The sequence below is a fragment of the Cajanus cajan genome, chromosome 1 (genome assembly GCF_000230855.2).
Source record: "Cajanus cajan strain Asha chromosome 1, NIPB_CcT2T_4, whole genome shotgun sequence".
Lineage (NCBI taxonomy): Eukaryota > Viridiplantae > Streptophyta > Magnoliopsida > Fabales > Fabaceae > Cajanus > Cajanus cajan.
Window position 1 is genome coordinate 37,191,580 of NC_138517.1, and position 72,089 is coordinate 37,263,668.

At 36.3% G+C, this 72,089-nt stretch overlaps 3 protein-coding genes across 3 annotated transcripts; all 3 read left to right on the forward strand.

The window, feature by feature from the left end:
* The first annotated feature begins 30,160 nt into the window (after positions 1-30,160).
* Positions 30,161-38,121, forward strand: LOC109788780 (dnaJ protein ERDJ2A). The gene is made up of 11 exons (XM_020347602.3): positions 30,161-30,316; positions 30,916-31,141; positions 31,282-31,377; positions 31,501-31,621; positions 31,746-31,852; positions 31,944-32,161; positions 32,704-32,881; positions 32,996-33,115; positions 34,467-34,553; positions 36,351-36,461; positions 37,003-38,121. The coding sequence occupies exons 2-11, from the start codon at positions 30,956-30,958 to the stop codon at positions 37,834-37,836; spliced, it is 2,058 nt and encodes a 685-aa protein (XP_020203191.1). The 5' UTR covers positions 30,161-30,316; positions 30,916-30,955; the 3' UTR covers positions 37,837-38,121.
* A 7,562-nt stretch (positions 38,122-45,683) lies between these two features.
* On the forward strand, positions 45,684-46,313 carry LOC145954446 (uncharacterized). The gene has a single exon (XM_083068641.1). It carries the CDS (start codon positions 45,684-45,686, stop codon positions 46,311-46,313), a length of 630 nt encoding a protein of 209 aa, XP_082924767.1.
* Positions 46,314-55,065: 8,752 nt separating this feature from the next.
* On the forward strand, positions 55,066-55,763 carry LOC145954448 (uncharacterized). Its single transcript, XM_083068647.1, has 2 exons — positions 55,066-55,197; positions 55,476-55,763. Exons 1-2 carry the CDS (start codon positions 55,066-55,068, stop codon positions 55,761-55,763), a joined length of 420 nt encoding a protein of 139 aa, XP_082924773.1.
* The last annotated feature ends 16,326 nt before the right edge of the window (positions 55,764-72,089 follow it).

Consider the following 72,089-nt stretch of genomic DNA (forward strand, 5'->3'; position numbering starts at 1 on the left):
GCTCGACGACATCCCAGTCTCGACTTCGAGGAACTTGGCAGTACCCTCGTTGTCGTTCATTGATTTGAACGGCTCGATGGCGGCTCTCGATCAAGCTTGGCTGATTTTAAGGCTTCAACCGACCTATGGTGGGAGCTCGGTGGCATCCCGGTTTCAACTTCGAGGAACTCGGTGGTACCCTCGTTGTCATTCATTGATTTGAGCGGCTCGATGGTGGCTCTCGATCAAGCTTGGCTGATTTTAAGGCTTCAACCGGCCTTCGGTGGGAACTCGGCGGCATCCCAGTTTTGACTTCAAGGAACTCCGCGGTACCCTCGTTGTCATTCATTGATTTGAGCGGCTCGACGGCGGCTCTCGACTTGGATGGTTGTTGATATCCTTTGAAGGAGAACCTTTGAAATCTTGGGTGGATACTTGATGGTGATTCTTTTTTATTTGAGGTACTCGATGGTACCCTCGCTGTTGACTTGTGATGGAAAATGCCCCAAGGAGGATGGGCAAGATGTACTTGATGTGCCCTTGTATTGATGGGCGATAGATGGGTGATAGGGATTCTGGTGTTTCCCCTGCCATGTGAGTATTGTGATGCCTCTCCAGACGTCTGCTTTTGGTAGATTTTTTTGAATTTCATTTTTGTTTAGCTTCGGCTCTTTCATGTTTGAAGCTTGCCTTTTTTTGCTATTATTTTTTATAAAAAAAATGCTTCGGCTTTTTTCAACATTTACGAAGCTTGCCTTTTTCTCATGTTGTTTTTTCTCTTTTTTTTTTTTATTGTCATCATTGGTGGAGGGATACCATCCCATGATGATGTTATTTGCTGAATCTTTATTGGTGAGTATTATTTTGGAAGCCACTCCTAGCTTTGATTAGGGAGCCATTTCTGGTCTTGGCATTCTCTTAGATCGTCCTTCATTCTGCTGAGGAGTAGGGCACGATGGCCTCTTCATGCTTATGGGCTTGCTTATTCGGTCGACTCCGGTTCTATCTCGTCTTGTTGTTGATGTGTTTTTTTTTCTTGGTGGTTATATGAAACCACTTGTATGGAATGCCGTTGTTGGGGCTATGCTTTTTGACATGATCTCGGATTTTAAGGCACTGTATAGTTGTTGATCTTTTTTACGAGTGCTTCAACCTCTTGATTCCTCCAGCAAGTGATGGGTAGACACACACAAAGAATGCAAGAATGCAAAAGAAAATGCAAAGCAGAAATGGATTGGATTTTTTTCTTTGTGAACTTATACCCTTTTGTGCACACTTGTGCCATATGCATGTTATGCAATGATGCTTCTATGCTAATGCTTACAATGCAAATTTATTTTTTTACTTTCAAGAAATTAATCTATGCGCATTGATCAATGACATGGATTGTTAGCCTTTAGCCTTGTCGAATTCAATGTTGCTTCTTGAACCTAAGGTTTGTGTAGTTCAGCCCTCTCGCTTGTACCGGATATGATATGTTAGCCCTTAGATTAGGTGTACTTAGACTCTGTTCTAGGACACCTCCATCTTCTCCTTGTGAGTGTTCACTATGCATACTCCGTGTATCTCTCAAATTTATCTTAATGCCATATAGGTCAAGAGGAAATAGAGGAAGAGGATATATATATAATTTTTGTAAAACTTTTGGTAGGAAGGATTTTTTCAAAAATGGTTTATAGAAGAATGGTTGGCCGAGGTAGGCTAGTGGTTTAGGCTGATGAACAAGCACATTCAAAGTGAGGAAATCATTTTCCGCGTTAGCTTATTATTTCCTTTAGAGTTAAGCGATGACTTGAGATTGCATATTGATTAAATGATCTTCTCGAGCCGCCTTTCAGTTTTCAGCTCGGGATGCTGCTTTGTCTTAACTTTTGCCTAGGTTGTTTGAGATGTGTTCCCTAGCGGACATTTTCTTTTGATCCTTACTTTTGCCTAGGTTACCCTTTTTAATTGTGGGTTGCCTAGCAGATCTTGCCCTAACTTTTGCGCAGCCCCCTTAGTGGGTTTCCTGCCGGGCCTTTTTCTTTGCAGCATTTATGATCATTTTTCATTCCTTCATTTAAAGGGGGATGCCCCTTGCACTGATTTCGTTTGGGCTTTTATCCACAAGTCATGCCAAGTTTGATTGATCTTTATGTGTTTTTTTTTATGGTGTATAAAGCCATTGTTTCTAATGACGTCCTTATTTCAAATGTACTTGTTCATTTAGGGTTTGTTGACGAGGCTTAGAGTAGATAAAAGGGAGAAGAGAAATGAAGTAGAAAAGTGTATGACATTAAAATGGAATTTTCAATTTACACGTGCCCATTTAATGTAGCTCGAGGGCCCGGGCATGCCCCGAGTTCGTGATTCATACACAAAGAAGTAGAGGGAGGTTGCCCCTTAGAGAGGCCTAGGTTGCCTGATTGTAGGGCTAATCCTACACTTGCTTGAGTGTGGCACTTCAGAAGTTCTCGTGTAGAGGGAGGTCATTTGGCTTCTTCTCTCATGAAGGTGTTGTCAACCCATATCCTGAGCCTTTCCTAAGTAGGAATGGGTAGAAGCGATGATAGAGCTTTCCATGGAGTCTTCCTTTTCAAGAAGAACATTCAAGCTGTCTCTTGATTTTCAGCTCGAACAAACATTACTCTTTTTTTTTTTTTACTAGAATGTCCTTTGCGGGTTTTCATTCTAGCAGCTTCTTGATAAGCAATGCTTCTCTCTTGTTGAAATCATCTTTCAAGAAAGCCCTATTCACTTTGCCTTAGTGTTTGAGGGATTCGCCTTCCTCGGGTTCTCTTTACTAGCTTACAACTTGTTAGGAGCGTGGATCCATCCATTCCTAGTCATCTCTCCATTCCACTTGGATTTCACGGTTGTACGACACGACTTTATCTTCTTAGGGCAAGAGTTGGTGTCTTAATGATTGTGGAGTTCTTTACCCTCAACTCTTTATGCATGGCTTGCTTCCATTACTTCCGATTAACGCACATAGGTTAATTTCCTTTTTTATTCTCGTTTATTCTTTTACCAGGAGGGATATGTTCTAAATGAATGTAATGCAGAATGTAGAGAAAGTTTAGAAAAATAAATATCAGTCTCATTGATTTGTTTATTTGTGAATGCTCAAATAGATTTCGACAGTATCAAGTGAGAATCTATATTAGATTCTAAGAAGACTTACTTCAACAAATATATCAAAGTAAGGGCCCAACTATAGTATTTTTAAAGAATTGATTTGGGCTTTTCTTTATAGCGCAGATACTGTCGTATATTAAAGCATTCACTTTTCTTAACTTTCTACACATACGGCAACCTAATCCTCCTTAGCTAATAAAATAAGATGAATGAAATTAATGAGCTAATCTAGAATGCATGTCATTTTTTTTTTGCCTGATCTTTATCATGTTTCCATTATCTAAAGGGGAATGATGCATGGTAAAGATGAGACTACCTATATTGATTTTTATTGATTTTTTTTTTACAAAAAAGAAACTACGTATATGATGTTAATGGAATGCAGACCTAAGAATGTACAAAGGGGTATAAAATTTTATTATTATTTTATTATTATTATCATCTTTATTGTTTGCTTATTATAAAATTCCAATCCATCTTATTAGAATAAAATAATACAAACAAATGCACACACATATGCTCAATCAACGTACACCCACGAACGATCATGATCAAATCCTTGGTCTGTGGTCCCTGTCAAGAAAAGTGCATTGTATAGGACGATTCTAAACTCACTGGTTTTAAGGCCCCTAAGGTGCCCCCATTATAGGGACCCAGTATCTCTGTCGCCGTCACTTGACAAACTCTAAGGTCTGTCGCAGTATTTCAGGCTAGAGTAACCAGTTATCACCTTGAGTGTGATTTCCGACAAGGCTCGCAGGCTCTAAGGCCAACTTGGGCCGGTCGTACGTCAACCACTCCCTATGTGTAATACCCTCATGCCCCCGGGTGTAAGGGGAACTGTTGTGTTCAAAGGTTTGTGTACAATTTATATTTCAAACAAGTGCTGAATTTAAACAGGAAAACAGATATGAAAGCCAAATAAATAAAACAAATAAAATAAAGGGAAAAAATATTTAAATTATTGTTTTTTTTAAATGCTAATTTCATCATTTATATGGGCCTAACCCTCTTAAAAAGTCCCCAGTGGAGTCGCCATCTGTTGCAACCCGAATTTTTTCGATCTCGCGACTAATGGTGTAGACATCCTTTTAAAAGTCTCATTAATTAAGGAATGTCCGGACACCAGACTAATCCTTAATTAATGGTTTTGAAAAATGAGTTCATGGAGTCGCCACCAATGTTTTACTCAAAACATTGGAAAAGAAAAGGTTTTTAAAAATTCAATAATGGCCTTGATAACCAGAATTGGGTTCGGGGGTCAGTTACGTGTAGGGAAGGTATTAAGCACCCCTACAGCGCCCTTAATTGGTACCCTATGATGAAGTTAGCATTATAAATTATAATAATAAAAATATTAAATCCCCTTTTTATTAATGATTATTTACATGCTTGAAATTTAAATTATACAATTAACCTTAAAATGTCTACATGATTATTTTTATTATAACTATTTATTATAGAGAAGAAATAAATAAAAAAGGGAGAAAGAGATTAACTGAAATACCTCTTGAATGAGCTCTATTGAATCTTCAAAATAGGAAGATTTTAGGTGCTTTGTGGCAACCTTTCACACTACAATGCCTCACAAAATCTCAAGAAATACAAAAGAGAGAGGGAGAGAGAAAAAGAGAGAAATTTCGTACTCTAAGGAGTCTGGACGAAATTTTGGAGTCCTGAAAAATGAGCCCCAACTGTTTATTTATAGACTTTAAAAAGGGTCCAGAACGGCCCGTTTCGAAATCAGAATGACTCGTTCTGGATATGGCCATTGTGGGTTAAATTGGAAACTGGAACGGCCCGTTCTGAAATTGGAACGGTCCGTTCTAGAGACACAATTTGCACACACTTGGCTATACTGGAACGGCCGTTCCAAAAAAGGTTTTTAGGCCTTTTCCTTAACTTGGAACGGGCCGTTCCAGTTTGGGAACGGCCCATTCCAGTTTGGGAACGGCCCGTTCCAGTAAAGGTTTTAAGACCCTTTTTATAAGCTTGGAACGGCCTTGGAACAACCCGTTCCAATCTTGGAACGGTTCGTTCCAATTTAGGGTTTTTGGCCTTTTTTAGAAACCTGGAACGGCCCGTTCCAAATTGGGAACGACCCGTTCCAAATTGGGAACGGCCCGTTCTGGTTTTGGAACAGTCCGTTCTAGTCTTCTAAAATCTGCTTGTTTGGGCTTTTGGGCCCTCTAAAGTCCCGTCCCATTGTTTGCATGCCCCCCGGACGAAATTGGGTGTCTACAGGTATGACACCCTATGAAGCCCTATATGGAAGAGAGTGTAGAACTCCCTTGTGTTGGTTTGAAACTGGAGAAAATTTAATCTTGGGTCCTGAAATGGTACAACAAATCACGAAGAAAATCAAAATGATTCAGGAAAAATTGAGAATGATTTAGAGTAGACAGAAAATTTATACTGACAAGAAAAGATGACCTCTTGAATTTCAAGAAGGTGATCATGTATTCTTGAAAGTTACACCAACAACTGGAATTCATAGGGTAATGAAATCAAGGAAACTCACTCCTCGATTTATTGGTCCTTACCAAATTCTTGGAAAAATAGGTTTTATTGCTTACCAAATGTATTTACCTTCTTTTCTTTCCAATCTTCACGATGTCTTTCATGTGTCTCAATTAAGAAAATATATCTCTCATATAATACTACCGGATATAGTACAATTAAATGATAACCTTACATTTAAAATAATGTCTTTACAAATCACAGACAAGAAAATCAAATAGTTGAAAGGCAAACAAATTCCACTAGTAAAGGTCATTTGTGTTAGAAAAGAATGGCACAATCCAAGAGGGGGGGTGAATTGGATTCAATGACCCTTTAAAAATTTATCAGAGTATTTTGGATCTTAATTTCAATCAAAACTTTTCTATGACAGAATTTCCAAATGAAGCTCTTCTAAAGACTTGTTACGAAAATATGAATGCAATATGCTCACTTGATTACAACATAATGAGGTTCAAAAATAATGTTCAATTACAGATTTAAACCATCAAGATTCACATATACTTGTTAATCAAGTTTTATCTTCTTTAAAGTTCAACCAAGAAATTACACAATGTAAAAGATAAGGTAGAAGAAGATTGCACAAGTCTTTTATACTGGTTCAGCCACTCCACATGTGACCTACATCCAGTCCTTAATCAACACCTGATTAAGATTTGTTCCACTATCTTTAAGCAAGAAGGTTTACAAGCACACACACATGCATATACTTCAACACTAAAAGATAACCACTTTCTTGACCCCAAGAAAGCACCCCTTGTAGAACCCACTACAAGAAACCTTACCACTTGAGAAACCCTTCTCAAGATTTTCCACAAAGATTCACAAAGAATAAAAGGAACGAATTCACCTGGAATTCTTGAACAAATCTTTATCTTCCCCTTTCAAGATTATGATGATGATGATCTTCTAACAAAGCTTTTCACAAATGTTTTCACTCTTGGATTTCACAAAGAAAACTCTCCAAGATGTCACAAAGACTCACAAAAACGTTTTTCACAAATTGATTATCAGTTCTAACTCTTGTCTTAAGTTTCTCAAAGTTCAAACTATTTATAAAAGTTTCAGACACAGATAATCGATTATTTTAAAGAATAATCGATTATTTTGTTCTTCAGTTTTTCTGGAAACCAAGCAAGAACAATATAATCGATTATTTAGCTGGATAATCGATTATTCTAGAGAGTTGTTCCTGGGATAATCGATTATTTTGGCAAATAATCGATTATTACAGCAAGGCATTCCACTTAGCCTATTAGCTGGAATAATCGATTATATTTAACAATAATCGATTATTTTGAGTTAGTTCTTAAAACTTCATTTTAAGACTCAAAATAACTTTCCAATGTTTTTAACTCATCATCATATACTCTCTACTTAGTTTAGATAAGATTTGATTATGCACAAAGCATACTAAGCACACAAAATATAAAAACACATTCAAAACAATTTATTTCCTAAGCTCTATTACATAGCTCCATTTCATAGCATTTTCTTGACTCTTCTTTGCCTTTGTTTTTGTGCTCCAAGTTGTTGTTGTATACTTGTTGTGATCATCAAAACTCCTTTAAGATTCAAGCTCTCCTAAGCTCAACAATCTCCCCCTTTATGATGATGACAACCCATGATTCATATTGTATCAACCCAATGCTATTGTGCTTCAAAAATTTTCAGCCATTTGTGCCTTCAACTCATTCTAGCCTGCACAATACACACACAAAAGCACAATACCTGCAAAAACAACTATATACACACACCATACCATTTTCAAAAACAACTATACACATACCATACCATTTCTCCCCCTTTGGCATTATCAAAAAAAAAGTAAGCCAAGTTTTTCAAATATAAGCCATGTATAGAGTATGTCCAGCAATAACCAAAATAAAACTTTGATTCAGCAAACCAAACTCATCAAATACAAGTCATTTGTGCACCATCCAAATTCAAGTCATTTCTGCACCAATGAATCACAAATCAGAGAAAGTCAAGCCAAAAGAGACAAAACCAGAGCATATCAATCAGCAAAATTAAAACCAAAACATCACCACATATGCTCACAAAAACAGAGCATATTAGCACCAGCACTCCAAATCAGACTTTGGAATCACTATCAAGTCAACACATCAGTAAACCAATCTTCAAATTCATCAGAATTTAAATTGTTCAACAACCAAACATTAAAATTGTTCAGAAATTAAAAACCTTACAACCAAATTGAAATTAATTGTTCCAAACCAGAATTTAAACTCCTAATTAAAACGAAAACACAACAAAGATTAATCCTCATCCTCCGGTATCCCAAGTTGAGCCTTGATCAGTCTCACTTCATGATCCAAATCATCAAACCTGTCAAGAATACCAGAAAACAAGGACTCATGTCTTCTTGACATTTCCATCATTGCATCCATCTTGTTGATCATGACTTGCTCAAACGGTGAGAACGGCTTCAGTTCCGGTTCAGACTCCCTTCCAGGCTCAGCTTCCACCTGTGGTGGCTGATCCTCATCTTGAGACGGAACACCGTCTTCATCTATTGCCGGCTCCGGTGTAGGGGGTACATCGCCTTTAAACACCCACTTATCTTCTTGCTTAAGCATCCCCATGTGATGCAATGAAGACTTTTCTATCTTGTTTGAAGCATGCAACACAATTTTTCTTTCACCTGTCAAATCTACTCCAGCATTCTCAAAACTTTTAGATAGCAAAAGAGCATATGGAATCGAACCATCTTCCTTTCTCCTTGCTTTCCATATACAATCGTTCACAACCGATACCCAATCGATCTTAATTTTCTTCTTAATCACATGCATCAACAGAATGTCATCTCTAGACATCTGAGCATGGTTGTGCAACCTGGGTTTTAACATCCAAGCAATGATAAAAGAAATTAAACGAGAGTTCTTTTTCATACCTCCCGCCAAGAATTTCTCATAATTGGTGTTCAATAGGTTCCTTTGGCAATCCCGGAATGTGGTCAGCTCTTCAAAATCCCCAAAGTTGAAGGGTTGGGGTTTCTCCTTTCCAGTGCCGCTCAGACCCGCAGCCGCTTTCAATGTCGGTCCATCCAACCTGATCAGCTTCCCTTTGACCACAGATTGCATAACCCCTTCATTAGTTGAGACAAAGCAGAGAAATAACCTGATTAACTCAGGATAGTAGGGTCCTTCCATCTCTAAAAATGCCTTCAGCTCCTGGTGCTCTAGAAGGGTTGGAAAGTTAAAACCCTCGTTCTTGAACCAATCAAGCTTCAGGGTCTTTGGAGGAATGATTCTCCGACCGGCGTACCACTCAAAGTGGTATTCTTGAGCTTTCCCATCCGCAAACCACTTTGTGATCAGCTGCCCAGAGGGTAGAGGGCGCTTGCTCCCCCTCACTTCAAGCTTCTTTGGTCTTTTGGATGAAGATGCCATGGATGGGTCTTGAAGAAAATGAAGAAGAGAGATTTTGAGAGGATTTGAGAGGGTTAGGGTTTTGAGGGTTAAGAGAAAATGAGAGAATGAGAGAAGAGAAGTTGGGAGAAGTGTTTTATGCCCTAGCACATTCTGGGTATAAGAGTAATGGGTGGTTTTAAGAGTTGGCGCGTAGATAACCGTTTGAAACCACTTCAGGAACTTCTCAAGCGGTCCAGATAATCGATTATTTATGCAAATAATCGACTATTTGCATAAGTAAAAATCTCTTAAAAACGAAATCTGATATGGATAATCGATTATTTTCAGGATAATCGATTATTACAGAGGGTAGTTTCTCCTAACACAACCCAGATAATCGATTATTTAAAGAATAATCGATTATTCCAAAGACTTCTCAGATTCCAGCTTCCAGATAAACGATTATTACCCAAGATAATCGATTATTACAGTGACTCTTGAGTTTCTTCTTACCAGATAATCGATTATTGCCCAAATAATCGATTATTTCAAAGACTTTTGGAATTCTTCATGTTCCAGATAATCGATTATTACCCAAGATAATCGATTATTTCCATGAATTACTTAAGATAATCGATTATTCCAGAGAAGTTTTGCTTCTCAGAAATTTTAACACTTGTCAAATTTCACCAAGTCTTATTTGTCACTTTTAAATACTCTCTTCCACACACCTCTAATTATTACTCTCACAGCATAATCAATTCAAATAGGATTCATTGATTATTCCCAATTCAATCCTTAATTGGTTGAATCTTTCTCTTGGTAGAGGTTTTGTAAAAATATCAGCTAATTGCTTGCTTGTTTCCACAAACTCTACAACACAATCATTCCTTTGAACATGATCTCTCAAAAAGTGGTGTCTTATTTCAATATGTTTTTTTCTAGAGTGCAACACTGGATTCTTGGTCAAATTTATTGCACTAGTATTGTCACACCTCAAAGGAATTTTGTTCAACTCAACTCCATAATCTCTTAATTGTTGTTTCATCCAAAGAATTTGAGCACAACAACTTCCGGCAGCTATATATTCAGCCTCAGTTGTACTCAAAGCAACACAAGCTTGCTTTTTGCTATGCCATGAAACAAGTGCACTACCTAGCAAGTGACAAGTTCCACTTGTGCTCTTCCTATCTAGTCTACACCCAGCATAGTCTAAATCTGAGTAGCCTATCAGACTTAGTGAGACTCCCTTTGGATACCACAACCCCACATTTGTTGTACCTTTCAAATACTTAAGAATTCTCTTCACACTCTTCATATGAGATTATTTAGGATTAGCTTGGAATCTTGCACATAGACACACAGCAAACATTATGTCAGGCCTACTTGCTGTCAAGTACAAGAGTGATTCTATAATGCCTCTATACTTTGAACTATCAACAGAAATTCCTTTCTCATCTAAGTCAAGATTGCAATTGTTTGATATTGGTGTGGCAGCTTCCTTACACCCTTCCATACCAAACTTTTTCAGAAGTTCATTGCAATACTTGCTTTGACTTATGAATATTCCAGCATGCATTTGTTTAATTTGCAATCCTAAAAAGAATGTAAGCTCTCCCATCATTGACATTTCAAATTCTCCTTGCATGATTTTTGCAAATTCCTTACATAGAGAGGTATTTGTAGATCCAAACACAATGTCATCCACATATATTTGTACATACATTATATCATTTTTAAATTTCTTGACAAACAATGTATTATCCACCTTTCCTCTTTCATAATCACTCTCAATTAGAAATTTGCTCAACCTATCATACAAAGATCTAGGAGCTTGCTTCAAGCCATAGAGTGCCTTTTTGAGCTTGTACACATGATTAGGATTCTTAAAGTCCACAAAGCCAGGTGGCTGTTCCACATATACTTCTTCTTGTATTAACCCATTGAGGAAAGCACTTTTCACATCCATTTGATAAAGCTTGAAGTTCTTTATAGAGGAATAAGCAAGAAGTAATCTAATTGCTTCTATCCTTGCTACAGGGGCAAAAGTCTCATCATAGTCAATTCCCTCTTCTTGATTATACCCCTTAGCCACTAGTCTTGCCTTATTTCTTAGAATTATTCCAGATTCATCAAGCTTATTTCTGAAAACCCATTTGGTTCCAATAATTGGATAATCTTTTGGTAATGACACTAAATCCCACACTTCATTTCTTTCAAACTGATTTAGTTCCTCTTGCATGACCATTAACCAATGCTCATCTTTAAGTGCTTCATCAATGTTCTTAGGTTCAACTTGTGACACAAATGCCATAGTGTTGCAAATATTTTTAATAGCACTCCTAGTTGAGACACCCTTACCAATGCTTCCAATTATGTTGTCCATTGATAAGTCTCTAGTGGTTTTCCATTCCTTAGGCAATTGTTCACATGTTTCCTCTGCTCTCTCATGTGATTCACTCTCCTTAGACACATCATTAGGTTCATTCTCCAATAGGGATTGATCAAGCAACTCAGTTAATTTTCAATTTCAGTTTGCCTAGTCTCTTGCTTATTTGACTCATCAAATACCACATGGACAGATTCTTCTACAACTAGAGTTCGCTTATTATAAATTCTATAAGCCTTACTATTTGTAGAATATCCTAGAAAGATTGCTTCATCAGCCTTTGCATCAAACTTTCCAAGTTGTTCTTTCCCATTATTCAGCACATAGCACTTACACCCAAACACTCTAAAATAGGAAATGTTAGGCTTCTTACCTTTGTAAATTTCATAGGGTGTTTTCTTTAATATAGGCCAAATCAGAACTTTATTTAACACATGACAAGCAGTGTTAATAACATCAGCCCAAAAATATTTTGGCAAGTTTGTTTCATTCAACATTGTTCTAGCAAGTTCTTCTAAGGACCTATTCTTTCTCTCAACAACCCCATTTTGTTGAGGTGTCCTAGGTGCTGAGAAATTATGGTTTATACCATGTTCCTCACAGAATTTCTGAAACATCAAGTTTTGAAACTCACCTCCATGGTCACTTCTTATAGAGGTGATGTTTGAGCACTTCTCATTTTGAACAAGTTTGGAAAATTTTCTAAAAGCAATAAAAGCATCATTTTTATTTGCAAGAAACTTAACCCATGTATATCTAGAATAGTCATCAACAATCACTAAGCCATGGTAGTTTCCGCCTAACCTCATGGTTCTTGAAGGACCAAACAAATCCATGTGAATTAATTGCAAAGGTCTAGATGTGGAAATCTGATTTTTGCTTTTAAAGCTAGCCTTCACTTGCTTGCCCTTTTGACAAGCATCACATAGTTTGTCCTTACCAAACTTGAGTTTAGGTAGACCAACCACTAATTCTTTCCTACATAGTTTATTCAAATGATCCATATGAATATGTGCAGCTCTCCTATGCCAAAGCCATATGTTTTCTTCTTGAGTTATTAGACACTTAGTGTTTGACATTGTTATAGAGTGTTCTAAGTCAAGCATGTATATATTGTCAATTCTTTTGCCAATGAATTTGATTTCTTTACTCTTTTTATCACATATCAAGCAACATGTATCATCAAATTCAAGCCTTTATCACTCAATTGACTAATACTCAGCAAATTATGTTTCAACCCATCAACAAGCAAAACATTTTCAATTAATGTTTGAGAGGAGGGATTACCAACATTGCCATGGCCAAGAATTTTTCCCTTATTATTGTCACCATAGGTAACATACCCTTCATTCTTCAATTTCAGATTTGTGAATTTTGAAGGATCCCCAGTCATATGCCTTGAGCAGCCACTATCAAGATACCAAAGTAGATTTTTGGCCCTCAAGCATTCTATTGTGTCTTGGTCAGTTCCAGCCATCAAGCACAAGTTGTTCTCCTCACATTCAGATTCATCACTTGATGTGCTTGAGTCATTATCTTCCCAAGCAATGTAGGCTCTCTTCCCTTTTCCATTTTTCTTAAATTTCTTCTCCTCTTGTTGCTTCTTCAAGAGATTTGGACACTCAGCTTTCATGTGTCCCGGTTTTCCACATTCAAAGCAATTGAAGGAGGATGTGCTTGCTTCCTCTTTCTTGTGTGTCTTTTTTATTGAATTTGTAGGGGGAATTCTTCTTTCTTCTCATGAACTTTCTGAACTTCTTTACCAGCAGATTGAAGTTCTCGGTTTCGGAATCATCGGAGCTTGTTTCTTCACACACCTCTTTACCTTTGGCAGATTTCAAGGCTTTCAATGACACTCATTTGCCTTTCTTATCTTGCTGCTCATGTTCATCAAATATGTGCAGCTTTTGCTCATGCTCCCTCAACTTCCCAAAGAGAGTAGCTAATGTCAAGGAGGTCAAATCCTTTGATTCTTCAATGGCTGTCACCTTTGCTTGCCATGATCTGTCCAAGCATTGCAGCACTTTTAAATTAAGCTCTTCCTTCTCAAATTTCCTGCCAAGGTCAACAAGGTGATTTATCAAGTGTGTAAATCTCTTTTGAAAATCAGAAATAGATTCACCATTTTGCATTCTTTTTTCATAGGAATATAGGGTCCATTTTCTATAGCATCCCATACAGCAATATCAATAGCTTCAATGAAAATTCTCATCCTAATTTTCCAATAGACATAGTTCTCACCATTGAAAACAGGAGGTCTATGAATAGACACACCCTCACCATAGGGTAAGTTGTTGTTGGCCATTTTTGAAATCTTGAATAACTCTCAAGAACCTTGCTCTAGATACCAATTGTTAGAAAAGAATGGCACAATCCAAGAGGGGGGGTGAATTGGATTCAATGACCCTTTAAAAATTTATCAGAGTATTTTGGATCTTAATTTCAATCAAAACTTTTCTATGACAGAATTTCCAAATGAAGCTCTTCTAAAGACTTGTTATGAAAATATGAATGCAATATGCTCACTTGATTACAACATAATGAGGTTCAAAAATAATGTTCAATTACAGATTTAAACCATCAAGATTCACATACACTTGTTAATCAAGTTTTATCTTCTTTAAAGTTCAACCAAGAAATTACACAATGTAAAAGATAAGGTAGAAGAAGATTGCACAAGTCTTTTATACTGGTTCAGCCACTCCACATGTGACCTACATCCAGTCCTTAATCAACACCTGATTAAGATTTGTTCCACTATCTTTAAGCAAGAAGGTTTACAAGCACACACACATGCATATACTTCAACACTAAAAGATAACCACTTTCTTGACCCCAAGAAAGCACCCCTTGTAGAACCCACTACAAGAAACCTTACCACTTGAGAAACCCTTCTCAAGATTTTCCACAAAGATTCACAAAGAATAAAAGGAATGAATTCACCTAGAATTCTTGAACAAATCTTTATCTTCCCCATTCAAGATTATGATGATGATGATCTTCTAACAAAGTTTTTCACAAATGTTTTCACTCTTGGATTTCACAAAGAAAACTCTCCAAGATGTCACAAAGACTCACAAAAACGTTTTTCACAAATTGATTATCAGTTCTAACTCTTGTCTTAAGTTTCTCAAAGTTCAAACTATTTATAAAAGTTTCAGACACAGATAATCAATTATTTTAAAGAATAATCGATTATTTTGTTCTTCAGTTTTTCTGGAAACCAACCAAGAACAATATAATCGATTATTTAGCTGGATAATCGATTATTCTAGAGAGTTGTTCCTGGGATAATCGATTATTTTGGCAAATAATCGGTTATTACAGCAAGGCATGCCACTTACCCTATTAGCTGGAATAATCGATTATATTTAACAATAATCGATTATTTTGAGTTAGTTCTTAAAACTTCATTTTAAGACTCAAAATAACTTTCCAATGTTTTTAACTCATCATCATATACTCTCTACTTAGTTTAGATAAGATTTGATTATGCACAAAGCATACTAAGCACACAAAATATAAAAACACATTCAAAACAATTTATTTCCTAAGCTCTATTACATAGCTCCATTTCATAGCATTTTCTTGACTCTTCTTTGCCTTTGTTTTTGTGCTCCAAGTTGTTGTTGTATACTTGTTGTGATCATCAAAACTCCTTTAAGATTCAAGCTCTCCTAAGCTCAACAATTTGGAATGATGTCACTAGAGATGCTACTTAGAAATTGGAAGAAAAGATTAGGGAAAATTATCCTTATTTATTTTAAGCAATTAAAAAAATTTCAAGAACAAAATTTCTGTTAGTAGGGAAGAATTGTAATATTCCAAATTTATTAGATAATGTTTAATTATAATTTTAATTGTTATATTTATATTAATATACTTAGTAAATTGTATGAATCTAATTATATTACGGGATGACAAATTTTTATATAAGTATATTATTTCATTTTTCTAATATATACACATGTATATTATAAAAATTAGGTATACTTATATATATATATATATATATATATATATATATATTTTGACTATGTGAACTAATTTAAACATATATAGAGATATTGGGTTGCTTTTTATTATTTTTTTTAATGATAATATGCAGATAAATTTGAAAGGAAATCTATTCATTATCTCAAATATGTTGTAAAGATTCTCATATATCCATAAGTAACTAGAGAAATTAATGACTTGTAACTAAACTAAAATTTAGTTAAAAAAATGTAGTAAAAATCTAACAAACAAAATAATTGCACTAGTGCCTATAAATAGGCCTTACATGATTTGAATGAATCAAACGGAGAAGTGGGACATTTACTAGGACTTGAGAGTGAAAAGAAAAACGAGAACAAATTTACTTCTTGGAAGCGAAGCAAAACAAGAGAAGAAACAAAGATTTTGAGTGATACTATTTCAAATATTAAGGTATAGGGGAGGGAACTTTTATCTCTTTTAAATTTCTATATTATTTTAATTGTCTATTTTATATTATTCTTATCTATATTTATTTGGTGAGATGTCCCTAATCTCATCTTACTTGTGTAATGTATGTTAATTTTAATTAATTAATGAGGTGTCTATAATTCATTTTATTTAATATTTTTTGTTAATCTTAACTATCATTTGTATAGTTTAAATACATTTTTAACTTTATTATTTAATTGATTATATATATAATACACACACACACACACACACACACACACACATATATATATATATATATATATATATATTTATATCTTTAAATAATAGTAAATGTAAATTTTAATTTTTTAATAAATTACTAATTGATTTGAATTAATTTGTAGTTGGAGATTTAATCTTGAGGATTTAAATGAGTAAATATTTAAGGTGAAATATCCTTGTATTATTTGGTACCATGATTAAGCTCATTTATCTCGACTAATTATTACAAAAACAATTCAAATCCCACCATGAAGTAAAAAATATAAATTTGTGATTAATAATGATATGCAAATATTTATATATATTCTTAATTAATTAATCTTATTATTTGATAAATGTTCTCACTTGTTTCTTTTGTGTTTCTTGTTTTCTTGTTCTTAACATATGTTTGTATATTTTAAAATATTAAAGAGATGGATCTACTAGTTATACCTAGACCTTTTACTGCGATTACTTCGACTGTATTTTTCGGTACTTGTTGGACTGTAGATGCTATTGGAAATTCAGTGACGTTCCAAGGTATCGATTATCTTCCTTTGTATTTTTACCAAATCAACAAGTTCCGATATATATTAATGGTCCCATGATGGTCACATACTACCTACCTCCTTCTAACCATGTCAATCCTGGTAAATCTATATCAACTTGGGATGTCAATATGTTAGTATAATAAGAAGGAAAAATCTATATTAAAATAATACTTTTTCCTTCATCTAGACGTAACGTGAGTTATATATAGTTTTGATGTACCAAAATCACGTTTTGTATGAATTTATATATATATATATATATATATATATATATATATATATAATTATGGTGTGGTGTCTTTACCTAGTATTGTTTCAAAATTTAAATTATAAATGATAAAAAATTTATAGTAAAATTTGTATAGCAAATTTCAAATGTTGTAATAGTTATATAAATATTTCTCGACGAATAACTCGTTATATACTTATAAAAAATCTATTATTTTACAAAATTGAATCTTATAATTAAGATACTTAATTTGGTCTATTTATGAAATAAATATTAAATAATTAAGTTGAGAATTATGAGAAAGGCGTTTCACAATGACACTTGCTAATATTTAGAAATAATATTATTCATTACTAACTTTTCAATTCAATTGTAATTGCAAACAAAAAGTGGTCCAGTTATTCAATCGTACTATCATTCCATTCCCTCACCTAACCCTAAAATTGAAAATTTGTTGGAGGTGTTGGTTTTAGTGAGGTTGCAAAAATTTGACATTTTAAGATCGATGATAGTCTGATAATGTCTTTGGTCGAAAGGTGGAGACTAAAGACCTATACTTTCCATCTTCCTATTGGTGAATGCACAATCACTTTGGAAGATGTTGCATTACAACTGGGTTTAGAGGTGGATGGCAAACCAATTAGTGGACCTACTTTATTTGATTGGAAAAAATGTGCTATGAACTTTTAAGGTTTGTACCTCCAAAAGGGGATGCTCTAATTGGGTCCACGATAAAACTTAAATGGTTAAGAGACAATATGATTGCACTACCAAATGAACCAACTGAATATCAATTGCATCAACATTGTAGGACATATATTTTAGAATTGATTGGTGGGATACTTATACTAGACAAATTAGGTAATATAGTTCACTTGATGTATTTATCATTGTTGTCTAACTTAGAACATGCATGATGATATAGTTGGGGGTCTGCTTGTTTAACATACTTGTACATGAATGTTCTTTGATACTAGACTCTTGGGCTTGGTATCGTATGCCCTCCATTCAATTGAGAGTCGAACCTAAAAGTTCATATCCACTTGTATTGAGATATGAGTTAAAATATATACCACTTTAATACATGAAACAACTACATTCTAGCTAAGGTTTAATCCATGTTCAATTTTTTTAGATAGATAGGAAGAGGGCTAAGATTTACAGGCACGCCCCATGAAAACTTACTTGGTTATAGATTAAGGTTTGATAACATGAATAATGATAAGATAATACAATGACAGATTCTCTGATACATATTCTATTTTTTTCAATTAATTTTTGGTTTATTTATTTTCCTATTTTTAGTTTAATTAGATGCCATATAAGGGATTTGAGTTGATATTACTAAAACATTCTTACAAGGATTTAAGAATATGGACTTTTTGCACTGCCTTAATTTCATTTGCAATTATAGTTTGTCATCAAACTGACAGAGTCCAAATGCAATTTGGTTTGTCGTAACCAATTCCAAATTTAGCATATAATCTTAACAAACTTCACAAAATAGACATGAGAGGACATAGCGACACCAATTGAGCTGTAGAACATGTAGAATGAATTTCCATATGAAAAGATAAAAAAAAGTTATTTTTGGCCAACCAATTCAAGGGTCTCTCCAACACAACGTTGAATATTTGGAATGGTTTCATGCAAATTCAATGTTATTCTATCTGGGCAATATTCCACATCTGTTTGTGGTATATCGTCTTCAAGTACACAAGTGCCAACAATTATACGTCATCAATCACATTATCCAACATCATCATATAACCCAATAATTGGAGATAATGAAGCACTTCAAAATGTTGACCAATATTCTTAATTTGGTACAATAAATCCACCAATTCATGTCTAGGATGAACATTTCATGTACACCCCACCATCAAGAAGAGCTCCCACGATGGATTTCACGAGCAACCTATTTGGTGTCTACATCAATACATCACAAAGTGCATATGCTTACATGCAAAATATGAATTTTTCTTCATTTTCTTCTTTTCACTTTGAGGTTGGTGGAAGTTCTTCAACAAATCCTACTATCGACAATGCTGAAATAATACATCATGGAGACCAAATTGTTCATCAAAATCTAACAAGAAACAGACAAGCTCCAAGGTGTGGAATTGGTAGGCACAAACATCATTAGTATAACATAGTGTTATGTAATTTGTGGGGTGTTAACTAACTCGCTTTGTGGGCTTTTATTATGCCTTTACTAAGCTAATTTTTTTCATTTCACAACTATTGTATAAAGTTTTTATGTCAATGAATCAAAGGTGCCACTTTTAGGTCTCAAATATATTTTTAGCACGTTGAAAAAATCATTTAAAAAATGAAAAAATTAGACTTTTGTACCAACAAACTATGTCAACTGACTCACTTTGTGAGCTTTTATATGTCTTTGCTAAGCTAATTTTTTCCATGTCATAGCTATTTTCTAAAGTTTTTATGTCAATGAATCAATGATACCACTTTCAGGTCTCAAATATGTTTGTAGCACGTTGAAAAAGTCATTTCGAAAACAAAAAAAAAAAATAACTTTTACACCAACAAACTATGTCAATTGACTTACTTCGTGGGTTTTTATTATGACTTTGTTAAGCTAATTTTTTCCATGTCACAAATATTTTCTAAAGATTTTATGTCAATGAATCAACAATACCACTTTCAGGTCTCAAATATATTTGTAGCATGTTCAAAAAGTCGTTTAAAAAACAAAAAAAAAATAGACTTTTGCACCAACAAACTATGTCAACTAAGTCACTTTGTGGGCTTTTATTATGTCTCTGATAAGCTATTATTTTTCATGTTACAACTATTCTTTTTATAGATTTTGTGTCAATGAATCCAATGGTATCACTTTTGGGTCTCAAATATGTTCGTAGCATGTTGTAAAAGTCATTAAAAAAACTAGAGTTTCATACCAACATTCATTCATATGTAATACAAAATTTAATGCAAATATTTTGTTATATAACTTAAATGTTTAACATAAACTAATTTAGTTTAATAAAAACTTTAAAAAATTAATTTTTTTGAGTAATTTAAAATTAGTTATCTATATTTATTAAAGAAAAGTTAAACAATTAAATAAATTAAACATATTTAAAAAATAGTATATTTTTAATTTATTTGATTATTATATTTTTTCTTAATTTATTTTCTTGATTTATTTTAACTTCTAAAACAACTTTACTCTCCTCTAATTTTTATGTAGCTTAACTTAAATATGTATCACATGTCTATAAAACTTAACAAATTTAATCATCATACAACTTACAACTCATTCAACTTTCATTCAAAGGTAACTGACAACTTAAACAAAATTATATATCATCATAGATTAATATATAATAAACTAAAATTATACAACATCATATATCATGTAAGTAACTAACATAGTTAACATATTCTTAGCTGATGGAAGACCATGGGCCAAAGGCCTAATTACTAGAGTTATGGCCAAGAGCATTCACGAGGGATGGGCTAGCTTAGAGGATAGTGGACTTTCTAAGCCCAAGCTAGTCTTCTCATGGATCGCCACATTTTGGCGCTACATGGTACACATGATAGGTTTAATTCTCTATACTCATTTTGCCTTGTATTTTGGGCGTTTTTGACCATAGGCTATACATAGCCAATATTGGTCTCATTTTCTTTATCTTTTTTATTTTAGGAATTATGGTCTAGTTTATTTTTGACCTTGTATTTTAGGTTATGTAGTTTAGGACCATTTAGGGTAGAAATGATTAAATGTGCATTAGAATGTAATTAGGAATACATTTCATTTGAATTTGAAGCATGCATGGATGGTCACACCTAGGTGTCGTCCACATGCCTCAAATCCAAATGAAATGCAACCTAAATCATATTCCATTTAACATCTAATACGTGTGAGTGTGTGAAGGATGTGTGTGACTAGCCAAGGCACCCAAAATTTGAATTTCATATTCAAATTTTGGGCGACTAGAGTTTAAAGTGAGTATACCTTGGTCTACTTTAAACTCTAGTTAACCTAGCTTCTCCCACAAGCTTCTCCACTCCTACATATACCTTAAACCTTTGTAGCTGACCACTTTTGATGTATTTGAGATTTCATATTCAAAAATTTCTCTCTCAAGAGTCTCTCAAATTAGGAGAAAACCTTCTCTTTAAGAACCTTCACAAAGGAACCCTTCCTTTATGCCTTTGGTTCCTTTCTTCTCCTCCTTGGAGATTGGCACACCAAGCTTGCTTCCTTTGTTTGAATCCAAGTTTCATCAAGTCCTTGGAGCCTCAAAAAAGATTGCATGAACATTGGAGGATGCATTGAGAAGAACTTCAATCACCTCTCTAAGTCTCTTACATCATTAACACTTAGACAACTAAATAATAAGATTTCCTTCAGTATAACCACGCTTGACACCATTCACTTAGCTCCCCACATCATTAATGTAGAAAGCCTCTAGCTCACCCATGTCTGATGACAATCCACTTGAACTTGGCATAGATGAGGTAAAGAGCTATGTGTTAATCAAGCTCAGTAGCTAATCCTATGCTCGTCGTTGTCCAAGCAAAAAACCTCTACCTAAAGCATGCCCAATGCCATAAAACCTGTGTCAGATTTCATCCAGGAAAAAAGCCACTGACTTGATCATGTTTGACGTCACAAAACCTACACCCAGTGTCATCAAGTCAGAGAGCTCCTCAAGCAATCACACCTAATGCCCCTCATTCCATGCCTAGCGTGACCAAGTCAAAGAGCTCCTAGCTAACTCATATATGACACTACCAATCTTACGCTCGACGTCAGTAAGTTAGAGAGCCCCTGATTTGCATCACGTTTGACACCATGAAAATGCGCTCGACATAATGATGATTTCTACCCTTGGAAAAATTGTGATTTTGGCTCAACTTGTAAGAAAACTTAAAACCAAAGCAATATGCAACCCCAAATTTGACATATATGTAACATATACAACTCATTTCCATCAAAAGAAACCACATGCAACCATTTAATATTAAAATCACAAAATCTATCCAAGACACCTTTAAGAGCAATATTTTAAGAAAAAGTTCTCATCTTATGATTCAATCAATTCGACCATCAAAATGGACAATTATAGGCAGAATTCATCAATTATAAATCAACAACATCAATCAACAAACTTCCTTTAACTTTAATCACTCCAAAATGAGAAGACGAAGGAAGATAAGAGAAAAATCTCAAACTCTTTGCATGTTGACTCGACTTTAGATTCTCAAGTCCTAAGCTTGAATCTTTTAGTCTCACAACACAACTTAGTCAGGGGAAGGGTTTAGGTACTCAACGATGTCAAAAGAAGAAGGAGATTCTCTCTAGCTCTAGAGTCTCTCTCTCTAACTTTTCTCTAACTTTCTTTAAGACATAAACTTATGAAGTTTATCTCGTTTTCTTCTTCTTCTTTTTTCTTTTGATTAATAGAAAAATAACTCAAAACGCTAACATCAAACATTCAACTTATGGGATAGTTTTTATCTCAGATGTTGTCTTAAATTCCCTTTTAAAATCTCAGATAAAAGTTTTGTAGTTGACTTATATTGTTTGCCTTGTAGTTAACTATGATTTCTTTCTTGGTATGGACTAGTTATCTTTCAACCATGTCTTGTTGAATTGTTCAAATAAAATCATTGTTTTTGGTTAGCCTATCTTGTTGATCAAGCTCAAGATATTAAGTGTTCTGATTATTACAAATATGTAGTATATAGCCTCTTGAAAGATAAGAGTACAAGTTGTAATTTAGTGTTTGTTTTGCTTTGTTGCATGTGTTGCTTTGTGAATAAACTTACTTAACTTTAATTCTTCATTTACATTGATGATTGATGATAATGGTGAGGTTTTAAATATGATTTAAAAGATATTTGATTTGAAAAATCAAGGTATTGAGGTTTTACTCAAAATAACTGATTATCTATAGTAATAATTAATTTTTTGCTCTATTTCTCAGTAACATGAAAACTTGTAATAATTGATTATTAGTGAAATAATCAATTATTTTAGAAGTGATCTTTTGGAATAATCTATTATCTTGATAAATAATCAATTAAATTATTTTTGGTGGATTTTCAGATTTTTGAAGGAGAAAATAATCAATTATTCATAACAATAATTGATTATTTCATTCTCATGACAAAAAAAAAAGGAATTAAAAGAAAGAGAATTGAAACTTTGTGAAAATACACTTGTGAGTGTGCTCTGAAAAATTATTTTCTTGAAAAGAGGTTGAAACCCTTTGTGGGAACCTCAAGTATGAATCAAGAGTGAATTGTTATCATCATCTACTTGTAGACATTGGCTAAGCAATGTGGTTTGATTAAACCACTTTGATTTGTTCTATACTATAGGTGAAATGTTTCCTTAGCCTTCTTGAGTATAGTATACAAATTTCTTGAGTAAGTTTCTCAAGAAAGAAAGAAAGAGTTTATAAGAAAATGTTTATTGGGACATAAGAAGTAGTTTCTTTAATAATGTAGTGTTGGAATTCGAAAAATTCTGATCTTACCTATAAATGGTTTGGACTTTGTTTTGAAAATATTTTTAGTTTAGAATGTCTTAAGATGAGACTAATTCTTCATTGAGGGTTTTTGAAAAGGTTCGAAGGAGTCGCCACTGATATTTTGCTCAAAACATCAAGAAAAGAAAGAGTTTTCATAAAATAATAATGGCCTTCATAGCCAAATTTAGGTTCGGGGATCGATTACGCATGGGAAAGGTATTAAGCACCCCATAGTGTCCTGATTCGGTACCCTATGATGAATTTACACCTTTTCTAGTAGTCATTTAAACACTTATTATTTACATGATTATTAATTATTACGTGATAATAGGGTTATGCATAAAACAATTAAATAAATAAGGGGAGAGAAGGGAATGATAGTAATAGGAGTCTCTCAATTATGTGTGAAGTGTGGAAGATTGAGCCTTGAGCATGCTTATATAGGCACCTAGGGAAGGGGAATGACCGTTCCCAACACTAGAATGGCCATTCCGGGCCTCAAAATTATATTAGGAAGATTTTTGGGAATAGGGCATTCCTAATTAGGGTTACACTGTTATTTTTTGGTTGGGAACGACCGTTCAAGGTTTGGGTAAGGTCGTTCCCAACTAGGTCTTCCTATATAAATTTTGAATTAGGAATGACCATTTCAAGAGTGGGAATGGATGTTTCGAGCCTCAAATTAGGGCTTCGAGTCTTCTGAGCCTCCTAGTGCTATCTCGATCCGTTTCAATGCTTTATTAGGTCTTTGAGGGTTAATCTTCAAGTCCTAGTGGCATTTTGTCCTTGATAGGGGTAACCTAGACAAAATCTTATGTCTACATGTAGGAGTAAATTGCATGTAGTATTGTGATTGTAAATATTCTAACATTAAAGATTAGTGAAAATCTTAATCAAGTTAATTGAGGATTGATAGTACGTCATAAGTGGATGTGACAGAACCAGTATAGATTGTTGTGTGTGACACCCTCTACCCCACATACATAATACACAATAAATAAATATAAAGTACATTACTGAGTAAATAAAACTTTCTTAAAAATAAGGTTTCAAAACACATAGATAGAGAGTTCACATTCATATTTCGCAAATCGTAGTCCAATGCGGAAATAAAAACATCAATCTTTCCAAAACACAATAACAGTAATGAAACTCCTATGCTAAACCAAGCTAAGACCCGATGTCACATATCCTATCAGAGCAAGCCCAATTGAAGTCTAAGCCTCATCACCAACATCCTCATGCTGATGATCACCTGCAACACAATTTTAACACATACAAAGAACAACAAGGGAGTGAGAAACATCTCACTCAGGTTCAAGTGCAGAAATAAAGGTTAGATAGCACACACACACACAACAAACATAAGTCACAAGTACAACTCACATGTAAACAATACGCATACACAATCAACATCACTTGCACACTCATTTATCATGTAATGATGTCATGGACTCGACTCATAAATGTATGCATGTGGCGCCATACGGAAGTTTCACATTTTTCATCACTAGTGACCCAAGGTACACCTAGAATAAGTCATTTCATCACATTGCCTGTTACATCACTGGTATGTGGCCTAAGCAGCACACCTGACACAAGTCATTTCATCACATTGCCTGTTACATCATTGGTATGCGGCCTAAGCAACACACCTGGCATAAGTCATTTCATCACATTGCCTATTACATCACTGGTATGCAGCCTAAGCAGCACACCTGGCATAAGTCATTTCATCACATAGCTTGTTACATCACTGGTATGCGGCCTAAGCGGCACACCTGGAATAAGTCAGATATGCATATGATGCATGTCTCACATTCACAATTACATTGACTCAACACTTCACATTTCACTTCGCATTTCACATCTCATCATATCTCATGTAACATTATTATGTCACAATGTCATATCACAGATCATATGTTCACCTTTCACATTCTCACATCGTATTCCCATAGTCTCATGAAGAAACTTCTCGTCATCATATACATCAAAATAATACATAAATCATACCAAGAACTTATCTAAAACATGAAGTTATCATCAACATTACATATAATGTCTCAAATCATCCATAGATCATATTCCTAATTTTACCTCATAGGGTTTCCCAAAAGAACTTACAGAGCAGTCTAATTTATATCAAAACTTATTTGTTTTCAAAATTAATCACATATTTATACATCTTATTCAACAAGGAATACAATAGAAGAATAAGGAATCAAAACAGAAAACGTTCATATTTTGCTTGTTTCTCACAGGGTTCTCTCAAGAACTCACAGAGCACTCTAATTCATATTAAAACATACCTAATTTTGAAATCAAATACATATTCATACATCACACCCAATAAGAAACACAATGAAAGAATCAAAAAGCAAAACAGAACACATTCCTATTTTGTCCGTTTTCTCATAGGGTTTTCCGTAGGAACCCACAAAAATCTCAAATCATACAATTACAATTTTAAAACTGAAATTAATCATTCAATCAAGCAATTTATACAATTAATTGCATACAAGAGGAACAATAGATGAAACAGATACAATTGGGGAAAATCCCTCATACATGAGCATACAACAAACACAGGATTGAAGGCTAATCCCACTACCCCACATACATTCCCACACCCAGAGTAAGGTTTCTCACTCTCCCCTTACCTGGATGAGCAGAAGACGAATGGTCTTGGTGTGATCTAAGATCGTTCCTGAGTACTCTTCCTTAGAGCTCTTTGTTTCTCCTCTTTTTTTCCCTAACCCTTCAGAATGCAAATGAGGCAGATAGGGTTAACGCAACCTGACTCCTTTCTTAAAATTAATCCATTGGACTGAGTCAACCCAACCCATTTTCTTTCTTTTCTAACCCACTTCTCTTTTTCCTCAAAATAATTAAATAAAATAAATACATGTATATTATAAAATATTTTTCCTCTATAATAATAATATATTTCTGACCCAAAATATAATAATATAATTTCAATAACAAAATATCATATAAAATCAATCTTCTCTTAAAACATATAAATATTTATTTAAAAACGCTAATAAAAATACTTATTTAATACGTACAAAATAATTGTCCAAAATAATAATTATTTAAAACGTACAGAATAATATTCCTCTATAATTATTAAAATAATTATGACCAAATACCATATAATAATAATAATAATAATAATAATAATACTAATAATAATAACCTTTTTGAAAACTGGGGGTGTTACATTGTGCACTTTTCTCTTATTCTTATGCTTATTATTACATTCTTACAAATATGATAGTATGCTAAGTTATGTGTTATAATTCATAAACATTGCAATCTAGTGATTCTGATCTTGAATTTAATCTTGATTATGATCAACTACAAAAGCTTTTATTCAAGTGCACAAAGAAGCACTAAGAGTAGAAGCTCTTAATAATAAGCTATAAAACAAACTTAGTTGGTATGGGGATACATTAATTAAAGCTGAACAAGAGCTGTAAAATTTGAAATTAGAGCATGAAGCTTTTGAAACAATTTATAAAATAAATGAATGCTCTTCTACAATATTTTCCTCTTTAACAAAAGCTGATTGTGAAACTTGCTTAGTATTTGAGAAAAGAAATTTTGATTTGAAAGCTACACTAGCGAGATAATGGTAAAACAAATTTAAACATGTTAGGAAAATAAAGATATATTTTTTTATAAAGCTCGAATTGGTTTCAATTCAAATAACAAAAATGTGTTTTTAAAAACACCATCAATTTTGTTAAGAAATATTCTAGGCTATTCAATACATGTTTCTATTATTGTAAAGGAGGTCACACCATTAAAAACTGCTATACTAGAAAAAATGGTGTTCCTAGTGGTAGTTGGATAGCTAAGAGTCAAGGGTTGATTACTAACATGCAAGGACCCAACACTTGGGTACCTAAATTTGGTTTTTAAATTTTGTTATATGAATGCTTGAGAGCCAAGAGTCTAATGTGGTATTTAGATAGTGACTGCTCAAAGCATATGACCGGAGACCCTTCAAAGTTCTCAGCCCTCAAGATGAAACATGAAGGCTTTGCGACTTATAAGGACAATGACAAAGGGAAAATACATGGTTGTAGTAACATTAGTATCACACCCTCTACATTAATTGAAAGTGTATTGCTTGTAGAAGAGCTTAAACATAACTTGTTAAGTATAAGTCAGTTATGTGATAGAGGCTTTAAGGTCGTGTTTGATAATAATTGTTGCATGATTAGTGATAATTCTACAAATGAAATAAAGTTCATAGGCAGAAGAATATAAAAGACTTATATGCTTGACTTGGAATTTGCATAGGCACATACACACACTAAATGTTTGATATCCAAAGAAGATAAATAGTTAGAGATTTAGGAAACATGAAGGAACTAGTGATGTTAAAGTAAATGAAGCCATGCTGGGCATGAGAAACAAGGACAAACGAATCCCTAAAATCACAAAAAGAGTTAGCGAAAGTTATTGCAGAACTTACTCCTTGTTGACACATGCCATAAATAGTCTATTTGGTTTCTTAAAGCTAATAAGTAGCTTCTTTAATCAGATAAGAAGTGACAATTTGGTTAAACACAATTAATGAAAGCATTTAAAGTACCAACATACACTTCTCACCTCAAGGAACTTGTGATGAAGACAAACGAAGCAAGTCTGTGAGAAATCCTTAAGATTTTGCAACAATCATCTTCATCCAGGCTACTATATAAGAAGCTTTACGATCAAAAAGAAAAAAAACTGTACAAATTGTTATTCATTCATTCTTTTTATAAAGACTTATGTTCTTAATTGGTTGTATCATATATTATTTGTAAGAAGAAACAACATCTGTAAAACTTTAACTAGATATAATTGTTGTTATAGGGTTAAACTTGAAGAGACTTGTTTATAAAAGAATACTTTATTGAGCTTGGAGAAACTTATATGTAAAAGAATATTTGTTTTAGCTCGAAGAGGTTTGATTATAAAAGAATACTTGTATGAACCTGAAGAGAATTGTTTGTAAAAGAATACTTGGTTAAGCTTAAAGAGACTTGTTTGTAAAAAAATACTTATTTGATGTTTGAGTTTGAAGAGACTTGACTGTAAAAAAAATACTTGGTTTTATAGCCTAGAGAGGCTTTGTATAAAAGAATACTTGGATAAATTACTTGAAGAGACAATTCAAAGAAAAATTAGGTTTGAGCTATAAGTAGCTTGTAAAAAAATATATGTATCTTTGTTTAAGATAGTGAAACTCAATCTAGTTGGATTAAGAACTGGATGTAGTTTCGATGATTAAGACAAATCAATATAAGAATTACCATATGTTTCATTTGTCTCTTCACTAACACTCTTTTCTATTGGTGTTACTATTTCACTACTTGAAAAGCTGCAAGTTTTTGATTATTACTATTCAACCCCCTTCTAGTGTTTATCTTTTTTCTACACATTTTACACATTGATTTTAAATTAATGACACAAATTACCAAATAATTTTAATTTTTTTTTTAAATTAAAGACTTGATTTATATATTAAAAACTTTTAATTCAACGGTTGGATCATTGAAATTTGGTATTAAACATGCATAAAAGTTTAACGATCCAACTGTTAAATTAAAAAAATTTAAAGCATAGATCAGAATTTTTTACTAAAATAATATTTTTTTAAAAAAAATTTACCCAAAAAGCATCTGTTCCAATTTATTTACACAACTAGCACCCTTTACAGTTCACGCTCAAAATTCGTAAAACTGGACTCAGAAGTTCCAGATGATAAAAATAACACATGACAAATGGATCAGAATGGGCCGTTCTCGTTAAGAACGGGTCGTTTCCAGATTGAAAATTAACAAATGACCAGTGGAACCAGAATAGACCGTTCTAAATCCAGAACGGGCCGTTCTGGCCACTTTTGATGTCTATAAATAGCAGACTCAGACATTGTTTTTTGGTTCAATTTTCACTTATCAGATACCTCAACTATGGACATCATGTACCCCCATTATTTGTTTTGCAATTGTTGAATGACACCAGTCCGATAGAGTGAAATTGCAATTTCATCTCTTTTAGGATGTCCCTTCTCCACCCAATAATTTGGATAACTTGCACAAAATTGACATGAGGGAAAGACAAGATGAAAATTAGGTTACAAGACATGCTTAATGGATCGACATATGGAACAATAGACGTGAGCACACATTGATGGGTCATCCAATGCAAGGCCTATTATTTCACACACGAGAATACATGGAATAGTACATGACCAATTCTATTTATTTAAAAACTATTTGATACTTCATTATATAATTTCAAATTAACGTATATTATTCTTTAATTTGAATTAATAAAATGAAATATTAATTCTTTTTTAAGTGTTTTTTTTAATTTTATATACTTAATTTATATATTAAAATTTTTTAATTTAACAATTAAATCCTTAAAATTTAATATAAAATATCGAGATATCCACTCAACCCACTAATTATAAGATTTGTCATTGTTACAAAGAATCGACTTGTCCTACGAATCAATTTCGTTAAGTATTAAACATAGACTAAGAATTTAGACACGAGATGATATATATAAATCATTAATTAGTAAGAGACGACGTGGGATCATTAATTAGTCTAATTCAATCCATTTTATAATTTTTTTTAAAGTATCAAACAACGTTTTATAAAAATAACCATGGTATCTTATAAATAACGTAAAAAAGAGAAAATATTTTCATCCACTAAAATGACTGAGAAATTCATTAATTTGACAAGATTAAAATTGTATAATATATTTTTTTCCACTAATATCGTCGCTACTAAAAAGAATTATATTTAATGAGTAAAAATATTTAATAAAATCCTCTCTTTCTGTGTCTGCCGCGATCTCATCTCACTCACTCCTGCATTCCCAGGTTCCATCTCCTCCGTTTTTCCTCTCCCATCGAAGTTGACCTTTCATTCAACTTTTGGAATCCCAAGACCCAGGTCTCATTCTCTCTCTTATTGCATGCTTTTGTGTTCTCGATCTCTTTGGTTTCGTTGTGATTCACTTTCCTTGTTCAGTTTTCCTTTCTGCTTCCGTTTCAATTCGATTCGCTCTCTGCTTTCGTCAATTAAACCTCGGGATTTCCCAATTTGTGCCAATTTAGGTTTTTGGCTGTTCTGAATCCACGCACTTTCTGCCACTTGTGACTGTCTGAACTGTTTAGTCTATCAGTCTTTAACTGTATTTGATGCTGCTTTGTGTGTGAGGGGAGGGAGGATTAGTTTTATGGTGCTGTTTTCGATTCGAATTTGATGATTTGTGTTTTCCAATTGGCATCTCTCATGCTTTGGAAAACCTCTATGCAGAGACCTAGATTGGGTTTCTCATGAGGGACACTCGTTGATAATCTCAATTTTTTCAAATTCAGATTGGTCTTTTGCCACTTGTTTGCCCAGAGTGAATGCTGCAGAAATCTATTTTTATTGTTGTGTGTGTGTGGGTGTATTCTGGTTCTTGTGTTTCTGTGGAATGTTTCATAATTGCTTTGTTTTCTGACCAAAGATTGGGCTGTGGGCAATAACAAGAGTTGTCTTTGCAGGACTGGTAGATTTCGAGGTTGTTGGGTACAGAAGGGAACGATGGCTGCTTCAGAGGAGAATAGTGCACTGTTCCCAATATTCATTTTGACAATAATGGCCATTCCTATAGTGCCATATACAATAACAAAGTTGTGTCGCTTCGCCACCAAAAAATCAAAGAGCATACACTGTCAGTGCTCTGAATGCTCGCGGTCAGGGAAGTACCATAAATCGATATTCAAGAGGGTATGATCATTTTCTGCTGTGTGTATTTCTTTATCTGATTGAATGATTGCTTAGTTGTTTACTTGTGTTTAATCTAATTCTGCTGTTGCCTCTCATTTCTCCTTCTGATTTTTTGTTCTCTTTCCCCTTTGATTTTGCAGATTTCGAATGTCTCAACGTGTAGTAACATGACATTATTACTGCTTTGGGTGGTTATGATTATTCTGGTTTATTACATAAAGACCATGAGTCGGGAGGTAAACAATTAAAACGTTAAATTTCATTCAGCTATTCCTCTTGTATTTGTGGTAAAACATTTTATTTATTGGCTGTGTTCCAATGGTATATGTTCTGAAATTTCTCCTGTAAATTTTATGCAGATTGAAATTTTTGATCCATTCAGTATCCTAGGTTTAGAGCCTGGAGCACCGGAGTCTGATATAAAGAAAAAATATAGGAGACTTTCTATTCAGTACCATCCGGATAAAAATCCAGATCCAGGTTGAAGGTGTTTCAGTTGTTTAAAAGATATTAATTTCTCAATGCAAACTTCGATGTTTGCTGGAATGTGGGCTTTCTGCAATTACCTATGTAACTGATTTATCTTTATCCTTTTTTAATTTAGAGGCACACAAGTACTTTGTTGAGTACATTGCCAAGGCTTATCAAGCTCTTACAGATCCAATAGCTCGTGAAAATTATGAAAAATATGGACATCCTGATGGCAGGCAGGTAATAAAACAAAAGGTTTCGGAAAAATGCTAAGTGGCTAGTTATCTTTTTGTTTTCATGCTGTTGAAATATTTATGATATTCTATTGCAGGGATTTCAAATGGGTATAGCTCTACCTCAATTCTTGCTAAATATTGATGGGGCATCCGGTGGAATACTTCTGCTTTGGATTGTTGGTGTGTGTATTCTCTTGCCATTAGTAGTTGCTGTAATTTATCTCTCCAGATCGTCAAAGTATACTGGCAACTATGTGATGCATCAAACACTTTCTACTTACTATTACCTCATGAAGCCTTCTTTGGCCCCCAGGTATATATATACATTGTTTATCTGGTTAAGCTGTGTTAGTCTTTATTCTCATCATAATTCTTTGAGGATACCAAGAACCAAACTTTATGCAGTCAGCTATAGCCATTTAATATATTTCCGTTCATTAAATTTTGTTCTTGATGTATGTTTATTATGTTTTTGAATCATCATGAGGTTCAAATGAGACATATGACTGTGAATGTGTTAGTTAGCAAATGGATGCTTGTACAAAATCAAAAAAGACTTTTAAACCCCTTTCCATACTGAATTTTACAAGATTGAATAATACTATAATATTGATGAAATATTGGGATATTAATATTACTTATCAGAGATCAGAAAGAAAATGGTTAAGTAATCTGTAACAGATTATTTTATTTAACTCATTCTATTATATACTACTGGTGAAGACATTGGTATTTGGGAATACCAAATTATAATAGATTGAAAATCGAGTTATTTTTCCCCTCATTCATACAGCAGCTATCTTCTATACTCAAAACTTTTCAAGGTTTCTTATTTGTGACTGTTATGTTGTACAGCAAAGTCATGGATGTCTTCATCAAGGCTGCTGAATATATGGAAATTCCAGTTCGTAGGACTGATGATGAACCACTACAGAAACTTTTTATGTTGGTAAGAAGTGAGTTGAATCTTGACCTCAAGAACATCAAGCAGGAGCAAGCTAAATTTTGGAAGCAGCATCCTGCACTGGTTAAGGTATCTTTTTGTATGGCCAAGCCAACTGAAGTGTTCCTATTTTTTTGGATAACAAGTGTTCTATTCTGATTTATGATAACCCTTTATGTGCTCACATGTATGCTATTTTCTCAGACAGAGCTGTTAGTTCAAGCTCAGTTGACCCGTGAATTTGCAGCCTTGTCTCCATCTTTACAAAGTGATTTCAGACGAATTTTAGAAACAGCACCCCGCCTTCTTGAAGAATTAATGAAGGTGACTGACTCAGTACTTGATCTTATGTATATAAGTAGTCTCCATGCTCATGTTTTCTTAATTTGCTGTTCACTTCAAGTCTTCACTGGATTTAGCAAATTGCAGTCATTACTCAAAAGTTGCATCAATAAAAAAGTATTGAAACACAATGTGCATGTTTGGATTAAAGTCTGCAAACTTAAGTTTGAATGAACTTCATTTTGCAAAATGAGTTTGCAAATGCAACATGAGTTTGCAAAGGCAACTTTCCCTTTACTTCCTTTTCAAACTGAGTTTCAAGCCAAAATTGATAAAAACTTCATTTTCAAATGAACCCAACTGAAAGAGAGAGTAAATAATAGGCATTTTTAGTTTTACTTTTTAAATGTACGCTGGGGACTCCAAATTGAAAACAAAATAGTCTAAATTATGAGAATTGCCCTATATAAGTAGAATCATATCCTGCATGTTCTCATCTCTGCTAGTGCCTGGTGTCCAGCTTATGGATTTATATGTTTGTTGACTCTTAGGCAACTTTCAAATGTGAGTTTGAATGTAAGATGCAAAATTTTAGACTGGTCCTACAGGCAATCTGGTTTAACTGTGAAGTGTAGATTATACACAAACTGCTAATCTTCCTTTCTAAGTTCCTGTATCTCGAAGAAAACAAGTACAGTGATACAAGGAAGTTTATTGCTGAGGTGGATTACATCAAAATTCCATTTTATAGGACTATTTTTTCCCCTTTTGGTAGAAGCAAAATAAGTTTTATTCAAACACCTTAAGCTAACATCTGGGAAATATTCAGTTTGCCTCCCTTGCAAGTGACATGGAACAATGTTATATTGTAAAAGTGAACTGCATACAGGTAGTAATTAATTTCATGAAATGCATGTTTATGTTATTGATAGATTTATGTAAAAAATGGTTCTATATGTGACAAAATTCTATTCTCAAACTTGACCACGAATGACTTGGCAAAGATATAACCAATCACTTCTCCTGGCAAATATCTGAAAACCTTATTAAATGAAAGATACAGACCATATGTCATTTCTCTTAGGCTATTCACGCATGTTTTTACAAAAATGTTTTTGGTGGCTGTTAGTATTTTCCTAATGCCAATACAAAGAAATTAGAGAAATAAGTAGGATAACTGGACCACTGAAATTTACAATACCAAAACTAGGTCATATACCTATCATGAAAGATGTACATATGATATATACTGGTTGCACATTGTAATCCTCAAGTTTGCTTGTCATCATTCTCTTCTATGATGGACATGATATTTCTATTTCTGGATTTATAGTCATGAAACTGTGTTATTTGCATTTTTGTACATTCTTTAACGCTCTACTTTCTTTAAAAGATGGCAGTTATACCACGGAATGCTCAGGGGCATGGATGGCTGAGGCCTGCAATTGGGGTTGTTGAGCTTTCTCAATGTATTATCCAGGTAATGAATCTAAGTTCAGAGCTAAGTATATATGCTACCTGCAGTCATTTTATTTTCTCCAATTGAACCTTTCCATATATTTTAGTCTTAAGCAAGTCATCTTCTGTGTTACATTTACTGATTTATCTCACTATACCCAATACTGTGGGATACTAGACTATTCGTTTTATTTATTATTGTCATTCATTTGTAAGTTGTAATTGTTAGTCTCTATCCCATGCTCATTACGCTTCTGATGATCTGCTTGGCTCTTTTTAAGTTGTTTTCATTGTTTAAGGCTAAAGGGAGTGTTCTTTGTGTTTTTTAGTAGTTTTTCACTTTGTTGCAACCGTTCGATGGAGAGCTTTCCTAGGAGGGTTTTGGGGGCAGTTGTGGCAGTTCCTTTTTATGTTTCTCCTTTGGATTTGCTTGTTTTCTATTTCCAGTTGGCGGGGGGGGGGGGAGGGTACTTTTGTTTCTCTTCAGCTTTGTGTCTTTTTGGACAATACCTTATCCTCCCCTGTATTTTTCCTTTCATTTCTAATAATATTTCTTTTTCTATCCAAAGAATGAAAAACTAATATATATAATCTAATTGTAACTTTAACCCCAACATTTTTTTTGTCTCTGATAGAATATATGAAAAATATCATAATATATTGGTGCAATTTAGAGTGTTTTGGATTTTCTCTTAGGATTGTTTTTTGTAGTTCCTTGTATTTCATGATTTGCTTCCTTATTTGTTTAGGATTATGAGTTATGTTTTTAATCACACTATATCTCAATAAATTACACAATATAGTATTATTTAGATTCTGTTAGGACATAAGTACAACTTACAAGAGAGTTCAACCCAAAATACTAGTCCATGAGGTGAGAGAGTCTCATGGCTTAAGTACTATATTGAGCTTCTTTTTCTATTTAACATTCTCATCCACTTAAGAGTTGACGTCCACGGTAAATCGACACTGAACAAATGGTAACCTTTTTTTCTTTGATGGCTTCACTCTTCTATAAGTATTCGGTATTACATCTTAACCTTGCCTATTAGTAGCTTTTTCCTTATTCCAACTCTCTGTAGATCACCAATTGTTAAGACTTAGGCACAAGAGGAAGGCTTAACCCAAAAGACAATTAGGTGGGAGAGCCTCATGGCTTAACTACCACATTGGGCTTCTTAGTCTACTGGATGTGGGACTCTTAATAGATTCTCTTTTGTTTCTCTTTACCTCCCTCCCTCTCTACATAAAATCCCTATAATTTCATCGGTCTCTTTTGCAAAACTACGAGTATAAAATAGAAATGGCAATTAGAGGATTTATTAAGGATGGTCAATATTCACTCAAGTTCCTCATTTCTTTTACAGTCTGCTATTATAGGAGAGGAACTTACATCACATGATACAGGTTTTCTATTTGTAATAATTAATATGATTTTAATTTATAAAAGCATTTAAATTATAGTTGTACTTGTTGGCATCATAGATCATCCTACTATTAAAATGGGAACCAAAAGTTTTTCATTTTTTTCCTCTAGCATCTTTTAGTTATGCTGTTGTCTAACTCGTCTCTTCAAAACAACACAATTGGGTTATGGTAAACAAAATTTTCACATATTGATATGTTCTTATTTTAGGTTGTAAGGATGGCTTGTTGGTATAATTTTATAATATATGGAAATGTGCAGTTTTCATTGTTGTTTTTTGTTTTTATTGTTTTAACTGAATATATTATCAATTAATATTTTCAGCTTTTCTTTTTTATTAATTTTTTTTTTAATTTTTATATAATATACGTTTCTTGATTTATGACTATGCAGGCTGTTCCTCTCAGTGCTAGAAAGACTACTGGTGGATCACCTGAAGGCATTGCACCATTTCTGCAGTTGCCACATATTAGTGAGACTACTATTAAGAAGGTGGCCCGGAAGGTATGTCTACATTATACATGCCCTTGTCATCTAATTAATGATTAAATTTCCCTGGTCCAGATCTGGATTTTTGTGTCCATGTTGTTTTCCTGCAGTTTCATGGTCTACAGATCTTGTCAGAGTTAAGATATTGACAACCTTTTATGCACACTTTCCTTAGGGATAACTGTAGCTAGTTAGCTACTTGTTGGATCCAATTCAATGGAAATTTTATTTATGCCAAGTGTTCTCAAGATTGAGAAATGGATATTATTCGTATTGGGTTTCATGTTAGTTGTGGATGTAACTTGGTGACTGAATTACTAGTTTTATGAGAATAATGTTTTTCTTCTTCTTCGTTGTCTTCTTATTATTATTATTTTAAAACTGCACAGCTATTTCTGTTTTGCACAATTAGTCCAAAGTTGTGTATGGTGTGTAGTGACAAATGCCAGCTATTTGAAATTCAAATTGTTTTTTTATTACATGGTCATATAGAATTTCCAAATTGGTCATGTGACCGTGAGTGTTGGACCTAAACATTTTCCTTCTTGATATGCAGAAGGTGAGAACATTTCAGGAACTTCATGACATGGACTCTCAAGAGCGAGCAGAGCTGCTTGTTCAAACAGGTGGTTTATCTTCTGCTGAAGTGCAAGACATTGAGATGGTACTGGACATGATGCCTTCCTTGACACTTGAGGTAACTTGTGAGACTGAAGGTGAAGAGGGTATACAAGAGGGTGACATTGTGACTATCCATGCATGGATAAATGTTAAAAGGGGTAATGGTCTGATTGGTGCTCTTCCACATGCCCCCTACTACCCATTTCAGAAGGAAGAAAATTACTGGTTTTTGCTTGCGGATTCTGTTTCAAATAATGTGTGGTTTTCTCAGAAGGTTAGTTTCATGGATGAAGCTGCTGCTGTAACCGCTGCATCCAAGTCAATTGAGGAATCTATGGAGGGGTCAGGAGCAAATGTGAAGGAGACCAGTAGGGCAGTTGCAGAAGCAGTAGAGAAAGTGAAAGGGGGCTCTAGATTGGTATTGGGCAAGTTCCAGGCCCCGTCAGAGGGTAACTACAATTTGACTTGTTATTGTTTGTGTGATTCTTGGTTGGGCTGTGACAGAAGGACAAACTTAAAGCTCAAAGTTTTGAAACGGACTCGGGCTGGCACCAGGGGTGCTGTTTTGGCTGATGAAGGACCTATCATGGAGGATGGAGTTGAGGAGGATGAAGACAATGAGGATGAAGAGTATGATGATGACTACGAGAGTGAGTACAGTGAAGATGAAGAAGATGATCAAAACACAAAAAATAAGCAACAAGCTGCTAATGGCACCGTGAATAAACATGGTAAAGCTGCAGAAAGTTCAGGCTCTGATGAAGAATGAGAAGTCTTTTCTAACATGATAGAACCATAAATTTCATCTTTTCCCCTCATGGATGGTAGAACAATCAACTGTAGCAGTAATGGTATATTGTCCATTTTGTTTATCAGCTGGACTGCGTTGATGCTTGGACTTTCGTTCTTATCCTAGTTCCAGCTGATATCGTGACTAAATTGTCATATTATCTGAAAATTTAAAGGATGGTAGATCATGAGTTTAAAGATTGAATTTTGATTTAATGCCTGTGTACAACTTTTTAAATGTTTTATCGAGAAATTTGAGTCTTAATGTCGATTATTTCATTTAATCATCTCAACTTCAAGGATTCATCCTGGTTGTTGTTCTATTATTATGTTTAGAATGGTAAAATTAGGTAAGGGGTATTATTAAAAGAAAAAAAAATAGTAATTTTCATACGTTTTTTTTTTTTTTGAATTGGATAAAAAGAATCCAAACGTGATGCAAAAAGCAATTTTGCACCTTAGAAAATAGTGCAACCTGTGTTTAATTCATGTAGTACATATCTTATTCTCTTATGTTTAAATCTTGCAATCTAAAATAGTTTATTTTTAATCATATATTATGGATAGTTGTTATTTTGGAAAGAAAGTTAGTACTGGTTTCGGTCCATCAATAGAATTAGATATCATCTCTGATTGTAATTCATTTTAAGAAATGGGCTGCAGTGGCAAGTTGAGTAGGTAAGATTCTGAATGTTGAGTAGTTAAATTCAGTTCTCTCAACTTTGTTTTTAGTTTAATTCACACCCCAACTTCGTTTTTAACAAAAATGCCCCTGACAAAAATATTGTGAACAATTACTTTTGGGAACAATACCCAATGAAAACTCGAGTTTGCTACGTATTTTCTTTTTATTTATTGAAATTATAATGACGGTACAAGAATTAAGATCCTACACATACTATCCTAAGCCTTTCACCGCTAAGCCTAGTGGTTTATGATTTTATGTATTACAACTGAAACAAATTTTCGTTGGGTTAAGTATTTTGACACCTTCCCGTATCAATGAAATATACATCGGAAAGAAGTTTTTATGTAGTTAATTTGAAATACAAGCTATTTATTATTAGTTTTTTATTTTTATTTTTTATATGTATGTATAAAACATACCTTTTAGTATCAAATTAACTACAATATCTGGTAAAACAATTGACTACAATATAATTTATTAATTATAATAGTGACCGAATTAATTATACAAATATATTTTTATTTGAAATTGATTAAATTATAATATAAATTACCATTTTTAATAGTAATTAAATTAATTATGATGCAAATACCCATTGTAATTACAAAATTATATCAAAATTAATTTGATTACCATTTAAAAAAGTGATTTGCATCATAATGAATTTATTTGTTATTAAAAATGGTAAATTATACAACAATCAATATTTTAATTAAAAAAGTAACATGTATTAAAATGAACTCAAATATAGTTTTTTTGTGGATCACTAAGCTCAATTATTATTAAAATAAAAGTAACCTGTATCATAATTTAATTTTAGTTTAAAAGGAAATTTATGTTATAACTAATTTGATTAATATTAAGTAGGCTAAAGTATATTATAACTAATTTAACTTTAATTTTAAAAGTATTTTGTATCTTAATTAATTCGATACTAAAATGTAACTTTTTTTTTTACAAAGACTTAATTGCAATTTTGATTCCCTAAGTATTAAAATTGTGAAACTTTGGTCCCTCAAGGTTTTAATTATGTAATTTTAGTCCTTAAAGTATTATAGTTAAGTAATTTTGGTCCCCTAAATTTTAATTAAATAATTTTAATCCTTTGAGTATCATAATCGTACAATTTTAGCCAATCTAATTTAAAATCTAATAATTTAAAAATTATGTGTAACACTCATTTCTCATAAAATATAATATAAGTATTTTCTCAATAATTTTGGTATTTTATTTTATTAATAGGGATTGCTAAATATTTATTTAATTATTTAATATATTTTAGAATATAGTATAAAGTGTTTTAATTAAATATTTATTTAAATTAATTGAGGGGACGAAAATTTGTAACTATAGTTAATTCTTTTAACTATGAGGTAAAGGGAGGTTAAGGTTTAAAAAAGAAGGGTTTCTAATAAGTTTTTACGTTCCTTATTTTTTACACACGAGTTGCGCTTTAGAGCTTGGAGAACAAGATCAAGAAGAAAATCATTCTAGAACCGTGTACCCGTCGTCTAGTACTCATCCAAGTAAGGGGGAGTGAGAAACCTTGCTTTGGGTGAGTTTGTATACTGGATAGTGGAATTGACTCCCAATCTTGTGTATGTTGTGTATTCATGTATGAGGAGTTTTCCCTAATTGTATTTTTTTCGCTTCTTATTCTTCTTGTACATAATTAATGACATGAGTTGTTTGAGTTTATAATCAATTTTATGTTTTGGATGGTAATTGTATGATCCGAGGTCCCTAGTGTTGAGATGATGGGACATCTTGAAGACTCCTAAAGAATGTTTTAGTTTTGATGATGTATTGTATAGATGTTGCTTAAGCCTATGAAAAAGGATAATGTATTGATTGTAATAGATATAGGCATGTGTGTGTTTGTTTGTTTATAATTGATGATGAATGCTTCATTCAACAACTAATTGAGCTTTCAAGAAACCAATAACTTGATTACTTAGTATTTCCATGTATAAAAATAAAGTAATAGATTATCATCAAAAGGTAATTTACTACCAAGTGTTTAAACATAGAAATATGATTCAAACAAGAGTTTTCAAGGCAACATTATTAATCAATTATCATTCAAGGTAATAGATTACCAAGTCTGTTACTGGAAAAGGATATTCAAATGCCCTCTATGTTAATAGATTACCAGAGTTGGTAATAGATTAAAATAGTGTCTCTTGCTTGAAACAAGACTGAAAATCAAGATTTTCATCGGGATAATCGATTATTAGAGGAGATAATCAATTACCACAGAATGAAGTACAATTATGGGTTCTGAGAAGCTTAAGATAATCGATTACCATGTCCCGTAATTGATTACCCTGACCCTTTATGTTCAAAATTTAGTTTTAAGATGAACTAGTAATCAATTACCATATCAGGTAACAAATACTCGTGTTAGGACTCTTTATAACTGACTTACATCTTGTACTTTAAATACCTATCTTTTATGAAATTAAAAAGAGAACTTTTTTGAAAAATAACATTAGAGAAAAAGAATACTTTCAGAAACAAGAATCAAAGGCTGATCAAAGAAAATTTTTCTTAAATACAAAAAGTGCAAAGATTGAACATGTGTTCTTGAAGGAAGAAATTCAAGAAGTGAATTCAATTGTGAAAGATCAATGTCTATACAAATTAGGTGATATCTTTATGATCTTTTAAACTGTATTTTCATTTTGTATGATGTATCTCTTAAGATAGGGTGTCTCAATAGGAGATCTTGAAATCTTGAGTGGGATTTCTCAAGTAATTTCTGTGGGCTGAATAAATTTGTGTTTTTTCGTTTTATAGTGTCAAGATTGATGTGTGTTAGCATTCTTGTAATATTGTGTGCACATAGTATTTGTAAACAATATTATAGTGAATGATCTTTGATTTAGTGAGGTGCCAAATCAGAGAAAATTGGATGTAGGCCAAGTGGATAGCTGAACCAATATAAATTTTTGTATTCTTTATCTTCTTACCCTTATCTCTTTAATAATCTTGTTATGAATTTGATTAAAGAATTCAAAGATTTATGAGATATTTTGTTTCAATTACCACTCATACTTTGAATATTATTCTTGTAATTGAAATTGATTAAGAAGTTTGTAATATATGTCGCAACCTGAAAATTTCCGATCTTGCGACCTATGGTTTAGATATCCTTTTGAAAGTCTCATCAATTAAGGAATGCCCGGACACTAGACTAATCCTTAATTAATGATTTTGAAAACTGAGTTCATGGAGTCACCACCAATGTTTTACTCAAAACATTGAAAAAAGAAAAGGTTTTTTAAAAATCCAATAATGGCCTTGATAACCAGAATTGGGTTCGGGGGTCGGTTACGTGTAGGGAAGGTATTAAGCACCCCTACAACGCCCTTAATTGGTACCCTATGATGAAGTTAACATTATAAATGATAATAATAGAAATATTAAATTCCCTTTTATTAATAATTATTTACATGCTTGAAATTTAAATTATACAATTAACCCTAAAATGTCTACATGATTATTTTTATTATAACAATATTTATTATAGATAGGAAATAAAAAAGAGAGAAAGAGATTAACTGAAATACCTCTTGAATGAGCTCTATTGAATCTTCAAAATAGGAAGACTGTAGGTGCTTTGTGGCAACCTTTCACACTACAATGCCTCACAAAATCTCAAGAAATACAAAAGAGAGAGAGAAAAAAAGAGAGAAATTTTGAGCTCTAAGGAGTCTGGACGAAATTTGGAGTCTTGAGAACTGTGCTCAAGCTGTCTATTTATAGACTTCAGAAAGTGTCCAGAACGGCCCGTTCCAAAATTGGAACGGCCCGTTCTGGATCCGAACGTTGTGTGTTAATTTTGTGACTAGAACGGCCCGTTCTGAAATTAGAACAACCCGTTCCAAAAGTGATATTAACACATAATTGCCTAGACTGGAACGACCGTTCCAAACAAGAGATTTTAGGCCATTTTAATAACTCGAAACGGCCCGTTCTGGTTAAGGTTTTTAACCCTTTTTTAGGAGCTTGGAACGACCCGTTCCAAACTAGGGTTTTAGGCCCTTTTAGGAACGTGGAACGGCCCGTTCCAAATTGGGAACGGTTCGTTATGGTTTTGCAACAGGCCGTTCCAGGCTACTAAAACCAGATTGTTTGGGATTTTGGGCCTTCTAATGTCCTGTCCTGTTGTTGGCATGCTTTGGGAGCTCCTTCCCTTCATAACAGAGGTCCATTTCCTTGTTTGTATGCCCCCGGACGAAATTGGGTGTCTACAATATAAAATCAACCTTGATTACAAGTGATTAATTTGCTGCATTAACATTGAAAGTTTGATATATTGGTATTGTACCTTGTAGTCTCCTGTAATTTGTTAAATCAAATTGAGTAAAGGTTGAGTATTGAAATCTTAGTAGGCTATAATCAAGAAATTTCGTAATTAGATGCATCTTGGCATAAAATCTAATCAATCTCCCTTCTAGATTCTAGTAAATAGGAACCAACACCTTGGGTTCCCATGGGAAACCCTAAGGGAACTTGATGTGATTTTGAGTAAAGATATTGCTTGTATGTGTGAATTGGGTGATATTGAATGTTAATTGCATGATATAGAACACACTTATCGATTGAATTGTGTGTTTTGGTGATTTGAAGTGTGACTCGCAATTCTCTGTTTTCTGCTATGCATGCTATTCCTAATACGTCGTTAGGCGCCACTTGGGGAACTCTTGACGTTGTCGAGATCTTAAGGTCTCTCACATCGGGCATGGGATGACTCTCGTTGGGCGCAAAAACTCTGGGAATTTTCTATGATGTTTCTATTGAGTGTGAGTTGACTCTTGCCAAATGTGTACACTCTAGAGAGCTCTCGGTGGTGTTCTTGCTAGGCATGGGCTCGGTCACACTAGGCACAATCCAGATAGAGACCAATGTGGTCTTATAGATGTATCGCGTCAGGTGTGGGGTGTGTGTTGTTGGGCACTGTCCTGCTTGTGAATCCTCTACCATTCTTCTATTAAGTCCTGTAGACACCTAATTTCGTCCGAACAAGTAAATTGAGAAATATACTTCTATTTTGTGAAGAAAATGAGCTCCCAAGCAGGGAAACAACAGGACATGACATCAGGAGGCCTAAAGCCCAACAAATGCTGATTTAGTAGTCCAGAATGGGCTATTCCCAAGCCAGAATGGCTCGTTCCCAAACTGGAACGGGCTGTTCCCAAGCTGGAATGACTTGTTCCCAAACTAGAACAAGCCATTCTTAAACTGGAACGGGCCGTTCTAGAATACTAAAAAATGTATAAAACCCTAGTATGGAACGAAACATTTTAGAACAGGTAGTTATGTGTTAAACTCAACTATGGAATGGGCCGTTCTGGTTTAAGAACAGGCCGTTCTAGATATGAAATTAACGTATAATGAAGGGGTCCAGAATGGACCATTTCGAATCTGGAACGGGCCGTTCTGGCCACTTCTGATGTCTATAAATAGCAGACTCAAGCATTGTTCCAAGGGCTAGCTGGAAAAATTCGTCTAGAATTCTAGTTAGCTCAAAATATCTCCTTCTCTCTCCTTTTGTATTTCTTGAGATTTGTGAGGTATTTGTGTAGTGTGAAAGGTTGCCACAAAACACCTAAAAATCCCACATTTGAAGAACATCATTAAAGCTTGCCACGAGGTATTATCCACCGATCTCTTTCTCCATCTTCCACCTCTTTTATTTTAAATATCGTTATAATAAAGGAAATAATCATGTAGACATCCTAGGTTAATTTGTGTAATTTAAATTTCATGTATATAAATAATCATCAGTAAAGGGGACTTAATATTTAAATTATTATCTCTTATGTTAGCTTCATCATTGGGTACCGATTAAGGGCGTTGTAGGGGTGCTTGATACCTTCCCTACATGTAATCACTCCCGAACCCAATTTTGGTTATTAAGGCCATTATTGGATTTTCAAAAAACCTTTCTTTTTCCAATGTTTCGAGTAAAACATTGGTGGCGACTCCTACGAGCCATTTTTCAAAACTATTAATTAGGGATTAGTCTGGTTTCCGGGTATTCCTTACTTGATGAGATTTTCAAAAGGTAGTCCAAACCATTAGTTGTAAGATCAAAATTTTTCGGGTTGCGACAGATGGCGACTCCATCCTTGAGATCTATTCTATAAGCTCGTACCTCTGTATCCTTGAGATCTAACAAGAACGAGAAGGTGCGAGTCTGCGTGGACTATCGAGATCTAAATCGAGCCAGTCCTACCACACGTTGACGTGCTCGTAGACAACACGTCCACGAACACTATTTTCTCATTTATGACGGATATTCGGGATATAACCAGATCAAGGTGGCCATCGAGGATTAAGAGAAGACTTCTTTCATCACTCCTTAGGGTACCTTCTATTATCAAGTGATGCCTTTTGGTTTGAGAAATGCAGGGGCAACCTATTAGAGAGCAATGGTAACCCTATTTCATGACATGATCCACAAGGAGGTAGAGGTGTATGTAGATGACATGATTGCTAAGTCAAAAGACGAAAATGATCATCTCATCCACCTAAGAAAAATATTCAATCAGCTCAGTAGGTACAAATTGAAGCTAAACCCTACTAAATGTACTTTTGGAGTCCGATCAGGAAAACTCCTCGGGTTCATTGTCAGTGAAAAGGGGATAGAAGTGGATCCAAACAAAGCCAGAGCCATAATAGAAATGTCTCCCCCTAGGATAGAAAAATAGGTTAGGGGATTTCTTGGAAAGGTGAATTATATAGCTCGTTTGATATCTCAGCTAACAGACAAATGCACTCCCATCTTCAAGCTACTCTGGAAGAGTCAACTCATGGAATGGAATGAGGAATGCCAAACCACTTTCGATAGGATTAAGCAATGTCTCATCAATCCATCGATATTGATGCTTTCTATTGAAGGAAAACCTCTCATTCTATACCTCACGATTTTGGAAGATTCCATGGGATGTATGTTGGCACAGTTAAGCGAGGCTGGTGGTCAAGAAAGAGCTATCTATTACTTGAGCAAGAAGTTTATCGACTACGAAGGTCGATATTCGCCCTTGGAGAAAACATGTTGCGCCCTAGTGTGGGCCACCCAACGGTTAAGACAGTACATGCTGACACATACCACCTAGTTAATATCCAAAATGGATCCTATCAACTACCTACTTGAAAAGTCTGTTCTGGTTGGGAGGATTGCTAGATGGCAGGTTTTGCTGTCGGAATACGATATTGTATATGTCTCACAAAAGGCAATCAATGGCAGTGTCCTGGCCGACCACTTAGCAAGCAAACCAACCAAGGATGAACACGTGGTGAAGGACGAGTTCCTCGATGAAGAAATATTGACTTTGGAGGATGAGGTAGAAAAGCAAAGTCAAAATGAATCCTGGTCAATGTTCTTTGACGGGGCCTCTAATATAATGGGGCATGGAATAGGAGCCATACTACTATCGTTCCAAGGAAAACATATCCCAGTGACGACAAGGTTGGATTTTGAATGCACCAACAACATGGCTGAATACGAAGCTTGTATATTGGGTCTACAAGCTGTGCTAGATAACAAAGTCACCAAACTAGAAGTCTACGGCGACTCAGCTTTGGTGATATACCAACTACGAGATGAATGGGAAACGAAAGACCACAAATTAATCCCCTATCGAGCATATGTGCAGGACCTGATGTCCCAATTCGAACCATTAACTTCGAGCATACCCCGAGAAAGGAAAATCAATTGGCAGATGCACTGGTCACATTGTCATCCGTGTTTGCTATAAAAATGGATGCGAAATACTGATGAAGATTTTCGCAATCTCTCCACTTGGCAAGCGGACCAAGTTTCGATGTAGTATTTAAGTATCGTCCTCAGGGATTTGAGAATTTAGTAATTCTTACTCTAATGATTAATATAGAGATGTTGATATGATTGGAAGTGAGCTAATGTGAGGCAAAATTAAATCGGTAATGTAAAAGTTATAAGAACAATTATATGAAACAAGGATTGGACCCTAGAGCACTTGCTAACTCCTAAATTTCCTTAAAATAAATATGATTTCATCTTCATGACTTCCACGTTCATTTAGTAATTCAACAAGATCCCTCAAAATTGAATCCTAAAGTAATTAATCTAAAACATGATTCCTCTATGTTTTATGATTAACACTTTGCATTAAGAGCACTGACTTGAACAAGGTGACTAAACAAATCAAGTCTATTCCTAGAGCAAGAGATGTTTAGGTGCAAGATTCAGTTCGGGTTTTCAAAAACGTTTTCCAACCGGATTCAAAAACCAAAAATCATACAACGGGTGATCAAGCCGATATAAGCATTAAGAGAAGAATCAAACACAAGTAATGAAAATGAAATGCATATATATATTTAAGAAGAAGAAGAGTTAGTAGTTACATCTAGACCAATCCTCAAAGATTTAGCCCCTCATGGCCATTTACAAGATCAAAGGAGTGGAATAAGAAATTACAAAGGAAGAGATGAAGAAAAAGGAGTTGATCCTCGTTCCCAAGTGATCCAGCCTCCAAATCTTCGTTCCCACTCTGTTCTTTCTTCCTCCTGTGCTCCCCGCTCTTGTTTTTCTCTTTGTTTTCGTCTCTCTCTTCCTTCTCTCTCTCCCCTGCCCTTTTATAATTGCTAGAATTAAAACATAGTAGGCAGGAAAGAGAAGAATCCGCTCAGCGCCTTGAAACGGCTGAGCGGATTGGGAGTTCTTCACCATGAAGAAACCTCAATGGCTGAGCGCTTGAGATCCGCTGAGCGCTTTAGAGGCAGAGAGCACCCCTTGTTCCTGGATGAAATTCGCTGAGCGGATGGGAATGGCTGAGCGGATTGAAGGCAGAGAGCACTCCTTCTCCTCCAAGGCCAATCCGCTGGGCGCTTTGAAGTGGCTGAGCGCCTTGAGTTTGGGAAGTTCTCTGACCTGATTCCGCTGAGCGCTTTAGAATGGCTGAGCCATTCTTCTCCAGATTTCAAAACCTACAAAATAAGCACCAAATTGGATCAAAGGCTTCCTATTCCCTGTACTAACATTAATCAAAAGCACCTCTTTGATTCTAAGCATATATAGATCAAAATAATATCAATATGTACACAAAATGTGTGATGAGTCAATATTTTCCCCTATTTTCTTAACTTTCTGTACTTATTTTAATCTCTGATTTGCGCTTAATTGTTGATTATATGCACTGTTTTCCATTTGGGCTTTAATTGGACCGGTAATTCACATTTTAACTAATTTGAATTTTCTGGATCTAATTATTCCATATTTTTATTTTCAGGGCAGTTTAATAATTAATTGAGCTTGGAATTAATTTTTGGACTTCAAGAGGAGCTGCCATGTCATCTTCCACGTCATCTGCCATGTCATGCTGCACCATTTTCCACCTCAGCATTCATTTTTAGTTTTTAGGCTATTTTATTGTTATTGGGTCAGACATGTAATTGTTTTGGGGCCCAATCTCATTTTAAGTCATTTTAGGTTTAGGCTAGGGCTGACTTGGCAGCCACTAGAGGAGGGGTCTGATGTGACCACGTGAACAGTGCCTCCTTCATATTTTTTGGGCAGACGTTTTGCTCTCTTGTAGCCTAGCTTCACGTTTTGTTCTCCTGGAGCTGCCATTTTCATTTTACTCTCTTCTTCTCCTCTTATATGCATTTTGTATCTGAACTGAACCTTTACATTTGAAATACAGATTGTCATTTTCGTTTCCTTCTCTGCCTTGCATTTTTGTTTTCTGTTTTCATTTTAATATGGAAGGCTAAAAAACCCCTGGGTTGGGTTCTTGTTGTGGATTGTAATCTCTCTTTGAGGTTGGGTATGTTTGTATGTCTCTGTTCTGCTTGTTCTTCTCCATTTAACCTCTCTGTCCATGCTTAATGGGCTGTGCTCCAAGCCATAGTTGCTTAATCTGTGAAGAGGTTGATGTTGTATACGTTTGCTTAATTCGTGTAGGGAAATCTTGAGTTAATCTTCGCTTAGTTGGTTAACTCGGATGGAACAAGGATTAAGTGGTTAATAGAGTAATGTTTGAGAACCAGGGATAAAAGAGTTACAATCCGAACAAGGAGCCAATCCATTTTTACTTGTTGTTTTATTTCGTTTTATTGTGTTACGAACTGAAAACCTGAAGGCAAAACCCCCTACTGTGTGTTTAAGCCTTTAACAGTAAACGACGGTCCTTGGGAGACGACCTAGGAGTCACTTCCTAGTACTACATTTAATTGTATTTATTTGACCGGATACGACTCCGATCAATGTGCTAGATAAGTGTCTCAAGTGAGTATTAAATCAAACTAATTAGACACTTATCAAGCTACCCCCAACTTGGAAATTTGTTTGTCCTCAAACAAAAAGTCTTAACTAAGAGTATAATATAACTAGTTTATATATCCAGTGAATCACTAAAAGTTTCACCCACAAAAAATATGTTAACGCACTTACATGATTACAAAGAATCCAATGAACTTGTTTATGAAATCCAGTGAGTACATGTTACAACAAATGGTGCCCACATGATAACAAAAATTATGAACCTCAAGCACACTCAAGGGAAATATTCACTCATCTTCCATTGTTTTCAACCCAGAGCACTCAAATTTCCTCACCAATGTGTATCTCTCAATGATATGTTGTGAAGGGTGAGTGTTTCTCTCATTTCATGCACTAAAATACGCTAAGTCTGATTTGTTACTCGTCTCCCACAAGTCTATTGTTAAGACTAAGCATGGATCACTAAGGGCTTAAGAGGGTTGTAATGTGGCCTGGCTATCAGAGATTTGGTTTTTCTTTGGGAATCTGAAGGCCTGTTTGACAAGAGACATTCTCACTCATATGGGTTAATTCCAATTTCTTGCACTAGCTTGAACTCTCTTGACTCTTTATGTTTCATCCCTCTTTTTGAAGGAATTTACTGGTTCCTTCTCTTTCAGACTGTACACAAATTGATGAACTAATAACAAGGAACCTTGATTATAAAATTAACTCTATATATATACATATATATATATATATATTTTTTTTTTGTTTTTTTGTTTTTTTGTTTTTTTTTTGTTTTTTTTAGGGTAATGTAGATATACACAGGAACACACTTTGCCTGTACAATTCAGCTCCAACCATATGATCTCTTCATACAAGCTACCCCCAACTTAGTTCAAAACCCACTTATTTCATGAGAATGTCTCTTACCAACAAGGCTAAGGACAGTCATGGTTTTTCTTTTTAAGCTTAGGGTTCTGTTTAGGGTCCAATTTGCTAATCAATGATCAATGTAATTCTTGGGTTGGCTATTTGGTTCCTGGCTAAGTAAAACAACTGCCTTAGTACATTCCAAGCATAGCTTAACTGCAACTCATGGGAGACTCAAACAAAACTGACCGCATGAATCAGTGATGACTCTCAATGATGAATTTCAACTGTTTGGCTCACTCCCTCACACGGCTTGGTTAAGTGCCCTGGATGTCAACAACTTCAGACTCATTTCAATTTCACTTGAACATACTTGAAGCACACAATTAAAGTCAAAAATGTACAACCACTTGTGCAACAATGTAGATTTCCAGATTAGCAAACAATGCTCATTGAAAACTTGAACCATGAAAATGCTCATTCCAGAAAGATTATCAATTTGATTCCCAAAAAGAATTTTGTCATCACCACAAGTGGACATAAAACATATTAGATACTAATACGATATTTGCATGAAAGCACAACAGAAATCAAAAGAGAGAACTTAAAACTTACCTTGAATCAAAGAGAATGATGGTGTGTGTGAAAGAGAAGAAAGCGAGAGAAAATGAGAAGACCAGGTTTGAAAGTGTTGGGAATGAAAGACAAATAAAGGGATAACTTCTTTTCTGTTCTTGGATTGGTCTTTCTCAATTTTTTTTTTGAGGCGCTCAGCCCTTTTGAGGCGCTCAGCCATTTGGGTACAGAGAGCATTATAAAGAAAAGCACTGAGCGCTTTGAAAACGCTCAGCCATTTGATGTAGAAATCTCAACAAAAATGTTTTGCTGATATGAACGGCTGAGCGCCTTGAAACGGCTGAGCCGTTTACCCCCTGTGAGGAAAATTTATCTACAAAGTAGACACTGCAGCCAAACGGCTGAGCCGTTTTGTCAGTTTTGTAAACTTACCTGGAAGAAGCACATTTTGTTCTCCTTTCACACTCCCACTTCCAGTTACCTTCAATAAACTATAAAAAGCATAACACAAGAGAAGAGAATGTTGAAGGAACAAAACATTTGATAGAATGCATCATCAAAACATCAAATCACAAACTCAACTCTTCAAAAGCATAACTACATATGTAAAGTATTAAACTAAAATGAAAATGAGAATTCAAACCAAAATAGCTGGGTTGCCTCCCAGTAAGCGCTTCTTTATTGTCATTAGCTTGACACTTCCTGTATGACCATGGCTCCTTCAGATGAGTAATGGTGGTGAGTCTTTCACCTCGCCACCCAAATATTGTTTGAGCCTTTGACCATTTACTACCCAAATCCTTCCAGTGGCAGGATCTTCAAGTTCAATAGCCCCATATGATTTGACTTACTTGTAAATATATAGGTGAGTCCACAAAACACAACAAAACAAATATATCTATATATTATAAATATTCACAAACTAAATTATTTACAAAACTACAAAATCACAAGAACAAGAATTACTAAATAACACCAAATCCCCGGCAACGGCGCCAGAAACTTGATGAAGATTTTCGCAATCTCTCCACTTGGCAAGCGGACCAAGTTTCGATGTAGTATTTAAGTATCGTCCTCAGGGATTTGAGAATTTAGTAATTCTTACTCTAATGATTAATATAGAGATGTTGATATGATTGGAAGTGAGCTAATGTGAGGCAAAATTAAATCGGTAATGTAAAAGTTATAAGAACAATTATATGAAACAAGGATTGGACCCTAGAGCACTTGCTAACTCCTAAATTTCCTTAAAATAAATATGATTTCATCTTCATGACTTCCACGTTCATTTAGTAATTCAACAAGATCCCTCAAAATTGAATCCTAAAGTAATTAATCTAAAACATGATTCCTCTATGTTTTATGATTAACACTTTGCATTAAGAGCAATGACTTGAACAAGGTGACTAAACAAATCAAGTCTATTCCTAGAGCAAGAGATGTTTAGGTGCAAGATTCAGTTCGGGTTTTCAAAAACGTTTTCCAACCGGATTCAAAAACCAAAAATCATACAACGGGTGATCAAGCCGATATAAGCATTAAGAGAAGAATCAAACACAAGTAATGAAAATGAAATGCATATATATATTTAAGAAGAAGAAGAGTTAGTAGTTACATCTAGACCAATCCTCAAAGATGTAGCCCCTCATGGCCATTTACAAGATCAAAGGAGTGGAAGAAGAAATTACAAAGGAAGAGATGAAGAAAAAGGAGTTGATCCTCGTTCCCAAGTGATCCAGCCTCCAAATCTTCGTTCCCACTCTGTTTTTTCTTCCTCCTGTGCTCCCCGCTCTTATTTTTCTCTTTGTTTTCGTCTCTCTCTTCCTTCTCTCTCTCCCTTGCCCTTTTATAATTGCTAGAATTAAAACAGAGTAGGCAGGAAAGAGAAGAATCCGCTCAGCGCCTTGAAACGGCTGAGCGGATTGAGAGTTCTTCACCATGAAGAAACCTCAATGGCTGAGCGCTTGAGATCCGCTGAGCGCTTTAGAGGCAGAGAACACCCCTTGTTCCTAGATGAAATCCGCTGAGCGGATGGGAATAGCTGAGCAGATTGAAGGCAGAGAGCACTCCTTCTCCTCCAAGGCCAATCCGCTGGGCGCTTTGAAGTGGCTGAGCGCCTTGAGTTTGGGAAGTTCTCTGACCTGATTCCGCTGAGCGCTTTAGAATGGCTGAGCCATTCTTCTCCAGATTTCAAAACCTACAAAATAAGCACCAAATTGGATCAAAGGCTTCCTATTCCCTGTACTAACATTAATCAAAAGCACCTCTTTGAGTCTAAGCATATATAGATCAAAATAATATCAATATGTACACAAAATGTGCTAAATAAGTGTCTCAAGTGAGTATTAAATCAAACTAATTAGACACTTATCAAATACCAGTCATCAGAATCAGACAACATAAGACACAAGCTTACTATTGTACATTGGAGGAAAATGAGGATGTTAAGTCAGACGAAGCAATTCCAAGTAAGGTTTTGAATGAGACAAATATAATACATGTTGTTAGTTATAACAAGTGTGCTAGTGTTTCAGAAAAATATAAGTATAGGATAGGTAAAGGAATAAAGAATGCGCACGTGTCAAGAAAAAGGAAGAAAAGCTTCAAGCTAGACGAAAAGACAGCAAAATATAAGAAGAAGTGTACTACCAGTCGAAGTCTTGAAGTATCAAATGAAAGGCCAAAACAAGAAAAAAGTGGATTAAAAATCAAAGAAAGCCAAATGGTTAACTCAGATGAAGAATAGTCAAGGTAAGGCACATCATGAGAATCAAACTAATCAAGCTTACTGAATAGACAAAGTATAATATGTGCACCAGACGAATATGAGTCAAAGATCAAAAGAAAGTCAACTACGCACAAGACAAAGGATAACACAGACTGAACGATACTTTTGACAAAAACAAACTCTGTCCATCTATAAGGTTGACCAGATCAAAAGAAAGTAAAAGCATTAAACTCAAATGCTCAGACAAAAATCATAGATTGAGACACATAGGACAACAAACGCAGACGAGGATTGTCACGCAAACACTTAAAGAATCAAGTCTCAAAGGACAAATCAAGGCATCATCTACGATCACTTAAATGCTCTCAACATGATAGCGTGATCAAAGAAGAAGAAGAAAAGAAATCAGAAGTAAAAACATGCATGTGTCACAAAAAGTACATCACTTTTTCAGATAAGGACAACACTCTACAGCTACGTGACTAGAAAAGGACAAAAAGGTTCCTAGGTCTGTACTAAATTCAGACACAGCTGCTAACAAGGCAAAGAAGACTTCACACAATGTCTATAAACAGGAAGAAATATTTAATGCAAAATCTTGAGCTTTAAATGAAAGATCACACTAGTCATACGACTATATCTGCTTCAACGGACACTTGCAACGGGAAAATTCTACAAAATAATATATATATCACTACCTCAAACCTTGAAAGGTTGGCTTTTGGCTATTGAAATTTTAACAAGAGTGATATCAAGCCCACAAAGCAACGAAACCAGAGATAGAGCGTATAGAGTCATATGTGCCATAGTATAATTATCTCTATAGACTAAGGAGTTCCATGTGTGAATCTCAAGAACATGAACCTTAGTGAGTGTATTCAACTTATGTATCCTCTCTATGAGAGTAACCTAAACACTGAAACCAAACCTGTTCATTTATCATCTGTAAAGCCTAAAGAGGCTAGGAAAAGAATACTTGTAAAGCCTGGAGAGGCTTGTCAAAGAATACTCACTACGAGCCAGAAGTGGCTGATTAAAGAATACTAGCATCGATGAGTGAAGATGATGGACTAGGAGTTGGTTGAGAATACTCACTGAGAGCTAGAAGTGGCTAATTAAAGAATACTAGCGTCAATGAGTAAAGTTGACGGGCTAAGAGTTGGTCGAGAATACTCACTGAGAGCTAGAAGTGGCTGATTAAAGAATACTAGCACCAGTGGTGAAGCTAGCAGGCCAGGAGTTTGTCGAGAATACTCACTAGGAGCCAGAAGTGGCTGATCAAAGAATACTAGCATCAGCAAGTGAAGTTGACGAGCTAGGAGTGGTTGATAATACTTGAGACCAGGAGTGGTCGTGACTTGGGTGGTCTATAATACTCACTGCGAGCTTGAAGAGGCTGAACAAATAATACTTGTACTTCATTGAACATCTAGTGGAACCCTTCATTTGAAGGAGACTAGACGTAGCTCAGTCTGAGTGAACCAGTAAAAAATGCCTACATTACTTTTATGTTTCAGACGCACTTTATTTGGTCAATTTAATTTACTAAAAACTTCGTCTAATGCCTATCATCTATTAAAACTAGCTTAAGATGAAAACCATACTTGTTCAATATCCTAAAGAACATTTTCGTTTAAGAAGTATTTTCCTTAAGCAGAAGATGAAATTTCGAGATGCAAAATGTTTTGTTAAACTAATCTTGGCAGTTTCAGTTTAACATTCACTAATACTATTTTACTAGACGAAAAATAGTCTTTTAAGAAAAATATTTTAAAATTCCTTTGTTCACATAGACACATATTCAACCCCCCCTTCTATATGTTTTTCATCTAACTTTAGAGGATGGCCACCCCTGGTATTTCGACATCTATCAATACATCAAAAAGAAGGGAAGTATCCAGCTGGGGCATCTGACAACGACAAGAAAACAATCAGACGAAGGGCTATCAGATTCATACTACATGAGGACATTCTATAAAAGAAAAGTTTTGATTCTGTCCTATTAAGATGTATTGGTCAGGAGGAGTCTCGATCATTAATGAAGGAAGTCCACGAAGGAACCTTCAGTACCCATATAACTGAACAGGTCATGACCAGAAAGATCATGAAGGCAGGATACTTTTGGTCCACTATGGAGAAAGATTGCATCTCGTATGCCAAGAAGTGCCACAAATACCAGATATACGCTGATAATATCAAAGTCCCACCAAGCGAGCTCAATGTAATGGCCTCGCCCTAGCCTTTCTCGACGTGGGGCATGGACATCATTCGACCCATCGAACCCAAAGCCTCAAATGAACATAGATTCATTCTTATGGCCATTGATTACTTCACCAAATGGGTTGAAGCCATGTCATATGCACATGTAACCCGTAAAGTAGTAGTCAATTTCGTCAAGAAAAAAATAATATGTCGTTATGGAATAATTGACAAAATTATAACGGACAATGGATCCAACCTCAACACAAGATGATGACTGAATTATGTGACTCTTTCAAGATTCAACATCATAACTCGTCCCCTTATAGGCAAAAAATGAATGGGGCAGTTGAGGCATCCAACAAGAATATCAAGAAGATCGTTCAAAAAATGGTCGTCATGTATAAAGACTGGCATGAGAAGCTACCCTTTGCATTGCATGGGTATAGAACATCCGTTCGCACATCGGCGGGTTCCATACCTTTCTCCTTAGTATACGGGATGGAGGCAACCCTACTTGTTGAAGTTGAAATTCCTTCTTTGAAATTACTCATGGAGGCAAAGCTTCCAAAAACCGAACGAGTGTGAACCAGATTCGACCAATTAAATCTCATAGAAGAGAAAATGTTAGATGCCATTTGTCACGGGCAAACTTATCAAAGGAGAATCAAGAGAGCCTTTGACAAGAAAGCCCAACCACGACCATTTGAAGAGGGGGATCTAGTACTCAGGAAGCTTCAATCAGCACAGAAGGATAATATAGCAAAATGGTCACCAAACTCTGAAGGCCCATACGTGGTCAAGCGAGCCTTTTTTGGAGGAGCATTAATCCTCACCAACAACATGGATGGTGAAGAACTCGCTTACCTAGTAAACTCTGATGCTATGAAGAAGTTTTACGCTTAAGCGCAAAAAAAAAAACAAAAAAAAGGGCATTAAAGCAAGACAGATGGACGACCTAGAAACCCCATCAATCCTCTGTAGAAGTCAAGTAATTACCTGAAGCGGCACTGATCAGACGACTAGGAGGATGCTAAGTGTCATTTCTTAAATCCATGATCGCTCAAGCCTAGACATCAGCCAACCTCGGCCAGCTTTTCTCTTTTAAACCTTCTTTTGTAACCCTCCTCAAAATTTTTTGATTTGCAATAAAATACCATTCTTCTCATTTCTTTTAACCTTTATCTTTAAACGACGTGTTTTGGTATTAAAAGGAAAAATCGAAACAACCCGGTAAAAAATAGTTAAATAAACGAGGAAATCCTATAGAGCCCCGTAAAGTAAGCAAAAGTCAATGCGAAGCTTAAAAAAAAAAAGACTAAAGGGTTAAAGGGAACCCACCTCATACCAATAGATTTCAAAAAAAGCCTAAACGTGTATGTATGGCATACAGAAAAGCACGAACTTGAAATAAATAACCTTTCCCATCCAAAGGGAATTATCCAAAAGGGTAGTAGGCTACAAGCATTTTCAGTCCATGCATGCATCATGAATAAAATCCCTAAAGAAAGCATTCAAGAAGGGAGCCACGTGCGACGGGGCAAAATTCTCCCTTTACAACAAAGATCATACAAGGTCAAGCAAGTCCCTTACAATGACCAGCCATAGAAAGAAAAAGCTAAAATACCCGGACAGAGTCCACCCTAGAGTGGCTTCAATATAATACTCATCAGCACAGCAAGCGCCTGGAGAGGCATCACAATACTTACATGGCAGGGACAACACTAGAATCCCTGTCATTCATCTATTTCTCTGCCCACTAACATAGAGGCATATCAAACATCTCTTGTCCATCCACCTAGGGGCAGTCTCTCATCCAACAAAACCAACGAGACACCAACGAGGAGACACTACCAGAATCCTTAAGAACAACAAAGAGGGTTGCTAGACCCTAAAACTAGCACTTGGCCGGGTGAAGCCATAAAATGTAGTCCAACCTAGAGAGGCTGGGCTACAAAAATACTACAACAACAGAGAGGGTTGCTAGACCCTAAACTAGCATTGGGCCCGCTGAAGCCTTAAAATGTCAGTGCAGCCTAGAGAGGCTGAGCTACAAAAATAATACAACAACAGAGAGGGTTACTAGACCCTAAAACTAGCATTGGGCCGGTTGAAGCCTTAAAATGTCGGTTCAGCCTAGAGAGGCGAGCTACGAAAATACTACAACAACAGAGAGGGTTGCTAGACCCTAAAACTATCATTGGGCCAGCTGAAGCCTTAAAATGTCAATCTAGCCTAGAGAGGCTAAGCTACAAAAATACTACAACAATAGAGAGGGTTGTTAGACCCTAAAACTAGAATTAGGCTGGTTGAAGCCTTAAAATGTCAGTCCAACCTAGAAAGGCTGAGCTATGAAAATACTACAACAACAGAGAGGGTTGCTAGACCTTAAAACTAGCATTGGACCAGTTGAAGCCTTAAAATGTCAGTCCAACCTGGAGAGGCTGAGTTACAAAAACACTACAACAATAGAGAGGGTTGTTAGACCCTAAAACTAGCATTGGGCTGGCTGTAGCCTTAAAATGTCAATCCAGCCTAGAGAGGCTGAGCTACGAAAATACTACAACAATAGAGAGGGTTGCTAGACCCTAAAACTAGCATTGGGCCGGCTGAAGCCCTAAATGTCAGTCTAGCCTAGAGTAGCTGAGCTCAGAATATACTCCTTCTTCAACAAGCTATAACAAAGAGGGTTGCTAGACCAACGAGGAGACACTATCAGAATCCTCAAGAACAACAAAGAGGTTTGCTAGACCCTAAAACTAGCACTTGGCCAACTGAAGCCATAAAATGTTAGTCCAACCTGGAGAGGCTGAGCTACAAAAATACTACAACAACTGAGAGGGTTGCTAGACCCTAAAACTAGCATTGGGCTTGTTGAAGCCTTAAAATGTCAGTGCAGCCTGGAGAGGTCGAGCTACAAAAATACTACAACAATAGAGAGGGTTGTTAGACCCTAAAACTAGAATTGGGCTGGCTGAAGCCTTAAAATGTCAGTCCAGCATGGAAAGGCTGAGCTATGAAAATACTACAACAACAGAGAGGGTTGCTAGACCCTAAAACTAGCATTGGGCCTGCTGACGCCCTAAATGTCAGTCCAGCCTGGAGTGGCTGAGCTCAGAATATACTCCCTCTTCAACAAGCTACAACAAGGAGGGTTGCTAGACCAACAAGGAGACACTATCAGAATCCTCAAGAACAACAAAGAGGGTTTCTAGACCCTAAAACTAGCACTCGGTCGTTTGAAGCCATAAAATGTTAGTCCAACCTGGAGAGGCTAAGCTACAAAAATACTACAACAATAGAGAGGGTTGCTAGACCCTAAAACTAGCATTGGGCCATTTGAAGCCTTAAAATGTCAGTGCAGCTTGGAGAGGCTGAGCTACAAAAATACTACAACAATAGAGAGGGTTGTTAGACTTGTAGACACCCAATTTCGTCCGGGGAGCATACAAACAACGGGACAGAACTTTAGAGGGCCTAGAAGCCCAAAACAAGCTGATTGTAGAAGACTGGAACGGGCTGTTCCAAAACCGGAACGGGCCATTCCCAATTTGGAACGGGCCGTTCCAAACTCCTCAAAAAAGGGGTAAAAGCTTAACTGGAACGGGAACGGGCCGTTCTTAAACCGGAACGGGCCGTTCTTAAATTTGGAACGGGACGTTCCAAGGCCGTTCCGGTCTAAGTAATCACGTGTTATTCTCACTACTGGAATGGGCCGTTCCGATTTTGGAACGGGCCGTTCCAGTATACGAATTTTACACTCAATGGCCAGATCCAGAACGGGCCGTTCCTATTTTGGAACGGGCTGTTCTGGACCCCTTTTAAAGTCTATAAATAGACAGCTGGGGCTCATTTCTCAGGACTCCGAAATTTCGTCCAGACTTCCTATAGCTCGAAATTTCTCTCTTTTTCTCTCTTCCCCTCTCTTTTTGTATTTCTTGAGATTTTTGTGAGGCATTGTAGTGTGAAGGGTTGCCAAAAAGCACCCAAATCTCCATCTTTGAAGATTAATAGAGCTTGTTCAAGAGGTATTTTAATCAATTTTCTTCTCTCTATTTTATTTCTTATATTTGATAAATATTGTTTATAATAAGAGCAATCATGTAGATATTTTAGAGTCAATTGTTTAATTTAAATTTTAAATCATGTAAATAATCATCAATAAAATGGGATATAATATTTAATTTATTATTTCTTATCGCATTAACTTCATCATAGGGTACCGATTTAGGGCGTTGTAAGGGTGCTTAATACCTTCCTTACACGTAACCGACCCCCGAGCCCAATTCTGGTTATCAAGGCCATTATTGGATCCTTCAAAAATCTTTTCTTTTTTCAATGTTTTGAGTAAAACATTGGTGGCGACTCCATGAACCTATTTTTCAAAACCATTAATTAAGGATTAGTCTGGTGTCCGAGCATTCCTTAATTGATGAGACTTTTAAAAGGATGTCTAAACCATTAGTCGCAAGATCGGAAATTTTTGGGTTGTGACAGATGGCGACTCTGCTGGGGACGTTTTAAGAGGGTCAGGCCCAAATAAATGATGAAGTTAATAAAATAAGAATAAATAATTTAAATATTTTTCCCCTTTACCTTGTTTGTTTTCTTTACTTATCTTTGGTATCTGTTTGTTTATTTAAATTCCGCACATGTTTGGAATAAAAATTGTACATAAACCTTTGCACTCAACAGTTCCCCCTACACCCGGGGGCATGAGGGTATTAAATATAGGGAGTGGTTGACGTACGACCGGCCCAAGTTTGGCCTTAGAGCCTGCGAGCCTTGTCAGAAATCACACTCAAGGTGATAACCGGTTACTCTAGCCCGAAATACTGCGACAGACCTTAGAGTTTGCCAGGTGACGGCGACAGAGATACTGAGTCCCTATAATGGGGGCACCTTGGGGGCCTTAAGACCAAAGTGAGGATAATTAGAACCGCCCTATACAATGCACTTTTCTTAACAGGGACCACAGACCAAGGATTTGAATACGATCGTTCGTGGGTGTATGTTGATTGAGCATGTGTGTGTGCATTTGTTTGTATTATTTCTTCTAATAAAAGTGGATTGGAATTTTTAAAATAAGCAAATAGATAATAATAATAAAAAGTTAATAATAATAATTTTTTTTACCCCTTTTGTACATTCCTAGGTCAACATTTCATTAACATCATACAGGTAGTTTCCTTAAATAAAAAAAAATTAATAAAAAATCTCATCTTTACCATGCATCATTCTCCTTTAGATAATAAAAACATGATAAAGAGTAGGCAAAAAAAAGGAACATGCATATCATATATTTAGGATCACAAGGGGATTTGTATCAAAGACAAGAAATCAGTGTGACCTCTGTGACATCATAAAATATTATGAAGAGGAACACTGATAACTCACCTCGTGGCAAGGATGAGCCATCGAATCTTTGTTAAAAATTCCCTCTCATGCATTTACATCCAAATAGTTTAATAGAAAACTATTCATTGTCACTCGAAGGTGTCTCCTAAACACTCCATACTCACAAAGCTCAAGGGGAAAGAGTCATGGAAGCTCTACAAGAAGGAAGTCATGTACTCTTTATGGAGTTCATACAGCTCAAACAACAGATGACTAAGATGATCGATGCCATGACCAGAATGCAACATGACATCGACCATACTAGGGGACCCCTGAACGCTCTAGAAGAAAGATTGAGAGCTGTCAAAACACACAATTTTGACGGTAAAGAAGCTGTTGAAATCACAATATCCCCGCGGTCAGAGGATAGTCAATCAAAAGGGGTCTATGGGAGAAAAAGAGAGGAGAAACTTAGTGCTACCACTCTCCCTGTCTTCCCTCGGAAGCTTAAAACAGTCTCAAAAGAAAAAAAGACTTCCGACAAAATTCCTATAAGCTATGCAGACTTACTTCCTCAACTATTAAGGGCCTCAATGTTGGTGAAAATCCCACCGTCAAGAAAGCAAGAACCACCATACCCATCATGGTATAGGCCGGAAGAAACTTGCGACTATCATTCGGGAGCAGCAGGGCACTCCATCGAAGATTGTAAAGCCTTGAAGCTTCGCGTACAAAGGCTTATAGACGCCGGATGGCTCAAGTTTGAGGCCAGTGTATCTAATATAGCTAAATGACCAAGATAAGTAGCGATCTTGGGATGGTCTATTAGAAAGCTGTCAGGGGGTTCTTTTTTTTTGAAAAAATTTTAAGTTCATGCTTAACTCATGACCTTCGCCCACGATCATGAGTTCAAAATAAGGGTTTGTTTTATTTTTACATTCATCAATAACATATGTCATTTCCATAAAAACCTTGCCTCTATTCTTTTCTCTCTTATGTCACACCTTAAATTCAAAAAAATCAATCACCATAAAAAAAAACATGACCGAAGATAATAAAATTAATCAAAGCTTCGAACATCTACGATGCATTATCTGAGTCTAAGGTAGATAAGGAGATCACTTCCTCGAAACATACAAAATTAATAAAGTGATCAGAAGAGTCTTACACAAGATCCTCATTGCATATGAAGAGTCTTGCAAAAAACAACTTTCGCTCAATTTGGCCGACAAAGGAAGCACAAATCTCGGCTCATGAAAGAACTCTCTTTCAACACCCGTAGGTTGGGGCAACATCTTTCTCCTTGGTGTACGGGAATGAGGGGTAGTGTTAAGCACCAAAGACGCTGGTCCTCCCAAACACGGATGGCAGGAGATTTTATCAAAGCAAAGAAGTGTTATGCAAAAAAAAAAAATAGTAGTATCACTTGTGAAATACTGCTAGGGTGAAAACCCGAAAAGGCATCTTAGGCAAAAAAAAAAGAAAAAAAATAAAAAAATAAAAGTTCCCGCTAGGATACGTCCTAGGCAAAAATTAGGGATCTAAAAAGAATAAAAATAGCAAGTGATGATTCTCATAGTTAAAAGCTAAAAGGCGGCTTGAGCACTTCTACAAGGGGTCAAATTCTGCGAAGACTCTACCTGAGACTCGGATATGTAGTTCAAGATAATTAGGAGAATGATTATAATAATTATCCAAGGAAATGTTTGTTAAAAAAAAAACTTAAACACTCATCTACCTCCACTATCCATTCATTCTACCTCCATTAACCATTCATTCTAAATCATCTTTTTCTTTCCTTTCTGTCTTGTCCAATCTTAATGACATATATTGTTGATGGTTTTCAAAATTTAAACAAGTACAAAAAAAGAAAAATAATGACCCTCTGGGATGAAAACTCGTAAAGGGCGTCCTAGGCAAAAATTAGGGTAAATAAAAAGAGCAAAAATACCCGCTAGGATACATCTTATGCAAAAGTTAGGGTTTTTGAAAAAAAAAAGAGAAAACCCCAAGGCAGTTGATACCAAGTGGCCAATACAACTAAAGTTATGCATCAATCAGAGCAATTTATTCGTGAGAAGGAGAAAAGTAAAGCCACCTTCTATATATATAAAAAAAAGCTAAAATCGAAACATGCATTACATGCATCCAACAAAACTTTCTTTATCCAATGAGAATTATTCAAAAAATGATAAATAAATCTTGCATAAATAAGCATTAGCATAGAAGCATCATTGCATAACATGCATACGGCACGAGTGTGCGTAAAAGGGTATAAGTTCAAAAAAAAAAAATTTAAAAAAATCCAATCCATTCCTGCTTTGCATTTTCCTTTGCATTCTTGCATTCTTTGTGTGTGTGTCTATCCATCACTTGTCTGAGGAATCAAGAGGCCAAAGCACTCGAGCCAAGATCATGTCAAAAGGCATAGCCCCCAACAAGGGCATTCCATACAAGTGGTTTCATATAGCCACCAAGAAACAAAAGACATGTCAACAGCAAGACGGGATAGAACTGGACGAGGAAGAATAATCAAGTCCACAAGCATGAAGAGGCTTTCGCGCCCTACTCCTCAATTGAATGAAGAATTGTAGACCCCTAAAATTGTCCGGGTCGGAAATAAAGCTCAAAGACTCTCGAAGACCGAAGGAAAGTCAGCCAGAAGGACTCCTGGAAGACCCTAGGGTGATTCTTTGTAAGTCTAAAGGTCTTAGAGTAGCTTAGAATAAGGGTGTGCGAGGATTGGAGCTCAATACGCCCTCCTAGAGGTTCAGTACGGCCGTACTGAGCCATTTGAACTACAATACGGCCGTAGTGAAATCAATACGGCCGTACTGAAGTTTTTGAACTTCAGTACGGCCGTACCAAATTCAATACGGCCGTACTGTAGTTCAAAATGGCTCAGTACAGGCCGTAGTGAAATCAATACGGCCGTACTGAAGTTTTTGAACTTCAGTACGGCCGTACCAAATTCAATACGGCCGTACTGTAGTTCAAAAACCCAGTACGGGCCGTATTGACCTCCCAGGCCGTATTGCGCCTCAATCCTATAAATAGGACGTCATTGGCACGTCCTCCCGGACTTTTGACAGGCGTTTGGACCCTCTTGCTGAGGATTCTTGGGTTTTTGAGCTATTCTCTGCCCTAGGAACCTCTCTGAGAGCCAACCCGACTAAGTTCTTGAGTCATGAGCCTTGAAGCTTGAGACTCGAACAAGTCGAAGGGAAATCTCTTTGATTTCCATAGTTAATATTTGTTCTAAGGAAAGGAGCGAGCGAGCGTGTAGTGGGAAGGAGCGCCAAAAAGCCTCCTAACTCTTTTTGAATATATAAAAGCACGCTTCGAAGGTTTATTCCCAAAATCCTTTCTTTTACCGCTTTCTGATTGTTGCATTACACGTTTAAAGCTTTCATCATGTAAATATTATACTTATAATCGTTTCTAATAAATGGGGGTAATTTAGTAATTTTACGCTATTATTCATGAAATAATCCGTAATAGGGAACCCGAAAGGGGCGTTGTGGGGTGCTAACACCTTCCTCGCACGTAATCGACTCCCTTACCCAACTCTGGTTGTAATGACCGAAGTTGATTTGCGAAAATCAATTGCCTTATATCTTTTTCCAATGTTTTGAGTAAAACATTGGTGGCGACTCCAAGAACCCCTTCTTTTTGCGAAAACCACTAATCCATGGAGGGTCCCGCTTGGGATTAACATGGATTGGTGAGAGTCATTTAAATAAAATTGTTAGCTCGATGAGGTCTCAGTTTGAGAATAAGTCGTTCTAACAATCCATCATTTTTCAAAACTTAAAAAGAGTCCAACCATCGTCGCGAATGCCAATGTCCGTTTCGGCGGGTGGCGACAGATGGCGACTCCGCTGGGGAAGCCTCGAGAGTCAGTCCCATTTAGTGATGGATTATTTCTAAAATGATAGTTTAAAATTACTTCATTACCCCTCGCTTGTATGATAATACGTTTTACCTAGTTGGCTTTAATAACTGTTGGATGTTTAAATTTCCGCAATTGTTTGAAATATAAACTGCACACAAACCTTTGCACACAACAGTTCCCTCTATACCCGGGGGCATGAGTGGAAAGCCATAGGGAGTGGATGCTAGTACGGCCGGTTGTCGAATGGGTCTATAGGTTCCCGTAGACCGTTGTCGGAAAACATCACTCAAGGTGAAAACCATGAACTCGAGTCCGACAGTGCGTTGGAGCTTTCCATCGACTTACGACGAGAGGAATTGGGTCCCTAGAATGGGGGCACCTTGGGGGCCTTGGACCGGTGAGAACAGTTAGAACCTCCTTGAATATGCACTTTTCTGCAGGATACCCCTACCTCGTGATTCGCTCGTGACTGTTCGTGGATGAGTGAATTGTTTGTGCATTGTTTATGTGACATTGTTTGAGCATACATTGCATTCTTTAAACATACAACTTTCTTTAAGAATAAATAGGAATAAGAATCTTCCATTACATGGTGTTAACATCTACCTTCATCACATTCATATAGGTAGTTTCCCTTTTCACCCAAAAAAATACAAAAAACAAAATACCCAAAAAAAAGATATTTATCCAAACCAAGCAATATCATGCATCATCTTAGGAGCATCCCGAAAACATGATAATGCTTAGTTGAATAAACACAATGCATGCATATTCAACGCCATCATCTCATATCATGCATTCTTATCAAAGATCGTGGAGGGATCTAGGTTTGCATTTCATACATCCCTCCTAGTAATTTACTAATAACATTAATAAAAAGAAAGGATTAATCGATGCGTATGTTCAGAATGGATCGCACGCCGTTTGTTATTAAGTGTAAGCCAACAACCGCGCCAAGCGAACGCACATCAACTCCGTTGTTGGTAATCAAGACGAATAAAGGGGAAGGTCCGACACCGTTGAAGATTACTGTTCCAAGACCTTTTCCCTACGAATCAAATAAGGCTGTGCCATGGATATACGACATCCATTCTTCTGCCGACAGCGATATCTCTAACATCGCTGGACTTGGGGGCATGACTAGGAGTGGCAGGATCTACACTCCCGAAGATCTTCATGATAAAGCTCCCAAGAATAAAGGAAAGAAAAAAGAAAAAGAGAAAACCGAGGAAAATAAAGAATCCGAGGAGGAGACTGATGAGCTATTAAAATATATCCGACAGAGCGAGTACTCCATCGTGGATCAGCTTCATAAGACGCCAGCAAAGATTACTCTTTTGTCGTTGATCCTAAGCTCCGAACCGCATCGGCAAGCTCTGTTGAAAGTCTTGAACGAGGCATACGTGTCGCACACTATCTCCCAAGACAAGTTTGAGGGGATTGTTAGTCACATCACGGCTAACGATCACCTCACTTTCACCGATGAAGAAATCCCCGCTGAGGGACCGAATCACAACAAGCCCTTGCACATCTCTGTAAAGTGCAAGGAATATCACATCGCTAAAGTCTTGGTGGATAATGGATCTTCCTTGAATGTGATGCCAAAAAGAACGTTCGATCAAGTGGCAATCAAGGGAATCCAAATGCGCCCGAGCAACATGATCGTCCGAGCTTTCGACGGTTCTAAAAGAGAAGTGGTGGGAGAAATTAATATTCCAATCCAAATTGGACCCACCATCTTTAATGTCGAATTTCAAGTGATGGACATTACTCCCGCATACAGCTGTCTCCTCGGCCGACCTTGGATTCATGATGTGAAAGCTGTTCCCTCTACGCTCCACCAGAAAGTCAAATTCATAGTGGGTGACAAGCTGGTGACCGTACAAGCTGAAGATGACATACTCATCAGCAAGCCGTCTGCCATACCTTACGTGGACGCAGCAGAGGAAGCTCTAGAGACCGCCTTCCAAGCATTGGAGATTGCCAATGTCGAAACATTTCCCCGAGAAATGAAGAAGGTAGCCTACATGCTCACCAAGAACGGATACTTGCCTGGACAAGGACTTGGCAAGGATTCCCAAGGAATTCCCGAGCTACCCATTATTAAGGATAATCCGGGGAAACAAGGGTTAGGATACAACCCTAATAAAGATCAAAGGACGAAGAGGAACCAAGATCCTTCTCGACGTTCTTTAAGCCAGATCTTTAGAAAGGTCGGTTCACAAGCGTCAAGGCCGGTCGTCGTCATCAAGTGTTCTTCTTCTTCCGATAGGGATGTATAGACCTGATGACTATTAGAGATCACTCCTCGGGGACAGCCCGACCCCCGAGCCTCGATAGGGCACATGTTTCCGCTAGAATTATAATAAAATCATTCTTTATTATTTCTTATTGCTTCTTTTCTTGCTTGCAATAAATTTCTAGACCACATTATTTTAACCCTGTTTGAATAAGCATGAATGAGGTTAAAATTGTCTTAATAACAATAAACCCGCATCATTTTTATGTGGAAGTGTGTATGACAACTTGGAGCACCATTCCTTGGCCTCGACAAGTGCCATCATGGATAAAAAAGAAATCCTTTAAAAACAAAAATCATGAAAACAAAAAAGCTCGGCAGGAAACCCAAAAAGGGGGCTGCGCAAAAATAAGAGCAAAAAACCCGCTAGGAATCCCACGAAAGGGTGACCTAGGCAAAAGTTAGGGTTGCAAAAATGAACAAAAACAAAGGTCCGCTGAGACGCCACAAAGGGGTGTTTTAGGCAAAAATAAGGACAATCAAAAAAGCAAAAGAAATCCATGATGGTACCATGAGCTGAATTCAAAAAGAAAGGTTCAAGGGAAACTATCTAAGTTGTCGAATCACAACGTCAATAACAGGACTTTCTTAACTTCATAAGTGTTTAATCAAACAAGCCTAAACACATGAGCCTACCTTGGCCAGCCATTCTTACAAAAACCGCTTTCAAAACAATAATAATCCCCTCTAAAACACAAACTTTTGAACAAAAAATATCTTTCCTTTCTTTTCTCTTGTCCCAAACGATTTTAGAATAATCTAGTGGAAACATGGAGATATAGTGGTCAATAGGAGGGTTGATACATCTTCTAAAGGAAGGGTAGGATCACTGGGTTGATGACACCAATCTCGATATAACACGCATCATTCCTCGGTTACAGAAATCGGCAGCGCACAGCCCGTCTAGAGGAATGGCAAAAATCCAAGCAAAGAAACGCATCGGTTAATTCTTTTGAAAAATAAATCAAATAGAATTAGGTGCATCATACCGCATACATGCATACAGATGATAGGTGTACTGGAAGATCACTTATTCTCTGTTTATTGAAAAAACAAACAAAAAAACAAAAAAACAAAAAAAGCAAAAAACATATAAACTTCAGAAAAAACAAAGCGCCCGTACCATGTTCAGTACACCCGTGCTAAAATTAGGGTTATGAACAAATTTTCAACTCAAATACGGGCGTACTGAAATGAATACGGCAGCATTGGCCATAACGTCCACACCAATACGGGCGTATTGAATTCAATACGGCCCGTATTGGCCCATTCTTTTGTACATCAACAAAATCTTCATTCCTCTGCATACTTTATCTGTGAGTGTGTTTGAGATCCTTCCGTACAGAAAAAGCCAAAAATCGAAAAAAAAGGCAAAAATTCAGAAAAATCAACAATCGAACAGAATAACTGAGCCTGGAGAGGCTTGCCGAAATAATACTCCCTAGAGACATCTCAGCTTGCACTCTTGGGCCGAATTCCTAGTGAAAGCTATTAGAGCAAAATCAGTAAGATTCCCCAACGGAAGCATGATCATCCAAACAAAGTATCCGAGTCAAAGGACTCAGACTTCCTCAGTGGAAGATAGCTTTCCAACTCGAGCGACGAGTGAAGCTAAGCCTGAAGAGGCTTTCTAAAAATACTCTGGGATACATAAGATCCTCAATCCCCATTCGCCTACTCAGAGGCACTCCTTCAAAAATTCAGAAAATCCAGCAAATTGTACAGAATAACTGAGCCTGGAGAGGCTTGCCGAAATAATACTCCCCAGAGACACCTCAGCTTGCACTCTTGGGCCGAATTCCCAGTGAAAGCTATCAGAGCAAGATCAGCAAGATTCCCCAATGGAAGCATGATCGTCCAAACAAAATATCCGAGTCAAAGAACTCAGACTTCCTTAGTGGAAGATAGCTTTCCAACTCGAGCGACGAGTGAAGCTAAGCCTGAAGAGGCTTTCTAAATAATACTCTGGGATACACAAGATCCTCAATCCCCATTCGCCTACTCAGAGGCACTCCTCCAAAAAAGGAAAATCCAAAAAGATCAATACCCATTCCCCAAGCGGAATTCGGTATTTAACCAAACACCGAACGTCAAGATAATCCGCCTAACAGAAGAGGCCAATCAAAATCATACGACAGAATCCCCCAGCGGATAACAGCCTACGCAGAGGCAACAAAATCAAAAAATCAAAAAGTCACCCGAATAAGGATAACCGGGATACTCCACCAACGTCGAAAGGACGTCAGCCAATCATAAGGCATCGCTCACCTCAGGAAGAGCATCTTTGTGTCTGCATCCCCAAGGAATCAGAATTTCCCCAGTGGGCACCAACTACGCAATGGAAAGTTGGGACACAAGAACCTATGAGTAACTGCACATCTCCTAGACGGATCCCTGCGTTATCCAGCCCTCAGCGGCACCAAAATCAAAAAACAACCGTCGAAGCAGCATCATGGACTGTGGAGACAAAATCATCATAACAGAATCCCCCAGGATAACAGCCTACGCAGAGGCAGCAAAACCAGAAAATCAAAAGAGTCACCCGAATAAGGATAACCGGGATACTCCACCACCGTCGAAAGGACGTCAGCCAACCATAAGGCACCACTCACATCAGAAAGAGCATCTTTGTGTCTACATCCCCAAGGAATCAGAATTTCCCCAGTGGGCACCAACTACGCAATGGAAAGTTGGGACACAAGAACCTATGAGTAACTGCACATCCCCTAGACGGATCCCTGCGCTATCCAGCCCTCAGCGGCACCAAAATCAAAAACAACCGTCGAAGCAGCATCGTGGACTGTGGAGACAAAATCATCACAAATCCCTGGAGAGGGCAAACTCACGCTACCAAAGTGACCAGAAGCACGGAGGTATGCAACCCTGGGGAGGGCAAACCGCAGACCCTGGAGAGGGCAAACTCACGCTACCGAGGTTGTCAGAAACACCGAGGTATGCACGAGCCTGGAGAGGCGACGACTAATACTCAGCTACCCCGTCGTCAGAAACACGGAGGTATGCAGCTACCGAGGTTGTCAGAAACACCGAGGTATGCACAAGCCTGGAGAGGCGGTACTCAGCTACCCCGTCGTCAGAAACACGGAGCTATGCAGCTACCGAGGTTGTCAGAAACACCGAGGTATGCACAAGCCTGGAGAGGCGGTACTCAGCTACCCCGTCGTCAGAAACACGGAGGTATGCAGCTACCGAGGTTGTCAGAAACACCGAGGTATGCACGAGCCTGGAGAGGCGACGACTAATACTTAGCTACCCCGTCGTCAGAAACACAGAGGTATGTAGCTACCGAGGTTGTCAGAAACACCGAGGTATGCACGAGCCTGGAGAGGCGGTACTCAGCTACCCCGTCGTCAGAAACACGGAGGTATGCAGTTACCGAGGTTGTCAGAAACACCGAGGTATGCACGAGCCTGGAGAGGCGGTTCTCAGCTACCCCGTCGTCAGAAACACGGAGGTATGCACGAGCCTGGAGAGGCGACGACTAATACTCAACCTGGAGAGGCCACTCAACAATTTTCCCACCGGAAGACACTACAAGTCGGAAGGATGGCTTACTCCCCGGACAATTGGGTCAACTCCTTTACTTGTCAACCGGTACACCAAAAAGCCGTTCGACTAAGTAAAGGGGGGGCAGCTGTAGACCCCTAAAATTGTCCGGGTCAGAAATAAAGCTCAAAGACTCTCGAAGACCGAAGGAAAGTCAGCCAGAAGGACTCCTGGAAGACCCTAGGGTGATTCTTTGTAGGTCTAAAGGTCTTAGAGTAGCTTAGAATAAGGGTGTGCGAGGATTGGAGCTCAATACGCCCTCCTAGAGGTTCAGTACGGCCGTACTGAGCCATTTGAACTACAATACGACCGTAGTGAAATCAATACGGCCGTACTGAAGTTTTTGAACTTCAGTACGGCCGTACCAAATTCAATACGGCCGTACTGTAGTTCAAAATGGCTCAGTACGGGCCGTAGTGAAATCAATACGGTCGTACTGAAGTTTTTGAACTTCAGTACGGCCGTACCAAATTCAATACGGCCGTACTGTAGTTCAAAAACCCAGTACGGGCCGTATTGACCTCCCAGGCCGTATTGCGCCTCAATCCTATAAATAGGACGTCATTGGCACGTCCTCCCGGACTTTTGACAGGCGTTTGGACCCTTTTGCTGAGGATTCTTGGGTTTTTGAGCTATTCTCTGCCCTAGGAACCTCTCTGAGAGCCAACCCGACTAAGTTCTTGAGTCATGAGCCTTGAAGCTTGAGACTCGAACAAGTCGAAGGGAAATCTCTTTGATTTCCATAGTTAATATTTGTTCTAGGGAAAGGAGCGAGCGAGCGTGTAGTGGGAAGGAGCGCCAAAAAGCCTCCTAACTCTTTTTGAATATATAAAAGCACGCTTCGAAGGTTTATTCCCAAAATCCTTTCTTTTACCGCTTTCTGATTGTTGCATTACACGTTTAAAGCTTTCATCATGTAAATATTATACTTATAATCGTTTATAATAAATGGGGGTAATTTAGTAATTTTACGCTATTATTCATGAAATAATCCGTCATAGGGAACCCGAAAGGGGCGTTGTGGGGTGCTAACACCTTCCTCACACGTAATCGACTCCCTTACCCAACTCTGGTTGTAATGACCGAAGTTGATTTGCGAAAATCAATTGCCTTATATCTTTTTCCAATGTTTTGAGTAAAACATTGGTGGCGACTCCAAGAACCCCTTCTTTTTGCGAAAACCACTAATCCATGGAGGGTCCCGCTTGGGATTAACATGGATTGGTGAGAGTCATTTAAATAAAATTGTTAGCTCGATGAGGTCTCAGTTTGAGAATAAGTCGTTCTAACAATCCATCATTTTTCAAAACTTAAAAAGAGTCCAACCATCGTCGCGAATGCCAATGTCCGTTTCGGTGGGTGGCGAAAAGAATGATTCAAGAGAATGCCAGACTAGGAATGGTTTCCTCACCAAAGCCAGGAGTGGCTTCCGAAATAATACTCATTAATAAAGATTTAGCAAATAACATCATCATGGGATGGGATCCCTCTACCAATGATGACAACAAAAGATAAAATAGAAAAAGGCAAGCTTCGTACATGTTGAAAAAGCCGAAGCATTTAGAAAAATAGCAGAAAAAGGCAAGCTTCAAACATAAAAAGCCGAAGCTAAACAAATATAAAATTTAGAAAAAACCTACCATAAGCAAATGCCTGGAGAGGCATCATAATACTCACATGGCAGGGGCAACACTAGAATCCCTGTCATCCAACATCTCCTGCCCATTCACTTAGGGGCAATCTTTCATCCCACAACACCAACAAGAAGATATCAAGTACAAGATCGAAAAAGGGTTGCTAGATCCCCAAAACTAGTACA

Bases quoted from the DNA above. Each gene is read 5' to 3' on its own strand.
- LOC109788780 (XM_020347602.3), top strand. From the start codon at position 30,956: ATGGCTGCTTCAGAGGAGAATAGTGCACTGTTCCCAATATTCATTTTG. The intron at 31,378-31,500 runs GTAAACAATTAA...AATTTTATGCAG, and splicing joins TAAAGACCATGAGTCGGGAG to ATTGAAATTTTTGATCCATT. The intron at 32,882-32,995 runs GTATCTTTTTGT...CTATTTTCTCAG, and splicing joins AGCATCCTGCACTGGTTAAG to ACAGAGCTGTTAGTTCAAGC.
- LOC145954446 (XM_083068641.1), top strand. From the start codon at position 45,684: ATGGATCCTATCAACTACCTACTTGAAAAGTCTGTTCTGGTTGGGAGG.
- LOC145954448 (XM_083068647.1), top strand. From the start codon at position 55,066: ATGACCAGAAAGATCATGAAGGCAGGATACTTTTGGTCCACTATGGAG. The intron at 55,198-55,475 runs GTAATGGCCTCG...GACTCTTTCAAG, and splicing joins TCCCACCAAGCGAGCTCAAT to ATTCAACATCATAACTCGTC.